At 37.3% G+C, this 72,089-nt stretch overlaps 1 long non-coding RNA gene and 3 other non-coding genes across 5 annotated transcripts; 2 read left to right on the forward strand and 2 right to left on the reverse strand.

Annotated features, from left to right (window-relative positions):
* Positions 1 to 5,046: 5,046 nt before the first annotated feature.
* Positions 5,047 to 5,150, reverse strand: LOC112786962 (small nucleolar RNA R71). Its single transcript, XR_003194403.1, has one exon. It is a non-coding gene; the product is annotated as a small nucleolar RNA R71 (small nucleolar RNA).
* A 10,417-nt stretch (positions 5,151 to 15,567) lies between these two features.
* LOC112788683 (small nucleolar RNA R71) lies at positions 15,568 to 15,675 on the forward strand. The gene has a single exon (XR_003196039.1). It is a non-coding gene; the product is annotated as a small nucleolar RNA R71 (small nucleolar RNA).
* A 17,812-nt stretch (positions 15,676 to 33,487) lies between these two features.
* On the forward strand, positions 33,488 to 35,303 carry LOC112785182 (uncharacterized). 2 transcript variants are annotated; one of them, XR_003194174.3, is made up of 4 exons: positions 33,488 to 33,781; positions 33,975 to 34,166; positions 34,623 to 34,719; positions 34,827 to 35,303. It is a non-coding gene; the product is annotated as an uncharacterized lncRNA (long non-coding RNA). The 2 variants fall into 2 exon arrangements; XR_011879018.1 differs by having other exon boundaries at positions 33,975 to 34,719.
* A 1,397-nt stretch (positions 35,304 to 36,700) lies between these two features.
* Positions 36,701 to 39,461, reverse strand: LOC112786718 (uncharacterized). Its single transcript, XR_011878462.1, has 3 exons — positions 39,304 to 39,461; positions 37,711 to 37,955; positions 36,701 to 37,240 (listed from the first exon to the last, which is right to left on the reverse strand). It is a non-coding gene; the product is annotated as an uncharacterized protein (transcript).
* Between the last annotated feature and the right edge of the window lie 32,628 nt (positions 39,462 to 72,089).

The raw sequence follows: 72,089 nt of genomic DNA on the forward strand, positions 1-72,089 counted from the left end.
AAAAGGCATTCTTTTTGAAAAGAAGGACTGGTGCACGAAATCGTGATCGTTCATTCTTTGGTAACGGCGCTAAAAATTTAATACGCACGTTCATAATTTTAGTTCTTTTTCACAATTTCGATACAACTAACCAGCAAGTGCACTGGGTCGTCCAAGTAATAAACCTTACGTGAGTAAGGATCGATCCCACGGAGATTGTCGGCTTGAAGCAAGCTATGGTCACCTTGTAAATCTCAGTCAGGCGGATTCAAAAGGTTATAGAGTTTTAATAATTAAAAGATAAATAAAACATAAACTAGGATAGAGATACTTATGTAATTCATTGGTGAGAATTTCAGATAAGCGTATAGAGATGCTTTCGTTCCTCTGAACCTCTACTTTTCTGCTGTCTTCATCCAATCATTCCTACTCCCTTCCATGGCAAGCTTTATGTAAGGCATCACCATTGTCAATGGCTACATCCCATCCTCTCTGTGAAAATGGTCCAATGCGCTGTCACTGCATGGCTAATCATCTGTCGGTTCTCGATCATAATGGAATAGGATTTACTATCCTTTTGCGTCTGTCACTACGCCCAGCACTCGCGAGTTTGAAGCTCGTCACAGCCATCCCTTCCCAGATCCTACTCGGAATACCACAGACAAGGTTTAGACTTTTCGGATCTCAAGAATGGCCATCCATGGGTTCTAACTTATACCACGAAGATTCTAATATCTTGGACACAGTCCTCTGTATTAGATATCTAAGAGATACTCATTCTAGCTTGTTTGCATGTAGAACGGAAGTGTTTGTCAGGCACGCGTTCATAGGTGAGAATGATGATGAGCGTTGATGAGCGGATAATTTATACGCTTTTTGGCATTGTTTTTAGTATGTTTTTAGTAGGATCTAGTTACTTTTAGGGATGTTTTCATAAGTTTTTATGTTAAATTCACATTTCTGGACTTTACTATGAGATTGTGTGTTTTTCTATGATTTCAGGTATTTTCTGGCTGAAATTGAGGGACTTGAGCAGAAATCAGATTCAGAGGTTGAAAAACGACTGCTGATGTTGTTGGATTCTGACCTCCCTGCACTCAAAGTGGATTTTCTGGAGCTACAGAACTCGAAATGATGCGCTTCCAATTGCGTTGGAAAGTAGACATTCAGGGCTTTCCAGCAATATATAATAGTCTATACTTTGGCCAAGAATTGATGACGTAAACTGGCGTTCAACGCCAGCTTTCTACCCAAATCTGGCGTCCAGCGCCAGAAAAGGATCCAAAACCAGAGTTGAACGCCCAAACTGGCACAGAACTTGGCGTTCAACTCCACAAATGGCCTCTGCACGTGCTACACTCAGGCTCAGCCCAAACACACACCAAGTGGGCCCCGGAAGTGGATTTATACATCAAATACTTACTCATGTAAACCCTAGTGACTAGTTTATTATAAATAGGACCTCTTACTATTGTATGAGGCATCCTGGATTGTATTCTGATCCTGTGATCACGTTTTAGGGGGCTGGCCATCTCGGCCATTACTGGACCTTCACTTATGTATTTTCAACGGTAGAGTTTCTACACTCCATAGATTAAGGTGTGGAGCTCTGATGTTCCTCAAAGATTAATGCAAGTACTACTGTTTTCTATTCAATTCATCTTATTTCGCTTCTAAGATATCCATTCACACCCAAGAACGTGATGAAGGTGATGATTATGTGTGACGCTCATCACCATCTCCCCTATGAACGCGTGCCTGACAAACACTTCTGTTCTACATGAATTAAGCTAGAATGAATATCTCTTAGATCTCCTAACAGGAATCTTCGTGGCGTAAGCTAGAATGATGGCGGCATTCAAGAGAATCCGGAAGGTCTAAACCTTGTCTGTGGTATTCTGAGTAGGATTCAATGATTGAATGACTGTGACGAGCTTCAAACTCGCGAGTGCTGGGCGTTAGTGACAGACGCAAAAGGAGGGTGAATCCTATTCCAGCATGATCGAGAACCGACAGATGAATAGCCGTGCCGTGACAGGGTGCGTGAGCATATTATTCACTGAGAGGAGGGGATGTAGCCACTGACAACGGTGATGCCCTTGCATACAGCCAGCCATGGAAAGGAGTAAGACTGATTGGATGAAGATAGCAGGAAAGCAGAGGTTCAGAGGAACGAAAAGCATCTCCATTCGCTTATCTGAAATTCTCACCAATGAATTACATAAGTATCTCTATCCCTATTCTATTATCTATTATTCGAAAACTCCATGATTATTTTATATCCGCCTGACTGAGATTTACAAGGTGACCATAGCTTGCTTCAAGCCAACAATCTCTGTGGGATCGACCCTTACTCACGTAAGGTTTATTACTTGGACGACCCAGTACACTTGCTGGTTAGTTGAACGGAGTTGTGTCCACACATAGAGCCACAATGAGGATTCAATACAATTATATATTGTTAATCTCACACAAGTACAAAGAACATGGAACACAATTTCGTGCACCAAGTTTTTGGCGCCGTTGCCGGGGATTGTTTAAGTCTTCGGCAAGCTTTTGGTTCGGTAACATCAGTGCCAGATTCACTTTTGATCCGGCAACAGCACCAAGTTTTTGGCGCCGTTGCCGGGGATTGTTTGAGTTTGGACAACTGACGGCTCATTTTGTTGCTCAGATTAGGTAATTTTCTTTTTGTTTTCTTTTCAAAAATTTTTCAAAAAAAATATTTCTAAAAATTTCTCTTGTTTTCGAAAAAAAAAATGTTTTCAAAAAAATTTTTATTCAAAATTTTTAAGAATGAATTCTAGTGTTTCATGAAGCATGTGAAGCCTGGCTGGCTGTAAAGCCATGTCTAAATTTATTTGGACTGAGGCAGCAATTTGTTATCAAGAGCAAGCTAGTTGGAGTTAATCCACCTGCTACTGTTTCTGATTTACATGCTAAAGCTTGGCTGGCCATTGGCCATGTCTAGTGTTTTGGACTGGAGCTTTCTTTGAAAGCTTGGTTGGCTAGTGAGCCATGTCTAATTCCTGGATTGAAGCTTTAGACTAACATGGCAAGATTCCTGGAATTCATATTAAAAATTTTGGAATCCTTATTTTTCCTTTTAATTTTCGAAAAATATAAAATAAAAATCCAAAAAAATTAGAAAATCATAAAAATCAAAAATATTTTCTGTTTCTTGTTTGAGTCTTGAGTCACATTATAAGTTTGGTGTCACTTGCATATGCATCTTGCATTTTTTCGAAAATATCATGCATTCATAGTGTTCTTCATGATCTTCAAGTTGTTCTTGGTAAGTCTTGTTTGATCTTGATGATTTTTTGTTTTGTGTCTTTTCATGTTTTTCATATGCATTCTTGAATTCTTAGTGTCTAAGCATTAAAGAATTCTAAGTTTGGTGTCTTGCATGTTTTCTTTGCATTAAAAATTTTTCAAAATTGTGTCTATGATGTTCATCTTGATATTCAAAGTGTTCTTGGTGTTCATCTTGACATTCATAGCATTCTTGCATGCATCACATGTTTTGATAAAAAAAATTTTCATGCATTGCATATTTTTCATGTTTTTCATAAAAATTTCAAAAATCAAAAAAATATCTTTCCCTTTTTCTCTCATCAAATTCGAAAATTTGGATTGACTTTTTCAAAAATTTTTAAAATCAAGTTATTGCCAATGAGTCAAATCAAATTTTCAATTTGAAAATCTTATCTTTTTCAAAATCTTTTTCAAAAATCAAATCTTTTTCAAAATTATTAGTTATTTTCGAAAAGTTCAAAAATATTTTTCAAAAATATTTTTCTTATTTTTATACCAAATTTTCGAAAATAACATAATCAACTAATGTTTTGATTCAAAAATTTGAAGTTTGTTACTTGCTTGTTAAGAAAGATTCAAACTTTAAGTTCTAGAATCATATCTTGTGATTTCTTATGAATCAAGTCATTAATTGTGATTTTAAAAATCAAATCTTTTTCAAAAACTAATTTCTATCATATCTTTTCAAAAATATCTTCTTATCTTATCTTTTTCAAAAATATCTTTTCAAAATATCTTTTCTAACTTCCTAACTTCTTATCTTTTCAAAATTTGTTTCAACTAACTAACTAACTTTTTGTTTGTTTCTTAACTTTTTCAAAACTACCTAACTAACTCTCTCTCTCTAATTTTCGAAAATATCTCCCCTCTTTTTCAAAAATTTCTTTTTAATTAACTAATTATTTTTATTTTTATTTTTATTTCAAAAAAATTTTCGAAAAATACTAACAAATTTTCAAAAACCAATTTTCAAAAATCACTAACTCCTTTTCAAAATAATTTTCGAAAATTATACCTCCCCCATCCTATTCTATTTATTCATTCATATCCTAACATCTCATCTCACATCTCTTCCATCAGTACAGTTGCATTTCTTCCTTTACATCACATTCTTTGTCTCCCCCTCTTTTCTTCCACTCACAAAGGGATCCCTGTACTGTGGTATAAAGGATCTCTATTATTATTATCATTTTTCTGTCCATTCTTCCTTGTCATATGAGCAGGAGCAAAGATAAGAGCATTCTTGTGGAAGCAGATCCGGAACCTGAAAGGACTCTGAAGAGAAAATTAAGAGAAGCTAAATTACAACAATCCAGAGAAAACCTTTCAGAAATTTTCGAACAGGCAGAGGAGATGGCAGCCGAAAATAATAATAATGCAAGGAGGATGCTTGGTGACTTTACTGCACCTAATTCCAATTTACATGGAAGAAGCATCTCCATTCCTGCCATTGGAGCAAACAACTTTGAGCTAAAACCTCAATTAGTTTCTCTGATGCAGCAGAACTGCAAGTTTCATGGACTTCCATCTGAAGATCCTTTTCAGTTCTTAACTGAATTCTTGCAGATATGTGATACTGTTAAGACTAATGGAGTAGATCCTGAAGTCTACAGGCTCATGCTTTTCCCTTTTGCTATAAGAGACAGAGCTAGATTATGGTTGGATTCTCAACCCAAAGACAGCCTGAACTCTTGGGATAAGCTGGTCACGGCTTTCTTAGCCAAGTACTTTCCTCCTCAAAAGCTGAGCAAGCTTAGAGCTGATGTTTAAACCTTCAGACAGAAAGAAGGTGAATCCCTCTATGAAGCTTGGGAAAGATACAAACAGTTGACCAAAAAGTGTCCTTCTGACATGCTCTCAGAATGGACCATCCTGGATATATTCTATGATGGTCTGTCTGAGTTATCTAAGATGTCATTGGACACTTCTGCAGGTGGATCCATTCACCTAAAGAAAACGCCTGCAGAAGCTCAAGAACTCATTGACATGGTTGCTAATAACCAGTTCATGTACACTTTTGAAAGGAATCCTGTGAATAATGGGACACCTATGAAGAAGGGAGTTCTTGAAGTTGATACTCTGAATGCCATATTGGCTCAGAATAAAATATTGACTCAGCAAGTCAATATGATCTCTCAGAGTCTGCATGGAATGCAAGCTGCATCCAACAGTACTCAAGAGGCATCTTCTGAAGAAGAAGCCTATGATCCTGAGAACCTTGTAATAGCAGAGGTAAATTACTTAGGTGAACCTTATGGAAACACCTATAACTCAACATGGAGAAATCATCCAAATTTCTCATGGAAGGATCAAAAGCCCCAACAAGGCTTTAATAATGGTGGAAGAAACAGGTTTAACAATAATAAACCTTTTCCATCATCCACTCAGCAACAGACAGAGAACTCTGAACAAAATGCTTCTAATTTAGCAAATCTAGTCTCTGATCTATCTAAAGCCACTGTAAGTTTCATGAATGAAACAAGGTCTTCCATTAGAAATCTGGAAGCACAAGTGGGCCAGCTGAGTAAAAGGATCACTGAAATCCCTCCTAGTACTCTCCCAAGCAATACAGAAGAGAACCCAAAAGGAGAGTGCAAGGCCATTGACATAAGCGCCATGGCCGAATCTGTGAGGAGAGGAGAGGACGTGAATCCCAAGGAGGAAGACCTCCTGGGACGTCCAGTGATCAATAAGGAGCTTCCCTCTGGGGAACCAAAGGACTCTGAGGCTCATCTAGAGACCATAGAGATTCCATTGAACCTCCTTATGCCCTTCATGAGCTCTGATGAGTATTCCTCTTCTGAAGAGAATGAGGATGTTACTGAAGAGCAAACTGCCAAGTTTCTTGGTGCAATCATGAAGCTGAATGCCAAATTATTTGGCATTGATACTTGGGAAGTTGAACCTCCCTTGTTCATCAATGAACTGAGTGATCTGGATCAACTGACATTACCTCAGAAGAGACAGGATCCTGGAAAGTTCATAATACCCTGTACCATAGGCACTATGATCTTTAAAGCTCTGTGTGACCTTGGTTTAGGAATAAACCTCATGCCCCTCTCTGTAATAGAGAAACTGGGAATCTATGGGGAGCAAGCTGCTAAAATCTCATTAGAGATGGCAGACAGCTCAAGAAGACAGGCTTATGGACAAGTAGAAGATGTATTAGTAAAGGTTGAGGGCCTTTACATACCTACTGATTTCATAGTCCTGGATACTGGAAAGGAAGAGGATGAATCCATCATCCTAGGAAGACCTTTCCTGGCCACAGCAAGAGCTGTGATTGATGTTGACAGAGGTGAAATAGTCCTTCAATGGAATGAGAACTCCCTTGTATTCAAAACTCAAGGATCTCCCTCTGCAACCATGAAGAGGAAGCTTGAAAATCTTCTCTCAAAGCAGAGTCAACCAGAGCCCCCACAGTCAAACTCTAAGTTTGGCGTTGGGAGGCCACAACCAAACTCTAAGTTTGGTGTTGAACTCCCATATCCAAACTCTAAGTTTGGTGTTGGAGAGTCTCAACAAAGCTCTGCACATCTGTGAGGCTCCATGAGAGCCTACTGTCAAGCTATTGACATTAAAGAAGCGCTTGTTGGGAGGCAACCCAATGTTTATCTAATTCTTATTTTTATTGTTTTTCATGTTTTCTTAGGTTCATGATCATGAGGAGTCACAAAATAAATATAAAAATTGAAAACGGAATCAAAAACAGCAGAAGAAGAATCACACCCTGGAGGAGCATCTGTCTGGCGTTCAAACGCCAGAACAAAGCATAGTTCTGGCGCTGAACGCCCAGAATGGGAGCATCCTGGCGCTGAACGCCCAGAACAAGCATGGTTCTGGCGTTCAACGCCAGAAATGGCAGCAAATGGGCGTTGAACGCCCAAAATGGGCACCAACCTGGCGCTGAACGCCCAGAGTTGTGTGCAAGGGCATTTTGCATGCCTAAATTGGTGCAGGGATGTAAATGCCTTGACACCTCAAGATCTGTGGACCTCACAGGATCACCTCAGGATCTGTGGACCCCACAGGATCCCCACCCACCTCCACTCACTCTCTTCTCTCTTCTCAATCATCCTCTATTCCCAATAAACACTCTTCCCTAATTAACCCTTTACCACTCACATCCAAACACCCACTTTCCTTCAAAATTCAACATCTCTTTCCCACCCAATCCCACCCATATGGCCGAATACACATCTCCCTCCATCTCCTCCATATCTTCTTCTTATTCTTCTATTCTTTCTTCTTTTGCTCGAGGGCGAGCAACATTCTAAGTTTGGTGTGGTAAAAGCATAGCTTTTTTGTATTTTTTCCATAACCATTGATGGCACCTAAGGCCAGAGAAACCTCTAGAAAGAGGAAAGGGAAGACAAAAGCTTCCATCAAGGGTCTATAGCTCAGTGGTAGAACATTTGACTGCAAATCAAGAGATCCCTGAGATACCTCAGGGGATACATTTTCTTCCACACAATTATTGGAAGCAACTAAGGGTGGAACATCAAGAGCACTCCATCATCCTTCATGAAATCAGAGAAGATCTAAAAGCAATGAAGGAGGAGCAGCCAAGGCAAGGAAGAGACATAGAAGAGCTCAAGGACATCACTAAGGTGGACTCACTCCTTGTTCTTACTTTCTCTGTTTTTCGTTTTCTATATTATGTGCTTATCTATGTTTGTGCCTTCATTACATGATCATTAGTAGTTAGTAACTTTGTCTTAAAGATATGAATGTCCTATGAATCCATCACCTCTCTTAAAAGAAAAATGTTTTAATTCAAAAGAACAAGAAGTACATGAGTTTCGAATTTATCCTTGAACTTAGCTTAATTATATTGATGTGGTGACAATGCTTCTTGTTTTCTGAATGAATGCTTGAACAGTGCATATGTCTTTTGAAGTTGTTGTTTAAGAATGTTAAATATGTTGGCTCTTGAAAGAATGATGACTAGGAGACATGTTATTCGATAATCTGAAAAATCATAAAAATGATTCTTGAAGCAAGAAAAAGCAGCAAAGAACAAAGCTTGCAGAAAAAAAAAAGGGGCGAAAAAAATAGAAAAAAAATAGAAAGAAAAAGAAAAAGTAAAGCAGAAAAAGCCAATAACCCTTAAAACCAAAAGGCAAGGGCAAATAAAAAGGATCCCAAGGCTTTGAGCATCAGTGGATAGGAGGGCCTAAAGGAATAAAATCCTGGTCTAAGCGGCTAAACCAAGCTGTCCCTAACCATGTGCTTGTGGCGTGTAGGTGTCAAGTGAAAACTTGAGACTGAGCGGTTAAAGTCAAGGTCCAAAGCAAAAAAAACAAAGAGTGTGCTTAAGAACCCTGGACACCTCTAATTGGGGACTTTAGCAAAGCTGAGTCACAATCTGAAAAGGTTCACCCAATTATGTGTCTGTGGCATTTATGTATCCGGTGGTATTACTGGAAAACAAAGTGCTTAGGGCCACGGCCAAGACTCATAAAGAAGCTGTGTTCAAGAATCATCATACTGAACTAGGAGAGTCAATAACACTATTCGAAATCTGAAGTTCCTATAGATGCCAATCATTCTGAACCTCAATGGATAGAGTGAGATGCCAAAACTATTCAAGAGGCAAAAAGCTATAAGTCCCGCTCATATGATTGAAGCTCTGTTTCATTGATAGTTTGGAATTTATAGTATATTCTCTTCTTTTTTATCCTATTTGATTTTCAGTTGCTTGGGGACAAGCAACAATTTAAGTTTGGTGTTGTGATGAGCAGATAATTTATACGCTTTTTGGCATTGTTTTTAGTATGTTTTTAGTAGGATCTAGTTACTTTTAGGGATGTTTTCATAAGTTTTTATGTTAAATTCACATTTCTGGACTTTACTATGAGTTTGTGTGTTTTTCTGTGATTTCAGGTATTTTCTGGCTGAAATTGAGGGACTTGAGCAGAAATCAGATTCAGAGGTTGAAAAAGGACTGCTGATGCTGTTGGATTCTGACCTCCCTGCACTCAAAGTGGATTTTCTGGAGCTACAAAACTCGAAATGGCGCGCTTCCAATTGCGTTGGAAAGTAGACATCCAGGGCTTTCCAGCAATATATAATAGTCCATACTTTGGCCAAGAATTGACGACGTAAATCTGGCGTCCAGCGCCAGAAAAGGATCCAAAACCAGAGTTGAACGCCCAAACTGGCACAGAACTTGGCGTTCAACTCCACAAATGGCCTCTGCACGTGCTACACTCAGGCTCAGCCCAAACACACACCAAGTGGGCCCCGGAAGTGGATTTATACATCAAATACTTACTCATGTAAACCCTAGTGACTAGTTTATTATAAATAGGACCTCTTACTATTGTATGAGGCATCCTGGATTGTATTCTGATCCTGTGATCACATTTTAGGGGGCTGGCCATCTCGGCCATGCCTGGACCTTCACTTATGTATTTTCAACGGTAGAGTTTCTACACTCCATAGATTAAGGTGTGGAGCTCTGATGTTCCTCAAAGATTAATGCAAATACTACTGTTTTCTATTCAATTCATCTTATTTTGCTTCTAAGATATCCATTCGCACCCAAGAACGTGATGAAGGTGATGATTATGTGTGATGCTTATCACCATCTCCCCTATGAACGCGTGCCTGACAAACACTTCTGTTCTACATGAATTAAGCTAGAATGAATATCTCTTAGATCTCCTAACAGGAATCTTCGTGGCGTAAGCTAGAATGATGGCGGCATTCAAGAGAATCCGGAAGGTCTAAACCTTGTCTGTGGTATTCTGAGTAGGATTCAATGATTGAATGACTGTGACGAGCTTCAAACTCGCGAGTGCTGGGCGTTAGTGACAGACGCAAAAGGAGGGTGAATCCTATTCCAGCATGATCGAGAACCGACAGATGAATAGCCGTGCCGTGACAGGGTGCGTGAGCATATTATTCACTGAGAGGAGGGGATGTAGCCACTGACAACGGTGATGCCCTTGCATACAGCCAGCCATGGAAAGGAGTAAGACTGATTGGATGAAGATAGCAGGAAAGCAGAAGTTCAGAGGAACGAAAAGCATCTCCATTCGCTTATCTGAAATTCTCACCAATGAATTACATAAGTATCTCTATCCCTATTCTATTATCTATTATTCGAAAACTCCATGATTATTTTATATCCGCCTGACTGAGATTTACAAGGTGACCATAGCTTGCTTCAAGCCAACAATCTCTGTGGGATCGACCCTTACTCACGTAAGGTTTATTACTTGGACAACCCAGTACACTTGCTGGTTAGTTGAACGGAGTTGTGTCCACACATAGAGCCACAATGAGGATTCAATACAATTATATATTGTTAATCTCACACAAGTACAAAGAACATGGAACACAATTTCGTGCACCAAGCGTCACATAATCATCACATTCATCATGTTCTTGGGTACGAATGGATATCTTAGAGAAGGAATAAGCTTGAATTGAATAGAAAAACAGTAGTACTTTGTATTAATTCATCAGGAACAGCAGAGCTCCACACCTTAATCTTTGGAGTGTAGAAACTCTATCGTTGAAAATACATAAGTGATAAGGTCCAGGCATGGCCGAATGGCCAGCCCCCAAAACGTGATCTAAAGATGAAACTAAAGATGTAAATACAATAGTAAAAAGTCTTATTTATGCTAAACTAGTTACTAGGGTTTACAAAAATGAGTAAATGTTGCAGAAATCCACTTTTGGGGCCTACTTGGTGTGTGCTTGAGCTGAGCATTGAGCTTTACACGTGTAGAGACTTCTCTTGGAGTTGAACGCCACTTTGTAACATGTTTCTGGCGTTTAACTCCACTTTGCAACCTGTTTCTGGCGTTTGACTCCAGAATGCAGCATGGAACTGGCGTTCAACGCCAGTTTGCGTCGTCTAAACTCGAGCAAAGTATGGACTATTATATATTACAGGAAAGCCATGGATGTCTACTTTCCAACGTAATTGAGAGCGCACCATTTGGAGTTCTGTAGCTCCAAAAAATCTACTTTGAGTGCAGGAGGTCAGAATCCAACAACATCTGCAGTCCTTCTTCAACCTCTTAATCTGATTTTTGCTCAGGTCCCTCAATTTCAGCCAGAAAATACCTGAAATCACAGAAAAACACACAAATTCATAGTAAAGTCCAGAAATGTGAATTTTAATTAAAAACTAATAAAAATATACTAAAAACTAACTAAATCATACTAAAAACTATGTAAAAACAATGCCAAAAAGCGTATAAATTATCTGCTCATCACAACACCAAACTTAAATTGTTGCTTGTCCCCAAGCAACTGAAAATCAAATAGGATAAAAAGAAGAGAATATACTATAAATTCCAAAATATCAATGAAACTTAGCTCCAATCAGATGAGCGGGACTTGTAGCTTTTTGCCTCTTGAATAGTTTTGGCATCTCACTTTATCCATTGAGGTTCAGAATGATTGGCATCTATAGGAACTTAGAATTCATATAGTGTTATTGATTCTCTTAGTTTAGTATGTTGATTCTTGAACACAGCTACTTTATGAGTCTTGGCCGTGGCCCTAAGCACTTTGTTTTCCAGTATTACCACCAGATACATAAATGCCACAGAAACATAACTGGGTGAACCTTTTCAGATTGTGACTCAGCTTTGCTAAAGTCCCCAATTAGAGGTGTCCATGGTTCTTAAGCACACTCTGTTTTTGCTTTAGACCTTGACTTTAACCGCTCAGTCTCAAGTTTTCACTTGACACCTTCACGCCACAAGCACATGGTTAGGGACAGCTTGGTTTAGCCACTTAGGCCAGGATTTTATTCCTTTAGGCCCTCCTATCCACTGATGCTCAAAGCCTTGGATCCTTTTTTATTTACCCTTGCCTTTTGGTTTTAAGGGCTATTGGCTTTTTGCTCTTGCCTTTTGGTTTAAAGAGCTTTTGGCTTTTTTTGCTTGCTTTTTCTTTTTCTTTCTTTTTTTTTTCGCTATTTTTTTTCTGTAAGCTTTTGTATTCACTGCTTTTTCTTGCTTCAAGAATCATTTTTAAGATTTTTCAGATTATCAAATAACATGTCTCCTTTTTCCTTATTCTTCAAGAGCCAACATATTTAATATTCATAAACATCAACTTCAAAAGACATATGCACTGTTCAAGCATTCATTCAGAAAATAAAAAGTATTGTCACCACATCAAAATAATTAAACTAGTTTCAAGGATGAATTCGAAATCATGTACTTCTTGTTCTTTTGTAGTTAAAACATTTTTCATTCAAGAGAGGTGATGGATTCATATTCATAACTTTAAGGCATAGACACTTAGACACTAATGATCATGTAGTAAAGGCACAAACATAAATAACACATAAGGCTCAAAAACCGTAAAACAGAAAATAAATAGACAAGGAGATTAAGGAATGAGTCCACCTTAGTGAGGGTGGCATCTAACTCTCCTTGAAGAACCAATGGTGCTATTGAGCTCCTCTATGTCTCTTCCTTGTCTTTCTTGCTCCTCCCTCATAGCTCTTTGATCTTCTCTAATTTCATGGAGGATGATGGAATGCTCTTGATGCTCCACCCTTAGTTATCCCATGTTGGAACTTAATTCTCCTAGGGAGGTGTTGATTTGCTTCCAATAATTCTGTGGAGGAAAGTGCATCCCTTGAGGCATCTCAGGGATTTCATGGTGAGGAATCTCCTCATGCTCATGTTGAGGTCCATGATCTCTTGTTTGCTCCATCCTTTTCTTAGTGATGGGCTTGTCCTCTTCAATGAGAATGTCTCTGGCCTTAGGTGCCCTAGATGGTTATGTTAAAATAAAAAGCAATGCTTTTACCACACCAAACTTAGAAGGTTTGCTCGTCCCCAAGCAAAAGAAGAAAGAAGTGAGTAGAAGAAGAAGAAAATGGAGGAGATGGAGGTGTGTGAAGGGTTCGGTCAAGGGGGTTTAGGTGGTTATGATGTGTGAAAAGGAAGGAGTGATGGTTTGAATTTAAGTGGGTGGGTGTAGGTGAGTTGTATGATGGTTTTGGAGGAGTAATGGAGGTTATTGGTGGAGGTTAATTGAGGAAGAGTGTTATGAAAAGGTGTGAAGATGAGAGAAGAAGTGGTAGGTGGGGGTCCTGTGGGGTCCACAGATCCTGAGGTGTCAAGGGTTTTTCATCCCTGAACCTTTTAGACGTGTAAAACGCCCTATACATGCAATATGGCGTTTAACACCAGACTACTGCTTGTTTCTGGCATTAAACGCCACTTCCATGCTCTATTCTGGTGTTTAACGCCAGGTAGATGCTGGTTTCTGGCATTAAACGCCAGCTTGGTGCCTATTTCTGGCGTTAAACGCCAGACAGATGCTTGTTTCTGGCGTTTAAATGCCAGACTGCTCTCCTCCAGGGTGTGCTATTTTTTTCTGCTATTTTTCATTTTGTTTTTTATTTTTTAGTAGTTTTTGTGACTCCACATGATCATCAACCTAATAAAACACGAAATAACAATAGAAGATAAATAAATATAATTAGATAACATTGGGTTGCCTCCCAACAAGCGCTTCTTTAATGTCAATAGCTTGATAGTGAGCTCTCATGGAGCCTCACAGATGTTCAGAGCATTGTTGGAACCTCCCAACACCAAACTTAGAGTTTGAATGTGGGGGTTCAACACCAAACTTAGAGTTTGAATGTGGGGGTTCAACACCAAACTTAGAGTTTGGTTGTGGCCTCCCAACACCAAACTTAGAGTTTGACAGTGGGGGCTCTGGTTGACTCTGCAGTGAGAGAAGCTTTTCATGCTTCCTCTCCATAGTTACAGAAGGAGATCCTTGAGTTTTAAACACAAGGTTGTCCTCATTCAGTTGAAGGACCAACTCTCCTCTGTCCACATCAATCACAGCTCTTGCTGTGCCTAGGAAGGGTCTTCCAAGGATGATGGATTCATCCTCATCCTTCCCAGTGTCTAGGATTATGAAATCAGCAGGGATGTAAAGGCCTTTAACCTTTACTAGCACGTCCTCTACTTGTCCATAAGCCTGTTTTCTTGAGTTGTCTGCCATCTTTAATGAGATTCTGGCAGCTTGCACCTCAAAGATTCCCAGTTTCTCCATTACAGATAGTGGCATGAGGTTTATCCCTGACCCAAGGTTACATAGAGCCTTCTCAAAGGTCATGGTGCCTATGGTACAAGGTATTAAGAACTTTCCAGGATCCTATTTCTTCTGAGGCAATGTCAGTTGATCCAGATCACTCAGTTCATTGATGAGCAAGGGAGGTTTATCTTCCCAAGTCTCATTACCAAATAATTTGGCATTCAGCTTCATGATTGCACCAAGGTACTTGGCAACTTGCTCTTCAGTGACATCTTCATTCTCTTCAGAAGAAGAATACTCATCAGAGCTCATGAATGGCATAAGGAGGTTCAATGGAATCTCTATGGTCTCTAGATGAGCCTCAAATTCATTTGGTTCCTCAGAGGAAAACTCCTTGTTGATCACTGGACGTCCCAGGAGGTCTTCCTCACTGGGATTCACGTCCTCTCCCTCCCTTGTAGGTTCGGCCATGATGGTTAAATCAATGGCCTTGCACTCTCTTTTTGGATTCTCTTCTGTATTGCTTGGGAGAGTACTAAGAGGAGTTTTAGTGACTCTTTTACTCAGCTGGCCCACTTGTGCCTCCAAATTTCTAATGGAGGACCTTGTTTTATTCATGAAACTTAAAGTGGCCTTAGATAGATCAGAGACTATATTTGCTAAGCTAGATGGATTCTGCTCAGAATTCTCTATCTGTTGCTGAGTGGATGATAGAAAAGGCTTGCTATTGCTAAACCTGTTTCTTCCACCATTATTAAAGCCTTGTTGAGGCTTTTGTTGATCCTTCCATGAGAAATTTGGATGATTCCTCCATGAGGGATTATAGGTGTTTCCATAGGGTTCACCCATGTAATTCACCTCTGCTATTGCAGGGTTCTCAGGATCATAAGCTTCTTCTTCAGAAGATGCCTCTTTAGTACTGTTGGATGATTCCTTCAATCTATTCAGACTCTGAGAGATCATATTGACTTGCTGAGTCAATATTTTATTCTGAGCCAATATGGCATTCAGAGTATCAATTTCAAGAACTCCCTTCCTCATAGGCGTCCCATTATTCACAGGATTCCTTTCAGAAGTATACATGAACTGGTTATTTGCAACCATGTCAATGAGTTCTTGAGCTTCTGCAGGTATTTTCTTTAGGTGAATGGATCCACCTATAGAATGGTCCAGTGACATCTTTGATAGCTCAGACAGACCATCATAGAATATATCCAGGATGGTCCATTCTGAAAGCATGTCAGAAGGACACTTTTTGGTCAGTTTCTTGTATCTCTCCCAAGCTTCATAGAGGGATTCACCTTCTTTCTGTTTGAAGGTTTGAACATCCACTCTAAGCTTACTAAGCTTTTGAGGAGGAAAGAACTTGGCTAAGAAAGCCGTGACCAGCTTATCCCAAGAGTTCACGCTATCGTTAGGTTGAGAGTCCAACCATATTCTAGCTCTGTCTCTTACAGCAAATGGGAAAAGCATAAGCCTGTAGACCTCGGGATCAACCCCATTGGTCTTAACAGTATCACAGATCTGCAAGAATTCAGTTAAGAACTGAAAAGGATCTTCAGATGGAAGTCCATAAAACTTGCAGTTCTGTTGCATCAGAGAAACTAATTGAGGTTTAAGCTCAAAGTTGTTTGCTCCGATGGCAGGAATTGAGATGCTTCTTCCATGTAAATTGGAATTTGGTGCAGTAAAGTCACCAAGCATCTTCCTTGCATTGTTATTATTTTCGGCCATGTCTCCTTCTTTTTCGAAAATTTTTGTCAAATTTTCTCCAGAGAGTTGTGCTTTAACTTCCCTTAGCTTCCTCTTCAGAGTCCTTTCAGGTTCAGGATCAGCCTCAACAAGAATGTTCTTATCCTTGTTCCTGCTCATATGAAAAAGAAGAAAACAGAAAAGAAAATATGGAATTCTCTATGTCACAGTATAGAGATTCCTTATGCAAGTATAAGAAGAGAAGAATGTAAGAGGGAGAAGAGGTAAAATTCGAACACGGAGAGGAAGATGGGGTTCGAATTTTGGGTGGAAGAGAAGTGTTAGTAGATGAATAAATAAATAGAAGGAGATGAGAGAGAGGGAATTTCGAAAATTAATTAAATTAAAAAAATAAAATTTAAAGTTAAATTTCGAAAATTAAAATTGAAATCAAATTAAATTAAAAATTAAAACAATTAGTTAAAAAAAGGGAATTTTGAAAAAGAGGGAAGGGATTTTCAAAAATTAGAGAGAGAGAATTAGTTAGGTAGTTTTGAAAAAGATAAGAATCAATCAAAAAGTAAAGTGGTTAATTGAAAAGGATTTGAAAATCAAATTTGAAAAGATAAGAAGTTAGAAAAGATTTTGAAATTGATTTTGAAAAAGATGTGATTGAAATTTATTTTGAAAAAGATTTGAAAAAGAAATTTAAAAAGATTTGAAAATTAAAGTTGATTACTTGACTAACAAGAAACTAAAAGATATGATTTTAAAATTTAAAGATTGAACCTTTCTTAATAGGCAAGTAACAACTTAATATTTTTGAATCAATCACATTAATTGTTAGTATTAAATTCGAAAATATGAAATAGAAATAAGAAAAAGATTTTTGAAAATCAATTTGAAATTTTTGAAAATTATGAAAGAAAAATGAAAAAGATTTGATTTTTTTGAAAAAGATAGAGTTTTTTAAAATGAAAATTTGATTTGACTCATAAGAAACAACTAATTTTGAAAATTTTTTGAAAAAGTCAACCCAAATTTTCGAAATTTTATGATAGAATAAGGGAACGATATTTTTTTATTTTTTTGAATTTTTAATGATGAAAGAGAAAAACATCAAAAAGACTCTATGCATGAAAATTTTGAATCAAAACATGTGATGCATGCAAGAACACTATGAATGTCAAGATGAATACCAAGAACACTTTGAATGTCAAGATGAACACCAAGAACTTATTTTTGAAAAGTTTTCAAGAAAAGAAAACATGCAAGACACCAAACTTAAAAATTTTTATTCTTTAGGCATTAATGTTTCAAGAATGCATATGAAAAACAAGAAAAGACACAAAACAAGAAAGTATGAAGATCAAACAAGAAGACTAGCCAAGAACAACTTGAAGATCATAAAGAATGCAATGCATGAAATTTTCGAAAATAATTTTTTTTTTTGAAAATTAAAAAGATGCAATTGACACCAAACTTAAAACTTGACTCTAGACTCAAACAAGAAACACAAAAAATATTTTTGATTTTATGATTTTATAAATTTTTTTTATTATTTTTTTGAAAAAGAAAATAAGGATTTCAAAAAAAAAATTTTTTAATAAGAATTCCAAGAATCAAGCAATGTTAGTCTAAAGACTCAGTCTAAAGAGATTAGACAGGGCAGAACAAGCTTCAGCAAGACATTACATACAACAGCCAAATTGATGGGAATCAATTAGCTCTTGTGATGATAAAAGCATCATCTGAAATACTAGAATTCATTCTTAAAAATTCTGAAGAAAAATATATTTTTGAAAAGATCTATTTTTATTTTTTTTCGAAAATAAAGGAAAAAAATTTTTGAAAGATTTTCTTTTTGAAGAATTTTTGAAATAAAACAAAAAGAAGATTACCTAATCTGAGCAACAAGATGAACCGTCAATTGTCCAAACTCGAACAATCCCCGGCAACGGCGCCAAAAACTTGGTGCACGAAATCGTGATCGTTCATTCCTTGGTAACGATGCTAAAAACTTAATATGCACGTTCATAATTTTAGTTCTTTTTCACAATTTCGATACAACTAACCAGCAAGTGCACTGGGTCGTCCAAGTAATAAACCTTACGTGAGTAAGGGTCGATCCCACGAAGATTGTCGGCTTGAAGCAAGCTATGGTCACCTTGTAAATCTCAGTCAGGCAGATTCAAAAGGTTATAGAGTTTTAATAATTAAAAGATAAATAAAACATAAACTAGGATAGAGATACTTATGTAATTCATTGGTGAGAATTTCAGATAAGCGTATAGAGATGCTTTCGTTCCTCTGAACCTCTGCTTTCCTACTGTCTTCATCCAATCATTCCTACTCCCTTCCATGGCAAGCTTTATGTAGGGCATCACCGTTGTCAATGGCTACATCCCATCTTCTCTGTGAAAATGGTCCAATGTGCTGTCACTGCATGGCTAATCATCTGTCGGTTCTCGATCATACTGGAATAGGATTTACTATCCTTTTGCGTCTGTCACTACGCCCAGCACTCGCGAGTTTGAAGCTCGTCACAGCCATCCCTTCCCAGATCCTACTCGGAATACCACAGACAAGGTTTAGACTTTTCGGATCTCAAGAATGGCCGTTCATGGGTTCTAACTTATACCACGAAGATTCTAATATCTCGAACTCGGTCCTCTGTATTAGATATCTAAGAGATACTCATTCTAGCTTGTTTGCATGTAGAACGGAAGTGTTTGTCAGGCACGCGTTCATAGGTGAGAATGATGATGAGCGTCACATAATCATCACATTCATCATGTTCTTGGGTATGAATGGATATCTTAGAGAAGGAATAAGCTTGAATTGAATAGAAAAACAGTAGTACTTTGTATTAATTCATGAAGAACATCAGAGCTCCACACCTTAATCTATGGAGTGTAGAAACTCTACCGTTGAAAATACATAAGTGATAAGGTCCAGGCATGGCTGAATGGCCAGCCCCCAAAACGTGATCTAAAGATGAAACTAAAGATGTAAATACAATAGTAAAAAGTCTTATTTATGCTAAACTAGTTACTAGGGTTTACAGAAATGAGTAAATGATGCAGAAATCCACTTCTGGGGCCCACTTGGTGTGTGCTTGGGCTGAGCATTGAGCTTTACACATGTAGAGGCTTCTCTTGGAGTTGAACGCCACTTTGTAACCTGTTTCTGGCGTTTAACTCCACTTTGCAACCTGTTTCTGGCGTTTGACTCCAGAATGCAGCATAGAACTGGCGTTCAATGCCAGTTTGCGTCGTCTAAACTCGGGCAAAGTATGAACTATTATATATTGCTAGAAAACCCTGAATGTCTAATTTACAACGCAATTGAGAGCACGCCATTTGGAGTTCTGTAGCTCTAGAAAATCCACTTTGAGTGCAGGGAGGTCAGAATCCAACAACATTTGCAGTCCTTCTTCAACCTCTGAATCTGATTTTTGCTCAGGTCCCTCAATTTCAGCCAGAAAATACCTGAAATCACAGAAAAACACACAAACTTATAGTAAAGTCTAGAAATGTGAATTTTAATTAAAAACTAATAAAAATATACTAAAAACTAACTAAATCATAATAAAAACTATGTAAAAACAATGCCAAAAAGCATATAAATTATCCGCTCATCAAGGACCTAAGGGGAGATGAGACTATGGTGCTGACTAAAGAGTGTAGTGCTTTAATCCAGAATAAACTACCAAGGAAGATGCCAGACATATGGGGCTTTTAGCTCCTATGTCCTATTGGAAAGATCATTTTTGACAAGGCCCTGTATGATTTTAGCTTGAGTTTAAATCTGATACCTTCATCTGTGATGAAGAAGCTGGGAATCTAAGAGGCACAAGAAAAAAGGATTACCCTGCAAAAGAATGACCAGTCCTTAAGGCAATCACATGGGCTAGCAAAAAACGTACTGGTAAAGGTTGGAGAGCTCTTCTTCCCTGCAAGCTCTGACATGGAAGAGTATGCAATTGACTCCATCATTCTAGGAAAACCATTCCTGGCCACTAAAAGAGCCCTGATAGATGTTGAGCAAGGAGAGAAGGCACTGATTTTGCATGAGGACTGGATGGTGTTCGAGGTTCTTAACCTTCTATTATCCCTTGACAAGGGAGGCAATTGCATAAAGGATTCAGCATTCAAGCCTCCTCCCTTGGATGGAACCAATTCAACCCCCTACCACCAAACGTAAGTTTGGTGTCGGGTGTGCACTATCAACCAAGGAAGGGGGTCCTAAGAGAATGATGCCTAGGGGATGGAGGACCAAAAAGATCCCTACTGAAGGCTTCTAACCATGGAAGATGGTAGTATTCACTTATCTCATCATAGTATTCACCATGGAAGAGGGAAATGGCACAAAGGGACACCAACATATTGCTGCAAGCCCAACCCTGTCTCATGCAGTGAACAAGATCCCGTCTCTTGAGCTAATCCATGAGAGCACAGGAAGGATGCTCCCAGTAAGGAGTAATAATTTAATCCTCTATGACTACCTTCCTCCTTGGAAGGAGTTGTCCATCAAGCTAATGACGGTAAAGAAGCGCTTATTGGGAGGCAACCCAACCATGAGTAATGTACTTTTTATTTTTCTTTATTTTCATTAGAGTTTATTTCAATTTAATTCCTTTAGTTTTTTTCTTGATTTTTAATGTTTGTGATCATGTGCAGTAGTTAGAATAGAGACAGAGACGTTCAGAGATGGAAATAGAACACCTTGGAGCAGGTACCTTTCTGGCGTTGAATGCCAGACAAGGAGGCAGGAGTAGGCATTCAACTGCCCAAGTGGACAAGGAAGATGGCGTTGAACGCCAGTCAGGAGGCAGAGACCTGGCGTTGAACGCCAGGAAGGAGGTCTCCTATGGGCGTTCAATGTCCTATGAGGAGCATGAAGCTGGCGTTGAACGCCAGCCAGGAGCAGGAACTAGTTGTTCAACGCCCACAAGGGGGTAGGGGATTCGAATTCCCTAGCCTCTCAGGACCAGTGGATCCTACAGAATCTCCACCTACCCCACCTATCATTCACTCCTCCCCTTCCTCCCTCTATCTCTACCTCTTCCTTCTTCTATTACACTCTCCTTCCCAATTGTTCATATTTGCTCGAGGACGAGCAAAACTCTTAAGTTTGATGTTGCAAAAGCTTTGATTTTTAACTTCTACCACTCCTAAGTATGGCACCAAAGACTGGTGAAACCTCAAGAAAGAGGAAGGAAAGGCACTTGCCTCCGCTTCCCTCACCTCATATGTCACCTATGCAATTCAGATGAAATTGTCATAGAAGGGGACATTCCCATTGAAGAGGAAAAATCCATCACTAAAAGAAAGATGGAGCAAATTAGAGAGCCTACACATGCACCTCAACAAGAGCATGTGTTGCCGCCTCAACAAGAAATCCCTGAGATGCCTCAAGGGATGTACTTTCCTCTCCAAAGCTATTGGGACCAATTGCATACTTCTCTAGGAGAATTGATCTCCAACATGGATCAGCTGAGGATGGGACACCAAGAGCACTCCACCATCCTCCATGAAAAAAGAGAATATCAAGAGCCATGAGAGAAGAATAATAGAGGCAAGGGCGAGATATAGAAGAAATCAAGCGCTCCATTAGATTCTCCAAGAGGGAGTAGTAGCCGCCATCACTAAGGTGGTCCCGTTCTCTTAATCCCCTATCCTATGTCATTTTTATGTTTTCCATGTATTTTATCTTATTATCTATTTCTAGAACATGATCATCTTTATTTATGTCTTAATGCTATGAATTATTCCATGCATCTCTCACCATACTTAAAAGAAAAATTTTATTTGAAAAAGAAAACTAAGATGCATGAATTTCGAGTTATATATTAAAAATAGTTCAATTATTTGATGTGGTGGCATTGCTTTTATTTTCTGAATGCATGAATGAACAGTGCATATTTGATGTTGGAGTTAAGAATGTTGGCTCTTAAAAGAATGATGATAAAAGTGAAGTATTATTGGTAATCTGAAAAAAAAATTGATTCTTGAAGCAAGAAAAAGCAGCAAAAAGCAATAAAAGAAAAAAAGAGAAGCAAAAAGAAAAATCCAATAGCTCTTTAAACCAAAAGGCAAGAGCAAGGATCCAAGGCTTTGAGCATCAATGGTTAGGAGGGCCTAAAAGAAATAAAATCTTGGCCTAAACAGTTCAAATGAGCTGCTACCCTAACTATATGCTTGTGGTGTGAAGGTGTCAAGTGAAAAGCTTGAGACTGGGCAGTTAAAAGTCGTGATCCAAAGCAAAAAGAGTGTTCTCAAGAACTCTGAACACCACTGGCTGGGGATTCTAGTAAAGTTGAATCACAATCCGAAAGGGTTCACCCAGTTAAGTGTCTGTGGCGTTTATGTATCCAGTGGTAATACTGGAAAACAAAGCGCTTAGGGTCACGGCCAAGACTCAAAAGAAGCTCTGTTCAAGAATAAAAAAACTAAACTAGGAGAATCAATAGTATCATCTGGATTCTGAGTTCCTAAAGATGCCAATTATTCTGAGCTTCAAAGGAAAGTGAGATGTCAAAACTTTTCAGAAGTGGATAGCCACTAGTCCCGCTCATCTAATTGAAACTGAGCTTTATTGAAAACTATGAGATTTATTGTATCCTTCTCATCTTTTTAATCCTACTTTGTTTTTGGTTGCTTGGGGACAAGCAATAGTTTAAGTTTGGTGTTCTGATGAGCAGATATTTTATACGCTTTTTGGCATCATTTTCATATAGTTTTTGCTATGCTTTGTTTAAGTTTTATGATATTTTCATAGGTTTTAGTGAAAATTTCATATTTTCATATTCTATTTTGAGTTTTTTGTGTTTTCATGTGATTTCAAGTAAATTCTGACTGAAATTGAGGAGCTTTGGAAAAGTCTGAGTCAGAGAGAGAGAAAGGACTACAGATGCTGTCAGATTCTGACCTCCGTGCACTCGAAGGAGCATTTTTTTAGAGCTACATAAGTCCAAATGGCGTGCTTTCAATGGCATTGGAAAGCTAAGATCCATAGCTTTCCATCAATATATAATAGTTCATACTTTGCTTTGGAAATGAAGGCCCAAAACTAGCGTTCAACGCCAGCCACCGACCCCATTCCTGGCGTCCAACGCCCACAAGGGAGTAGCTGGCATCCAACGCCCATTCAGGAGTCCAAAGCTGGCGTTGGACGCCCAAAAGGGAGCACTAGCTCATGGATTTCACTCAAACTCAGCCCAAACACTCACCAAGTGGGCCCGGAAAGTGGATTTTCGCACTACAAGACTAGTGTTATCATATTTTTGTACTTCTTAGTTATTAGATTAGTATATATTGAACAAGGATCACCCTTGTTCAGGACCTTAGGCCATATTTTTGAATTCACTTTTCTGTACAGTATGAGTCACTAACCTCCTAGGTTAAGGTTAGGAGCTCTGCTGATTCTTATGGATTAATAATATCAATATTCTATTTCAATCTATGCTTGATTCTATTTTAAGATGTATCTTCGTTCTTCATCCCAATGAATTAGGAGTGTAACTTGACCGTCAATCCTATTCACATGGGTTCTTACGAGTCCTTGATGGGATAGTATTGAACCACAAGCTTGATTATACATCTCTTAGACGGCTAATCCATGGCTTCATTGGGTACTTGGAGACATCAGTACAGCCGAGGTACGAGGCGATTAGAGCCTTTGTGGTATAGGCTAGAACCAAGAAGCAGCGTTCTCTGATCCAGAAGATCTGACCTTGTCTGTGGCGTTTTGAGTAGGATCACCAAGGGAATGGACTGCTAGAGCTTCACCCCCATTCAGATTTGATGATCGCTGACCCGGCATTTGATCTGAAGCAGAGGAGATTAATGACCGCTGATCTGGCGTTAATCATTTACAGCCTGCCATGGAATGAATCAATCAGAAGTTGCAGTAGATGGTGAGAAAGGTTGATCCAGAAGGAAGAAGTATCTCCGAAGCCTCAATCATTCTATCATCACTAATTTCACACCTATCTAGTAACATTTTATTTATTTATTCTATTTTATGCATTTTTCGTGACAAACTATATTTTCTATCCGCCTGACTCAGATCTACAAGATAGCCATTGCTTGTTCAAACCAACAATCTCCGTGGGATCGACCTTCACTCACTTGAGGTATTACTTAGACGACCCGGTGCACTTGCCAGTCTATCTGTGCGAATATTGCGGAGCCAATTTCGCGCACCAATAAGTAGTGAACGAAAAGTCTCATTACTAATGCAAATTTTGTCTAAGGACAAATTTTAACTATGCCATTTTATGTTTAGTTGTTTCTTGTGATTGATATATGTAGTACTTTTAATTTGGATAATATTTTGAAATTTATATTAGACTATAATTATATTTAGTCCAGCTACACATCCAAGTATTTTTGGCAACCAAGTCCAACCAAGTTAGTCTAAATTCAACAAAAACAACTTTCATTACACTAGTGTGTACACACGCGCTTTTCAATAACGCAACACATATCCTTCTTCATCTTCGTCTTCACATTTTTCTTTCTTCTTCTTCGCTTTCCTCCTTATTCGTCTTTGTATTCCTTCTTCTTCTTTGCCTTCCTCCTTTTTCTTCTTCACGTTCCTTCTTCTTCTTCGCGTGATTTCTCTCAATCGTCATTCTTTTACTGCTACTATTGTTGCTGCATTTTTTATTGATGTGTTTTTGTTGATGATTGAGTCTTTTTTACTACTTGTTCAAAATTGAACTAATTTCGGTTTATTTGTGAATTAATTGAGGTTCACTTGATGCTGCTGATAAGTATTGACCAAATTTTTTATTCTTTAAGTAATTTCGGTTCATTTCTTAGTTTCATTGAGGTTCATTTGGATCCAAAAATAAATTGTATGTATTTTTATTGATGTTTGAGTCTTTTTTACTGCTTGTTCAAAAATAAACTAATTTTGGTCCATTTGTGTGTTAATTTAGGTTCACCTGATGCTGCTAATAAGTATTGACCAATTTGTTTATTCCTTAAGTAATTTTGGTTCATTTCTTAGTTTATTTGAGGTTCATTTGGATCCAGAAATGAATTCAATGTGTTTTTATTGATGATTGAATCTTTTTTACTACTTGTTCAAAATTGTACTAATTGAATGGAATGAAGTGGAATCTAATACAATTGAATAAAGTGATAATGAATAATTTCATTCTTTTTTGCTAAAAAATTTGGTCAATACTTATCAGGGGAATCATGCCAAAAAAGCATAAAGGTGAGAAAGTCATGTTTTCACACTTAAAGGGCCTAAAGTGTATGAATTAAAACTAACCAATTAAAGGCCTAAAAAGCATGTTTTCACACTTAAGCACAAATTAGGAGAAAGTCATGAAACCATGCCATTTCATTGAATAAATGTGAGAAAAGGTGAAAAAATCCTATAAATTAAGCACAAGATAAACCCCTAAAAATGGGGTTTATCAACCTCCACACACTTAAACCAAGCATGTTTTCATGCTAGAATCAAGAAAGAGACAAAGGTTATCAATATTTATTCAATGCAAAAACTATATGCAATCTATCTAAATGCAACTACTTGGTCAAAATAAATTAATTTCCAAGGAAATATATATAAGCACAAGGGCTAAGGTGATAGCAAAAAATCAAATCCACAATTGAATTGAGTTATTAAATATTTTTACAAACTTGCAAGAAGAGTGATGATTCTAGGTGGAAACATGTAATTGAGCAATCGAACCCTCATCGGATGTGTATTCGCTCTAATCACTCAAGTGTTTGGGGTTGATTCACTCACTTCTCCCCTAATCATGCTTTCTAATATTTGTTTTTCATCTAACAATCAACAATTATTTCATGCATGCATACAATTATCATGAGGTCTTTCCACAAGGTTGTAATGGGGCTAGGGTCAAGGTAGGATGCATATGGTCAAGTGGGTTTGAAATTTGAATCTTTGATTAACCTAAGCTTCCCACCTAACCTATGACAACCTATACAAATCCAAAGCTAACCTAACTACCCATTCTTCACTTTTTCACACACACATGCATTTTCTTTTCATTACCACACATATGCATTGATTTTTATTGAACTTCACTTTGGGGTATTTTGTCCCCTTTTTATTTCTTTCTTTTTCTTTTTCTTTTCATTCTATTTTTTTCTTTTTATTATTCATATATATATATTTTTTTTTTCTTTTTCTTTATCATTTTTTTCTTTATTATTCTTTTTTCTTTTCAAACTAAAATATATACAAGAGCATCAATGCATATGGTTTAAACATAATTAATGCATGAATATGTACGCAATACCCAATATTTTCAACAAAATACAAAAATACCCTTTTACCTCAACCAATGTCCCAAGTTTCTCCACACTTGAATGATACACACACTCACTAGCCTAAGCTAATCAAAGATCCAAATTAAGGACATTTATTGTTTTTTGCTTTAAGACTTGTAATGTGCTAAATTAAAGAACAAAGTGGGTTAATCGTAGGCTCAAAGTCGGCTAACAAAGGTTGATAAAAGGTAGGCTATTTGGGTAATTGAGTTAAATGAAATAATGGCCTCAATCATATAAATGCATGAATACACAAAATAATAGACATATAGAATCAAACAAATCAAAGATCACAATCATAGAAAGAGAATAATAACACAAGAAGGAAAATAAGTGGTTATAAGATGTAACCATACCATTAGGCTCAAAATCTCACAAGCTTGTGTTCTTAGCTCAAAAATCATGATCCACAATATATATCTTTCAAGCAAGTTCTATGAAAAGTTTTCACTCAAATCAATTGGGATGTCAATGCCCTATTAAGAATGTTTTTCTTGGAGAATTTCATTATTTTAACTAAGCTTATTATGTATATATATGCAATTAAAAATCCTAAAAGACCTAAAAATAAAATGCAAAAGTGTTGGGATTAGAAATTTGTCACCGAAAAATGCCGACTGGTCGGACGACCTCCCCACACTTAAAAGTTTACACCGTCCTCGGTGAATTCTAAGATGAGAAAGGGATACGGCGACTCTCCGAGTTGCTACCTTCAGCTGGTAGATCAACCGGTTGCTGTGTGTTCTTTTTCTTCCGCTTCCGCTTTAGCTTATGGCAACTCATCCTGAAATTAGAAGGCAGGATAGTGAGAAAAATAAATGCAAAAGCAAGGAAGCCCAAATTGTTGGAATGAGGTAAGTCACTAGAATAGAGTGAGTGAATTAGTGTGACAGTGAAGAAAAGAGTGTGGAAGTTCTAAATTGTGCGCAGTTCAGAACATACGCACACCACATAAAAAGCGTTGCCATAATTTCACAAAGAAGCATGAACTTCACTCATTCTAGTGTGCTTGAAATACTCTAAACTCGTAGGTTAAGACAACCAAACAAGCAATAAGAAGCATGAGAGAATTCAAGCAAATATCAAGTAATTGTGAATTGGATAAGGAATGGACATTGATTGATGTGTAAGTAACTTTAATGATCGAAATAGAATATGAACTTATACATCAATCAATGACACGTTTGAAGTTGTTGCAACACCTAAGTGACATAGAAGTGAAACACATGAATGCTATGGAAATTAGGGAAAAGAAGGTAGAAGTTAAACTCAATCACATAGCAAGTATGGTCCACAAAGCTTAGAAAGCTCAAAAACATTTCACTAGGTAAGCTTTCGATCCAATTTTCACAATTCCAAAATCTCAATGCATGAAATAGGTGATGTGAATAAAGATCAATTAACAACAAGAACTACCTAAAAAAATGCATTGATAACACACTTGCCTAACAATAGATGATGAATGCATGGTGGCCAAAACATGCAATTCAAAAGAGTTAAGATGCTTGGAGGCAATGTAACATAGACTTGGTATGCAAAAGGTTAAATATGAAAAGTTCAAAACCAAGTGACAATGTATAACCTCAACAAAGAATCCAACAAGGAAAATTAACAACAATGATGTTAAGATAACATCCTATTAGTACTCAGCAGCAATAAACAGTAAACAATATTAATAATCCAACACTCATAATGAAAAACAGAAAATTAAATGAAAAATTTAACTAATTAAACAACTAACTAACTAACTGAAATAAATGGTTATAGATGGTGTATGGTAGTGTTGGATGATGGGTGAGAGAAGGGAAGAAGAGAATAGAAGAGAGAAGAATGAAAGAAATGGAAAGAGAGGAAGAAAAGAAGAGTGGTGAAACAAGGCAGTCTACGCGCACGCGTGATACGACGCGTAAGCGTGGATAGGCGAAATGGTGTCGACGCATACGCGCATGTCACGCGTACGCGTGGTGGGTTATTTAGAGAGGCAACGCATACGCGTGAGGTGACGCGTACGCGTGGGTAGGCTTGTGCGAAACGCACAATTCTAGCCCAAAACTCGCACAACTCTCGGGTTTATGGATGGAGGAATGAAAATTTTGTATCCACGCGTATGCGTGGATCATGCGTACGCGTGGATGGTCGAAAATACTTGGGTCACGCATACGCGTGGATGGTGCTCTGTTTTTCAAAATTTTTCTAAGTTTTTGCACCAAACCAAGCATTCCAAACCTCCAAACAGCTACCAAAACTCCATAAAACCTTATTTAACACACTACACTACCAAGTAAACTTAACAAGCTAAACAAAACATGAGATTAAACTAATTTCTACCAATATTTACAAAAGAGAAAAATGAAAAGATGTTACCATGGTGGGGTGTCTCCCACCTAGCACTTTTATTTATTGTCCTTAAGTTGGACTTATGGGGAGCTCCTCATCAGGGTGGCTTGTGCTTGAATCCATCCTTGGACATCCACCAATGCTTAGACATCTAATAAGCTCTATTGTTCAAAATCAATATCTCCAAGCTTTGATGGAGTTCTTCACAAACCAAGGGCTCCCAAAATTGATCCTCATGTATGCCGGAATCCCAAATCTCATTTCTACACCCGTCTTCAAGTTGATCACCATTGATCCAACTGGGTGGCAAGCAAGAGGAACTCTCAATAAAGTGCCAAACTCTCCTTCTAGACCCATCTACTTGAGCACTAGTCCAACCTTTGTATCTCATCTTTGATGTGTCAACCATAATGAGTCTTGATTTGCAACGCCAACCACGAAACATCCTCCACTTACGCTTCATCTCGCAAAGCATCCTAAGTTGACCATCTGTTTCAAGCAAGCCATACTAAAGTGAGATAATAGATTTACCCACTTGAATGGAAGAATGGATGGTGATGGCTTGGGGAGAGGTATCTCCGATGTCCTTACAAGCTCTACTCCCTTGTATTGTTCCTTGACCACTTCCACCTCTTCACAAACTTCTTCAATTTCAGTCCTTTGTTCGTCAATTTCATCTAACTCTTCTCCATCAGTCAAATCATAGATGGGAGGATGAGAGAAGTATACCTCCACATCGCTTTCCATCACATCGGGAGAAGGTTCTTCAAGTTCAAAGGATTTACCACCAAGAAGGTTTGATGCATGATCTTCATCACCAAGGGAACTCAATTCTTGCCTCATTTCCTCCAAGTCTTCATTCAAAAATTGTTTTGGAGGTTGTGCACTCCCTTCCTCAACATCAAATTCAATCTTCTTGGAGGCATGTTCTATAATTCTAGTTTCCTATGGAGGTTCTGCATCTCCTAAGTCTTCAACCACTTCTTCCTCTTCTTCAATAACCATAGGTTCCTCCAATTGTTCTAACACAAAGCAACATTCCTCCTTTGCCACCGGTGTTTCCAATCTCTCCTTCATGCTATGCTCTTCAATTGATTCTCTGCATGTAGCCATGGGAGTTCTTTGAGCGTTCAAGTATTAAGAGGCTAGCCAGTTTAGTACCTCGGTTAAGGCGGTCACATATTCTAGTGCACTCCTTTGCATAGCCTCTTGCCCTTGAAGTAGCGAAGTGAGAGAATCATCCATTGGGGCTGGGAGTGGATAGGAGGGTTCATTATTTTGGAGAAAGGGTTCATAATAGGGAAGTGGTTCTTCTTGGTAAGGGTATGGAGGTGGTGTGTATGGAATTTATGGTCCTTGAGAGTATTGACATTGTGGTGGTTCCATATATGGTTCATATGGCTCATATGATTGTGGGTATGGCGGATGAGGGTTAGGGTCATATGGAGGTGTTTGGTAAAAAGGGGCTTGTGAGTATGATTGAGGGCTATGTTGAGGGTATGGCTCATAGGCATATGGTAGTGGGTCTTGATAGTCACAAGGAAGTTTACCATAGCCATTGAATTGATATGCATCATAGAATGGCTCTTGTTCATAGTGGATTAGTGGAGGTTGTTGCCAAGAGGATTGATCATATGCATATGGCTCCTCCCACTCTTGAGTGTCCCATCCTTGATACACATCCTCATTGAAGCTTCCGTTTCCCCGGCAACGGCACCATTTTGATGAGAGAAATTGTATGTGTGGTTTAGAATTTCACAAATGAAATCTCGTTGCAAGTATAGTTCTAAACCAACAGACAATTCCTTCAATAAAAAATTTGGTTGTCACAAAAACAAACCCCAATAAAAATAAACCGAAGTATTCAAACTTCGAGTCGTCTCTCAAGGAATTGCATGGTAGTGTTCTTGTTATTGGTTATGGGTTGTATATTTTGGGATTTTTGAATAAAGGAAAAGAAAAGTAAATTGCAAAAGAAATAAACTAACAACTAACAAAGCTCTTGGCAAGGTATGAGAACTAGAAGTCCTATCCTTGTTATCATCATCAATTGTGATGAGAATTGTTCATTGCTCCATTTAGTTAACCTCTAACTATGAAGGAAAGTCAAGTGGATATCAACTAGAGATCACAAGTCCTAGCCAAATCATAATGAATGACTAGCTTTAGTGACATTCAAATTGACTAGCAACTTTCAATTATATATCAACAAAAGAGTTTGATAACTCAAGTGTCACTAATTACTCAACACAAGCCAAGAGAAGGAAAGATCTACTCTAACATCCTTCCAAGCATTTTATCAAACACTTGGAAGGAATAATAGGAAAGTAAGATAAAATTGCAAGAAAAGTAAATCTACAACTACTAATTGCAAGGAAATTAAGAACAACAACTCAAATCAACAATAAAAGAAATCAAACATAAATTGCATTAAAGAAAAATAAAAGAAACAAGAGTGCATCAACAACAAAGTAAACAAATACAAAGAGTAAAATACTAAACTAGGAAGGCAAAGGTAGAGGAACAAGAAATTAGAAAGGAAAAGTAAATCAAAGCATGAATTAAACCTAGATCTAAGAAATTCTAATCTACATCTAACCTAATTCTAGAGAGAAGAGAGAGCTTCTCTCTCTAGAAAACTAACTAAAGCATGATGAAAACTCAACTCTGTGATCTCCCCTCATCCCCTCTTGAATTCTGCATGTAAGGGCCTCAAAAATGAGTTGGATCTGGGCCTGGGAAGCTCAAAAATCGCCCTCAGCGTTTTCACTTTAATGATGTCACGTGCGAGCAACGACACGTACGCATCGCTTTTCAATTTGCTTTCCACACGTACGCGTCATGTCAAGCGTATGCGTCATGTCAAGTGTACGCGTCGCCTTGCGACTTCATATTCCACGCGTGCGCGTATGCTACGCATGCGCGTCGATGCATGCACTCCAAATCCTTGATTTTCCATGATTTCTCCACTTTGCATGCTTTCCTCTTCACTCCTTTGATCCATTCCTAGCCTTTTCAACCTGAATTCACTAACAAACACATCAAGGTATCTAGTGAAATCAAAGGTGAATTAAAACTAACCAATTAAAGGCCAAAAAAGTATGTTTTCACACTTAAGCACAAATTAGGAGAAAGTCATGAAACCATGCCATTTCATTGAATAAATGTGAGAAAATGTGATAAAATCCCATAAATTAAGCACAAGATAAACCCTAAAAAGGGAGTTTATCATAGCATCAAGTGAACCTCAATTAGTACACAAATAAACCGAAATTAGTTCAGGTTTGAACAAACAGTAAAAAAGACTCAATCATTAACAAAAACACATTGAATTCATTTTTGGATCCAAATGAACCTCAATTTAAACTAAGAAATAAACCGAAATTACTTAAAGAATAAAAAATTTGGTCAATACTTATCAGCAGCATCAAGTGAACCTTAATTAACACACAAATGAATCAAAATAAACTAAGAAATGAACCAGAATTATTTAATGATGGCATTAGAGAAAATCAAAACCAATAAAGATGTTTGCAAAATGTTGGTGTTATTGGTGATGACGATAATGAAAGAGAAAGATAACGAAAAAGAAAAAGAAGAAGAAGACGCAACATCGGGAGGAGGAGGAGGAGGAGGAGAACCTGCATGTGCAAATTTGGAAGAAGAAGAAGATTTGCCATTTACGTTAAAAGTGGGAAGTTGTTTACATTTAAAAGCCAGTTACGTAACGCGTGGATGTAGAGGAGGTTATAACAAGTTGGTTGGACTTGGTTAGTGAAATCACTTAGATGCAGAACATTATTGAATTATATTTTGGTGTGTTTATTTATATTTTATTTATTATTTTATTATAAAATAATTCTTTCGATTAAACTACGGTTGAATCAATTAAACCAATAAATTAATAAATCAGTAACTAAAATAATTTGATGACCGATTCGATTTTCAGAATCTTACTTAAAACAAATTGAAGAATATGATAAACACATTTAAAAAAATCTAAATACTAAAAAGACAAATCTAAATATTAGATCTATATATTAAAAAAAATTAGAATAAAAAATAATAAATCAAGTTAAATTTGTACATTTAAAAAATTTAAAATAAAAAATAACAAATCCGACAGATTTATAGTCTTCACATAATAGTAAAACACAAAATTTCAACAATACTAAAGTATCACTATCAAAGTCCAACATCAAAATTAAAAAACGACACCTGTATACTAGTTAATTATTGCCGTTTATTGGAATAACGGTCAACAGAATTGGCACTCTCCTGCCCGCTGTTTATACTCGATGTCAACACGTACGGACATATGACGTGTACGGGGACGCAAAAAATTATTATCTAATTTATGGTGTTTGCTAAGGTACGATCATAAATTCATACGTACGGATATGTTTAACATATGGACAAATAACAATAAGTCTTGTGGAATTTATTTTTCATATCAAAATTTAATTTTTTTAAAAGAAAATATATATTATATCACAAATTTTACTAAAATACCCTTATAATTTAATAAAAATAAAAAAATATTTTTTATTTAATTTTTTAAAAGACTTAAATACCTTTTTTTTTATGTTAGACAACAAATTACACTTTTAAATTAATCAAATAATTTAATTTTATTGTGTCAAAATTTAAATAATTTAAAAAACAAAAACAAAAACACATTTAATTATTTATTTATACTAAAAGAAATTATTTCAATTTTATTGACATTTTCTATGAACCCTAGTTAATCAATCATTCATACAAAAAAAAAAAAAAAAACAAATTTAAACCCTACTAAAAATATATCAAAATGTTCCTGGGTCACACAGCCTTCAAATCTCAGACTCACTGTCATAGTCTCTTCTTTGTCTCTTCTCCTTCACACTCGGCTCCCGATTTTCTTCGACAGCTCCCTTCTCCATCCTCTTCCTTCTTTTCCTCCACGGCGCCCTGCCAAGGTCACCGCAGTATTCGTCGCGCGCCTCACCCAGCCGAGGAGAACGTCGTCGCGTCAGAGAGCGTCGCCGTCTTCCTCGTTCCAGAGAGCATCGCCGTCTTTCTCGTTCTTCATCACCGTCGTCAGCCTCTCCCTTCCGGTAACTCTCCCTCTGTGATTTCTTTTAATTATTATAGCACTGTAGTGATTTCTGTAATTAATGGGATTTACTTTAATTTCTGTGATTTTATAGTCGTTGTTGTTAATTTTGTCAATTCTTGCTTTAATCCAAAGTCTGCCTCAATGTCTGCAATCAAGAAGACTAACATTCAATTTCTTTATGATTCATCAAGAATGGAGCAAAATGTAATAATCCTGGTTGGTTAATTACCTTGTGTTTGGTCTTGAACCAATCACCAATGAGCAAAGTGAAATCACCAGCAGGGTTTGGATAAGGGATTGGGATGACAGATCTGTGATAGATATTGAGTCCTCCAAATCCTCCAGCGGCTTTGTGAAATGCAGTTGATGGAAAGTAGGAAAAGGTGCCAATCTGATCCTTGGTTTAAAACTTGTATGTGTAGTTTGAGTTTGGAGGAATGGCACAGTTTGTTCCCAACACTCCATCTTGCCATGAGTTCTTCTTTTGCTTAATGCCATTCCTATATATGTTTTTTGCTTCTTTTTTTTTTTATTTGTGTTCAGAACAATATTCCTGGCATTGTTGCTGCCATGAATTATCTTCCCACCTATTTATGCCTTGTATAAATTTTATTAATCATGACCTAATAATGTGGTTTGACTATCATCATCTTATGCTTAATAAATTTACCTCTCTTGCACCAGCTATGCTTTAGGTCATCTCAAATTAATGTTGGAACTTGCAGTTTAAAGCATTATTTTGGGTTATCATCTTGTGGTTTGACTATTATCATCTTGTTTGTTATCTGCCATAAGCATGATCTGTTATTTTCTATACACACTTGTCTATTTAATTGCAGGCATTGGTGAAGATGATGACTGTTTGATGTACCTATCATCGAATTACTGCAAGTGCCTATAATCTTTTAGATGTGGTTCTTTACCAAGCAACTTATGGTAATCATGTGAAGATTCTGTTATATTTGCTTCTCATGTAGTGTAGAAAGTAGAGTCTATCCATCATTATTGTTGCCAATGAACTTGTTCGAGTTTTGCTTATTTAGGCCACAATATATCAGCAAAAGGCGGTCGATATAAATGAGAGGGAGCTTGAGCTTGATCATCCTGACACAATAAAAAGCTATGGGGACCTTTCTGTCTTTTACTATCGTATGCAACAATACGAGCTTGCTTTGAAGTAGGTTACAATGACTCTCCTCTTCAAAATGGTTTAGATGCCTATGCCATGAAGAATTTCTGTTGATTGTTGTATTCAGGGCACCAAAAAACTGTGACTCTTTTAATGCAGTGTGTCAGATCTTCTGGATTTTATAAGTCCCGAGCTTAATTCTAATGGAAATGAACAAGCTCAGAGAAAACAGCAGCGTGGGAAAGTTCTCTGCCAAATTTTTACATGGTGTTACCTTATATATTTGACATTAATTGCTTTATTGTTATAAACTGCTGCTACCTTTGTTTTGTAAAATTTTCTATTGTGTTGCCTCATTATGCAAGTTGTCGATTATATCTCTAATCTTTTAGATACTTCTACCAATAAGTGAACAAAACCTTCAACGTGAAGATGCACCAAGCAATGTGGGTGTTGTCTATAATGGCTTGGAATATGCTATTGGTACGGCAGAAAACAAAACAAAAGAAAGATCTGGCATGGTGGATTATAAAGTTATGAACGAAAATGGCAATAATGTCCCTATGTATAGTCCACCACTGTCAAGTGAATCTATTCACCAGGAGGAGACATCATCAGATGAGGGCTGGCAAGAAGCCAATTCAAAAGGGCGATCTAGGAACACAGCGAATCACAAGCTTGGTCGCAAAGGATCTCATCTTTCAAAGCTGAGGACTACTGTTATCAGAGAAAGTCCACAGAAATCAAGTTCAAGAGTCCTCTCAAAAGTATTTTCTCCATCTAGGCAATCAGAGCCTGAAAACTTGGCTTTCATAGAAGATTCTGCCGGTCAACTAAGTCCAACAAAACCTACTAGAGTGTCTAAAAGTTTTGCTAGCCTAACACCATATGACACGTTCATGTCTTCTGGAACAAATTTTTCTTTTCTATTTAATAAAATAACAAAGGAATTGAACTATAACCACATAATTAACAAGGTTCTTTTTTTATTTTACACTCTGCATAAAGAAAAACAGAGAAAATATAATGAAAAGCCAGCATCTTAATTATATAATGATATATATTTTTTATAATTAAGATCAATGGTTAAAAATCATTGAAACATCAGGATATCGATACATTTTAAAATTCTTATTTGATTTATCCGTGATTTTTTTAACATAATTGACTGTGCTTTCATCATTGCTTTCTCATCTGAATTAATTAATTATGTAAAATACATTCATATTAACATCTTAATATTTGTTCATAAACGTTTATCACCATTCAATAATTCATATCTTCTAGGTATCGTGAATAAAATAAACAAATGATAGCTTTACATGTCAAAGACCCTCTGCTCAAGTATAGTATACACCTATCCCCCGGTCAATTTTAAACATTTATTTTTCCTTTTCTAATTAAATAAAATAAATTTAGAGATGAGATAATTTTGTAAAAGAGAAGAGAGAGAGAGTTGCAAGAAAACAAAAAGAAGTCTTCATATACAAATCCATACATTTGATTTAGAAAGCAATCAACGATAGAAAAGGACTGTTGCTTTTATCACTGTCTATTACTTTAATTAGAAGTACACTCATGAAGATAAGCAAGGCCAAGGTTTTGTAAATCTAGCTCTAAGAGCATCACTAATTGGCAAGTTTGTCAATATATGCTTCAATTTCTTGTCACCCTTTTCCTCTTTTCTAATAGCATATTTTCTTTCTAATGATAAACTTATCATCTTTGGCAGCAACTGTATTAGACCTTGGAAACTCATTTAGCCATAGACCATAGTTTCCTTTGCAGAAATGATATATGTACCATTGTCATCTTTTTTCTCCTTATGATATGGCTCATCTAAATTAATTAAAAATTTGAGAGCTGATCAAACATTAATCAAAGTCCTATCAGCATACAGTTCTATAGAAATTATTGAGCCTAAAAGAAAAGTGGTAAATTGCATCACTCAACTTCTCCATACTCGAGTCCTTCCTTATAGAAAAATTTCATTGCTTCTAAAATTAAGAAGGATCTTGTGGTCAAACTTGGACTTTTCCACCAATAAACACACTGTCCAAAGGTCAAAAGTAGATATTGCCTTCTGCTATGCCCCAATTGTTATGTGCTAGTGTCATATCCCGTTGCCCAAACAGGTACATAGTAGATCAAGATTACAAGGACAAATGAGGCACACATTGTGATAATGGCATACACATAGGCTCTCCAAGGATGATTGCTTTCTTTCATTGCATTGAACTCAGCTGCAAAAGTTGAGACAGTACTCAAACACCCCAAGAGACCTAACTGTGTTCCGATTACAATAGTGTCACAATCTTTGGTATTGACCTACAAAATTTGTAATGAGAAAAATGAGTTTTTCTTTTATTTTTGCAATGTGAAATTGGTTTCTCTTTATCTAAAGCTAAACTTTATATCACAAACCCTTTATAGACTTCGTACCAGCCATCGGATATCACATCAATCACACTACAACTTTTTTGTGAATGACTCATATGAATCCACCTTTAGAGGTTGTTGAAGATTTGGATTTGTAACAATAAAATCTTTACATCAGGAATATATTGATGTACAAATGATTCTAATTTGCTATTTCTTGTATGTTTAACACAGTACTTTTGATGGTTGTACTAACCTTTTTTTGTACATTCATAAATTAATGTATCTAGACACAATTGTAACAATTTCTCAATGGTATCTAATTTAATTGTAATCCTATTACTATTATTAGGTTAGAGATTAGCAAATGCAGCAAATATTGGAGCACTGGGAGACAGAGCAGCACAAAAGAAACTTACTGCTTCCTTTACGGTGGAAAGTGCAGCCATTACACAAGCAGCTGATACATTGGCAATAAGAGTTCCAAATGGCATCCATTTAAACAACCCTGCCCTTCCTAATCCACGACGGTTGAGCCGAGCTAAGAACCATCGAATCCACATGCCTACAGGTCAAACCATGCAAGCGAACCATAACTCGGCACCACTTCCACCATTCTTGAACTTAGCCTTCACAAGTGCACCACTCACACCCCATAATATTCCTAAAATCACCAATATCGGCTGTTATATTCTTTCAACCTTCTAATAACTTGTACTGCAATATTTGTTTTTTTAGAATTTATATAATTGATAAAACTTGTATTGCAATTTCAAGCAGTAAGTGAGATAGATTATTAGATTTCTGGCACTAATATACAAATGTTCTATTCATGTCAGGAGAAGGATGCAAAGAATATTGAGATTCTAAATATTAGATGGAAAATTTTTGAGCTGATGATGAGTCTAATAAATTCTGCAGCCATATCTTTTATATAAACTTTCTAGTAGTTTTTGAGCAACTAATATTCTTTTTATTTGATCGATGTCCAGATTTATATACACTGGATCGACTGAAATCACTTTAGATATAGCTCAAGACCTTCTCCAAACAGCTGATCAATATCTATTAGAAGGACTTAAGAGGCTCTGTGAATACACAATTGTGAAGGTGAGCTAGCAAGTCTTGCATATGGCTGCAGTAATATTAGATTATAGATACAGAAAGTGGCAAAACCACTATCCAAATAACCAAACCCACCACAACTTATGTAGAATCCCTCACAAGACCTAAACTTCGTGTTGGATTTAGACAACAAAGCCATTTAATTTTGCTAAAGCTGTTTGTTGCGGCCTATAATAATTGAAAGTCAAAAATAGTAACTGAGCTCTTCTTATCTGCCATCCTTGAGTAGTTAAATTTGGCATTGACAGGGTTTAAAGTTTTTCCTTTTTCAACCTCTACACACTCAACAAATAAATAAAAAGAATGAATCAGAGATCTAACCAAAGCCAAGACCATCATAGGAAGTTTGTCTATAGGTATCCAAATCCATAATGTAATGGTTTCAATTTCTAGTTACACCACCCCCTTCTTCAAAGGCAACAAGAACACAGCAAATTTGGGAATGCTTTTTCTTTTCTTTTCTGCTTAATCCAACAACGAGAGAAATTAAAGTGTTTAAAAGACTATATAAACATGGAAAATCACATGAACTAGAACCTGAAACTTGTTACACATACATCATAAAATCGTCAACAATATTTGATTATTTGAAATTGATTGATGTTAACAAATTTAAAGAATAAACAAAACATCTTCCATGTTTTTAACCACCAATTAGGCATAAGTGTCTTAAGATTCAATCTTTATATCCAAATACATCCTTGTCAATTAGATTGTTCAGAAACAAGAATAATAATAATGCAATCACACACTTTAGTTCATACTATGCATTGTATTTGTCTTTTTTAGCTCAAATGATGCAAAATTATTTGTAAAGAGACAAGAGGGCCAACACAAGCATGCCACAAATTCTGAAGTCAAAGTCTTTCTTACGGACAGGATGTTACCGGAAGGGAGAGGCTCACGACGGTGATGATGAACGAGGAAGACGGCGACGCCCTCTGACACGACAAGGTTCTCCTCGGCTGGGTGAGGCGCGCAACGAATGCTGTGGTGACAGGGCGCCGTGGAGGAAGCTTCTTCGTCTTCTTTACTGGAGAGAAGAGAGAGTGCGAAAAGAAGAGAGGGAGACAGAGAAGAGATACGAAGGTTCTGGGAGAAACCCGGGAAAAGAGAACAAAGTGATTTTTTTTGTATTTTTTAAATTTATTTATTTTTTTTGGTATGAATGAATGATTAAGGTTTATGGAAGTTGTTAATAAGATTGAAATAATTTTTTTTAGTATAGATAAATAATTAAATGTGTTTTTATTTTTGTTTTTTAAATTTTAAAACTATAAAATTAAATAATTTAATTCAATTTAATTAATTTAAAAAGATAATTATTTAAAAAAGGGTATTTAAGTCTTTTAAACAATTAAATAAAAATTATTTTTTATTTTTATTAAATTATAAGGATATTTTAGTAAAATTAATGATATAATATATATATATTTTTAAAAAAATTAGATGTTGATGTGGAAAATAAATTCCACATGGCTTATTGTTATTTGTCTATATTTTAAACGTATCAGTACATATAAATTTATGATCGTACCGTAACAAACACCTTAATTTATATATATTAAAGGATAATTTAACTAAATAAATATATTGATAATGCAGTTTCTTTTTCTGTATACGGTATTCAATTGTATACTATCACATTAGTTACTAATATTATTGTACGTAGTTGGTTCTTTAATTTACTATTTAAATGATTATTTAACTATTAAATTTAAATAATGAATATATTGATAATATTAAAAGAATTTATATTTGGTGTATTAACTAAATCAGTAGTTAATTAATAAATAATTATTTTAGTTGCTTGAATATATATTGTAATAAAATAACTGAGATGTTTTATATTACAAATTAACGACTGTCTCTAAAACATGTATCACGCCAACACTCATTATTTTAATTATTTTAGGAATAATTGGTCACCACTATGCACCATCTCTTAAATGTCAAAGCATTGACCCAAATGAAACAGCATATAGTGGTCAAGTGAAATTGGATAAGGTTGAAGCTAAATTTGACCTTTTCTTGACAAACTACGGCATTGTACCCGATCGAAAAGAAAAGAAATATATATTAGTCCGTCATTATTACATCACTCCTATTTATGCAGTGGTCCTTTTTAATAATTGTTGGTCATGCTGTGGTCGTGTTCTATGTTTATTAGAATATAGAACGTAGATTGGAGTATTTTTCCCCCCTTGGAAAAATAGAATTTCATATATTAGAAATTGAACGGAAAATAATTTAAGAAGGGAAGAAAAAATGGTGTTATTTATATCATGGGGTGTTATGTAAAATTATAGACCTCTAAATTTATAATCTTGCAAAATGCCTGTATTTTATTAAAAACAAAAAAATAAAAATAAAAAAACTAAAATACAATTTGCGTTTTAACATAAAAGAAAAAAATCGCTTGCAAAGAGTTGACTAAAATATACTAGTATTATTAATATTATTATATTACTGTTATTATTATTGTTATTAGCACAACAACAGACTATTATTATTATTATTATTACACGGAACTGTATATTTATTAGAAGAGTACTAAGAGGTTAATAAGTTTTGTGATTTGTAATTATTAAATAGTTATCATTAATATTTTTAATAGTGTAAAATTTTATTAAAATGATGTAAAATTATTCATTTTTTTTACTAACTAATCAAATTTTAATAAAAATATTAATTCCTTAAATTTTCTCTATTTATTATTGTTATGATTATTCCCCGTTTTAGTTATATTATTGTTACTGTTAGTTAATATTAAGAATACTAGTACTATTAATATTCAGGGACGGATGCACGTGTATAAGTGTGGGGCAAATGCTTCCACTACAATTTGAAATTTTTTTTAGTAGTATATGATAATAAAATTTATTTGCTCCTACTAAATTATTAAATTTGACTCCACAATAATTTTTACTCAATTTTTGGTACTTCATAGTCAATTTAAAAATTTTATATTAGATATTATTAGAATGATCAATTCTCAATTTAAATAAAATTTGTGTTTTTTCTTATAAATCGACTCGAAACAGTATTATTTATCTTTTTTTATATTAGTTTTAATTTTTTTCTGTAACAACTGCATTAATTGAAAGAACTTTTTCAACTATGAATTTCAATAAAAATTGGCTTCTAATTGTATGAGAAGTAAATATATATATATATATATATATATATATATATATATATATATATATATATATATATATATATATATATATATATATATATATATATATATATATATATATACAACATTCAAATTTTTTTATGAACTAAATTTAATCAACTTAAACAATAAGACTTTGAATAATGTTAGTCATAACTGATTTTTGTTATCTTAGACTAATTTGGTTGGACTTAGTTAACAAAAAACTTGAATATGTAGTATTATTCTACATAAAAAAAGAGATATTTCGATTATTATTAAAAAAAGATTATTCAATTTTTTTAAAATATAAAACCTAAATAATAAAATTTTAAAGAGTAAAGTATATTTTTTGTCCCCAAAGTTTGACAAAAGTTTTAAAAATACCCTTAAGTTTTATTTTGTTTCAATTTTGTTCAAAAAGTTTTCGATTTGCATCAAATATATATCCCTGACGGCTAATTTTTCAAAAAATTTAAGACTAATTCAACAATAATTTCATAAGAACAACTCTCAACACAAGCAAATCAAGCATAATTTTCATGCATTATTGTTAGATTAGTTTTAAAGTTTTTAAAAATTTAGCCGTCAAGGATATATTTGATGTAAATAAAAAATTTTTAGGACAAAACTGAAACAAAATAAAACTTAAGGGTATTTTTGAAACTTTTGCTAAATTTCAGGGATAAAAAGTATACTTTACCCAATTTTAAATTATATGTTATCATTTAAATTACTATTTTAATGTTTTAATTTGTAAATTATATATTTTAAAGATTAATTATATTATATTATATGTACATAAAAAATAATCACATGTATACATATTAAAATAAAAATACAAATTAAAAATACATATATTTATATATAAATATTTAACGATTAATGAATAATTTAATAACTTACGTATAATATTTTTATTATAAAATTTTTTATTATATTATATATTTTATCTCCACTATCAAAATTTTCTAGATTCGTCACTGTTAATATTATTATATTATTATTAGATTATTAGTATTAGCACTTCCTTATTGTTATTCTTATTACTACAAGGTAACCTGCATTTTGATTATTATTAAAAAATAGCAAAATGCAAAACACAGCGTTTTGCAGGTTTTATTTTTTTTTAAAAAAATAAAAACAAAATGCAACCTGCATTTTATGTTATTAAAAAAATATAAAAAATAAAACGTAACTTCCGATTTATTATAACATCATAAAAATATAAATACTATATAATCGTTTATTTTATTGTGTAATATATATATATATATATATATGAAAATAGTCTTGAAACTCAAGCGTTGTGTGATATATCATTTTAAATCAAATTTTAAGTTAAACTTTTTTTTTATTATTGTTAGAAATTTCGACCCAAAAAAAATTGTTTAGACAAATTACAAACAAATTCATAATCTCAAAAAAATTATCTTTAAAATACCTATTATATTAATCACCTAAAGCAGGGGCGAAGCTACGTACATTAAAAGGGGGGCAATCGCCTCCTCTAATTTTAATTTTTTACATGTAAATTATATGTAAATTTCAGTTTAGCCTCCCTTAAAATTTTATTTTAATCTTATTTTATTGTGTAAATATTTTTGGCCCCCTCTAATATTTCATCTAGCTCCGCCCCTGACCTAAAGAGACAATTTTCCTTAATCAAACCACATAACTATTTCATTAATCTTCATGGTGTCTCTTTACTATTGTCATCAAGATCCTAAAAGACTAATTATATATCTAAAATTATAGCTACTAAATCATATACAACACACATTACTAATTATACCAGATTACACCGAATTCATCATTATCTTTTGCTATTTGTCTCCAATTCTCAATCAAAGAAAATTTTTTGGACTTTGTCAATATAAACTCGATGTTTCTGACTTCTTGCAGCAAATTTCTTAGCCTATTCCTTTCAAAGTTTTGTGTCCATTAACTCCTGGTATCCTCCCTTTGCCATTTGATGATACTTTTTTCTACAGTTTTTATTACAAGTTTCTCAAGTTGTCCTAGTGATTCTTCAATAACAAATTGTACAACGACTTCAATACCATGGACAACCGCTATTAACCTGTTTCCTGCACATATTAGTTCACTTACAATGCCAGCAACTTATTATTAGTACAAAAAACATATCCGCCTACTACATATTTCTGTTTTTTCTGAAATAAATTTAACACATAACCACCAATGTAGTTTATGAGCCGATTGTAGTATACAAAGAAAAAGAGTTGGACTCACTTGATTTTTATACACACAAACCTCTTACTTTGAACCTTTTCTCACTCTTTCCAGTGACTCAATATCTCTTTCCAAATCTTTTTTTTTCGGTAGGCGTTAAACCTCCAATTCTAAATAATAAAATATCTATCTATAAAAATTAAAAATTACATATTATATAGCGATTGCGCATTACACTAGAGATACCTTACTGGAATGGGTGAGTTTGTAAAAATATCTGACCTTTAAGTCTTTGCCTACATTTTGTTCTATACCCTTACAATTCCACTCTTTTATAGAGAACTGTAATATTGAACTGAAAATTTTACCTCTATACAAAACACTAAAAAGCTTCAACATCTCTAAAAAAATGTAGAACATCCCAAAACCTATATTTGAGATCCCTGTCTTCATGACACAAATCAAACTTCCATTAGTATGCAAATCAGCTTCAACATTGAACTAAGGCCATTTGTGCCCCGACAGTGGTGATACGGTTGGAGTTGTTGCTCTTATGAAAATATAATCATTCATATATATCTATTTATTAGAATATTAGTTTAATTTTTTGGAATAATTATTTTAATAATAAATATGATAGAAGAAATTTTAAAATCAAAAGATTCAAAATTTAATCTTTGTTGATCCTAAAAAAAAAGGGGTTAGGTAAGATTTTAGTCTTTAAGGTATAAATCGAAGATTTTTTTGTCTCTAACCTATTTTTGCATACAAAATCATCCATAAAACTTAATTTAGTTTTAAAACCGTCATTTTTACCTAAATTTTAAATTTTATTACTAAATTACTCCTAATGAAAAATTATAAAATAAAAAAAAATAAAAAAGAAAAATAAACAAATGAGAGGGAGAAGGAAAGGGAATCACGCGAAGGAGGGGAGAGGGGGTTGGGGGAGGGAGAGAATCAACGCCATTCTTCTTCTCCTTTTCCCCACCACAGCCCGCTGCACGTCTCCTTACCCTCCTTCCTCTTCTCTTCTTCGTGCTAGCTCCGCCGCGGCGAGCTCTCTGTCTCCCTCTCCGCGAACCCAAAACCCCTCGATCTCTAGCGTCGCCATCGACACTCAGGCCGCTGCGACGTCTCCCTCCTTCGTCCTTCCCCAACTTACCCATTCACCCCTGCTTGCCCTCAGTTCTCTCACTGAACAGAGACCATCGAAGCCGGCCTCTTTTCTCCAACAAGCTGCAGGCGATGTCATCATCTTCATTAGTTTCTCTCTCGTTGAACCAAACACAGAAGATAACCCCTATTCCACCTCCACCAGTAGCAGCCAACACTGGCACTACAACTCCACCTATTCTGCTTCTGTTTCTTTTATTAATTACATTGTTAGATTTGTTGATTTGTTAATTTTGTTAATCTTATTATTGTTGTTGACTCTGATTCCATTCTGATTGATTCCATTATTCTTTTACTTCTGTTTCTTCCTAATTCCATTCTTCTGCTTCTGGTTGAAATTCTTGATTCCATTCTTCTGCTTCTATTTCTTCCTAATTCCATTATTTTGCTGGTTAAAATTCTATTTTTGATTTTTTGATATTTGTTACTTGAAATTTTATTAGTGTTGTTAAAATTCTATTGTTGTTGTTAAAAATTTAGTTGAAATTTTGTTGAAATTTTAGTTGAAGAAGAAAAAGAAGAACAGACATTGCTATGATGGAGAATAAGAAATAGAAATTTCGGTGAAGAAAGAGAAGGGTATTTTGGTGCGAAGAACAATTTTAAAATTAAGTTAAACCTTACGGAAGATTTTGTATGCAAAAAAAGATTGGAGACAAAAACATTTTTTGACCTATACCTTAGGGACCAAAATCGTACTTAACCCTAAACGAAACAATATGGAGGTCTACATTGACGATATGCTGATAAAGACCAAAAGAGATTCTGACTTGATTGCCGACACTACAGGAAAAAAGGCCTATCGGGACACTTTTTTCTTGCCACGCATTTAAAGCGTGGCCAAAAGTAGTCAATGGCCACGCTTTTGCGAGGGTGGTCACTTATTTGTGATTTGGCCACGCTTTTTTTTGCTACGCTTGAAAAGCGTGGCTATAGAGGAAAATCATCACGCTTTTATGAGGGTGACCAATGATTTGTGATTTGGTCATGCTTTCCTTTTGCCACGCTTAAAAAGCGTGGCTGATGCACCACTATTTCATGGTACATCTTATACTTAATTGAGTGATTTTTATCAAGTCTCTGCACACTTATTCATACTAATTGTATGGTTTTACATTTTCCTTCCTAAACTCTGTGCTATGATTGAAAATATGTTTCTTTGGCCTTATATTTGCTAATATTAATCCTCTCTTATTACCATTCGATGCCGTGATATGTGCGTTAAGTGATTTTAGGGATTACAGAGCATGAATGGATTAGAGGATGGAAAGGAAGCATGCAAAAGTGGAAGGAATACAAGAAACTGAAGGAACTGCTAAAGCTGTCCAGCCTAACCTCTTAGTACTAAAACGACCATAACTTGAGCTACAAAGGTCCAAATGAGGTAGTTTCAGTTGCGTTGGAAAGCTAACATCCGGGGCTTTGCAACGATATATAATTTGTCATAGCTGCCCCGAAGATAGGTGATGCACATGCGTGGATCACGCGCACACGTGACTTGGCAAAAATCCAATCCACGCTCACGCGTGGACGACACTCACGCGTGGACGACACTCACGCGTGACTTTGCCGCATGATGGACGTATCAGAAATCGCTGGGGGCGATTCTTGGGTTGTTTTTGACCCAGTTTTCGGCCCAGAAAACACATATTAGAGGCTATAAAGTGGGGGAATCAATCAATTCATTCATACAACATTCATTATTGAGAATTTTAGGTTTTAGATATAGTTTTAGAGAGAGAGAGAGAGAGAGAGAGAGAGAGAGAGAGAGAGAGGCTCTCTCCTCTCTCTTAGGTTTTAGAATTAGGATTCCTCTTAGTTTATGGTTATTTCTTCAATACAGGTTCAATGTTCCTTTAAATTTATGTTTCTCTTTTACTATTCTAATGCTTTTACTTGTTTATTACTTATGTTGCCAAATTGGCTTATGAACTCTTCATGTTAGATTTGAATATTCTATTTAATGCAATTTGAGGTATTTCAGATTTATGATTGCTTTCTTCTATTTATGATATAAATGATTTAGATTTCCCCCTTTGCTTTGGTTGAGTAATTGGTGACACCTGAGTTATCAAACTCAGCGGTTGATTAAAAATTGGAATTTGCTGATTGATTTGGATCCCTCTAAAGCTAATCTTTCCATAGGAGTTGACTAGGACTTGAGGAATCAAGTTGATTAGTCCACTTAACTTTCCTTTATTTAGTAGGGTTAACTAAGTAGGAGCAATAAATAATTCTCATCACACCTGATAAGGATAACTAGGATGGAATTTTCAGTTCTCATACCTTGCCAAGAATTTTTCTAATTATTAATTTATTTTTCTTGCCATTTAGATTACTTGTTCCTTATTTCAAAAACCAAAAAATACACAATTTCATAACCAATAATAAATCATACTTCCCTGTAGTTCCTTGAGAGATGACCCGAGGTTTAAATACTTCGGTTATAAATTTTATTGGGTTTTGTTACTTGTGACAACCAAACTTTTGTACGAAAGGAATTCTTGTCAGTCTAGAAACTATACTTACAACGAGAATTTATTTGTAAAAATTCTAGATCGTGCGAGAGTTTCGCTGATCAAAATGGCGCCGTTTCCGGTGAATTACAAACGTGTGCCTTATTATTGGTTATTGTAAATATTTTATTTTGCTTGTTTATTTATTTCTGTTTTATTTTTGTTTTTTAATTTTTATTAGTTACTATGAGTTCTCACCCCCGTTGCTTTGAGTTTGGTTCTAATGTTGTTGAAAGGAATGGAAGCTATAATGGGAACATGCATCAAGGTCGAACCAATCACAGATAGAAGGAGCCACGAGGAGCTGATCAACCCTTTTGGCAACAACACTTTCCAAGATACCATGGACAACGACCATTCTACGATGCATGCCAAGACAATAGTTATGTGATGATTTGCATCATCTACCCTTCTTTCTTGTATAAAGAAGACCATAAAAGAGCATAAATCTCATTTGATCAGTACAATTCATGCATTATTTGACGAATATTATGGTACAATACTTTGAGATGAGTTGTGCTGAATTTCAGGTGAAAAAGGCATCAAAAATGGATAGAAGACAAACAAGAAGCTGGGCGTGTGAAACTGGCGTGCCACTTGGGAGCAAACGCCACAAAAATGCACTGGCGTGGCACGCCAGGAGCTAGGCGTGGCACGCCAGTACTAAAGTCCAGAGGGGAGATCCAAGCATGCATGTGGGCGTGGCACGCCAGGGACTGGGCGTGGCACGCTAGTACAAAATTCCAGAGAGCAACAATGGAGGACACAAAAGGGGCGTGGCACGCCTAACCCATCAACTACTATGGGCGTGCCACTTGAGCAAAGGGGCATGGCACGCCAACTCGCCATTCCAAGAAGAACCTCCACTATGGCGTGCCACTTGGTATCGAAGGCATGGCACGCCAGCTCCAAGAAGTCACTTGGGCATGCCACTTGAGAACCCAGGCGTGGCACGCCAAGCTTGAAGAGTTCACAAATCCATGGGCGTGCCACTTGAACAGCATGGCGTGGCACGCTGGTACAATAATCCAGAGAAGGGGTTGAAGGCAATTGAAGACTGGGCGTGCCACATGAAGTCGAAGGCGTGGCACGCCAACCTCTCAACCTCACTTAGGCGTGCCACTTGAGCAACCAGGCGTGGCACGCCAATGCACAAAGATAACAAAAGCAAGGACTGGGCATGCCACTTGAAGGCTGAGGCATGGCACGCCAACTACTGGAACCAAGACAAGATCACGGGCGTGGCACGCCAACCTTTAGGCGTGGCACGCTGGTATAAGTTTCCAGAGAGGATGAAGGAGGCCAATTACATGGGGCGTGCCACTTGGTATCGAAGGTGTGGCACGCCACTCACTATTCTTCACTTAGGCGTGTCACTTGAATCCCAGGCGTGGCACGCCAGTACCATTCGGAGAGCAAAGAAGCATTAGGACGTGCCACTTGAGTTCATGGCGTGGGACGCCAAACAAAGGAACCACTCACTCATAAAGGAGCGTGGAACACCAGACCCTGGGCGTGCCACGCTAGTTCAACTTTCCAGAGAAGCTTAGCCAAGCATAGAGCAAGGGCGTGGCACGCCAGACCCTGGGCGTGCCACGCTAGTTCAAGTTTCCAGAGGACAAGGGAAAAGGAAAAAGGCTAGGGCGTGCCAGTTGAGCTCGAAGGCGTGGCACGCCAAGGTTGTTAAAGAGACGAGTGTGCCACTTGAAGTGCTGGGCATGGCACGCCAAGCTTAAAGCAAAGAGCACGTGACACGCCACTAGAGCGCCAATCACACGCTAGCTGGGAGATCACACTTATTGAGCTTCTTTTCCCTCCAAAATGTAATTTTCTTTTTTTACTTTTGTAATTCTTTTATTTTACTAGGAGTAGTATAAATATCCCCAAGGAGTACTGAAGAATGGGGGTTAAGCAGTCAGTTTTAGATCCACTTTTACACTTCACTTTTGAGTACTTTTTGAGCTATGAGTAGCTAACTTCCCTCTCATTGAGAGAGGGAGCTCTGTTGTACTTGATGGATTGATAATAGTGAAATTCTTCTTCTCTTCATCTTCTCTTTGATTTGCTAGAAGGAATTTCGTTCTTAATGCTTAGTGTTCAATTATCTTGGAAAAGAGATTGAATGCAATTGGGTTTCATGGGAACCTTGGGAAAGGAAACATGAAACCATGCTTGAAATCCCTTCTCACACTTGAGTAGAATCTGGGTTTTAGTGTTTGGATATGTGACATATAATCCTCCCTCTACTTGGACCTACGATGGTGTGTGGTATAATCAGGGACCAAGCATATCTCTCTTCATGAGCAATTAGACCAAGAAATTGGCTATTGATCAAGATCTGAGAGATTGAGTCACCAAGGGATTGGGGCTCAATCAATCATGATTGCCAAGAGGTCAATGAGTTGCATGATTGAAGAGGATATAAGCTAGATTTGATCCAAAGAGACAACATCTCCCAATCTCAATGAATTTCCCCATTCTTATCTATCCATTTCTTTACAGCTTAATTTTACATTCAGCAATTTTTCATTCCCATTTACATTCAAGTCATTTATGATTTTGCACTTTATATTCTACCATTTTTATTTTTGCACTTTATTGCTTTTCTTTATATTCTATTCATTTACATTTATGTCATTTACAATTATGCACTTCACAATCTTATTGATCCGCTTGACTAATTCATCAATTAATTAAAACTGCTCGAATTTGCCAATCTCTGTGGATACAATCCCACTCCACTGTGGGTTATTACTTGACGATAATTTTGGTGCGCTTGCCAAAAGAACTAATTCACCAATTTTTGAATGGGGTGTGAATTTTAGTCATCAAGTTTTATGGCGCTGTTGCGGGGGATTGGCTTAAATTTGAGAGTGATTAAATTGATTGGAGAGCTAGATTAAGCATTTTAGATTCCTTGTTGCTTTATTTTATTTAGTGCCTTTTAATTTTTTATTTTGAGTCATATTTCTTTTTTCTTTGATTATTTTTATTCATCATCCATATTTCTACTCTTCTAACTGTTTGATTAATTGCACCACTCACACTAACAACCACTCTAACAAGACTAATTTCTTCATTTATTTTTTTTCTTGCTTTTTTCCTTGTTGGTTGTATGACAGGTAGAAGAAGCGGGGCTTCAGCTTCCTTTGATTCTAAACCTGAGAGGACCTTCCTTAGATTAAGGAGGGAAGCAAGAGGGAAGGGAGTCGTTGGTGCTGAGGAAGAAGAAGAGTATTTTGAAACAGACATAGAGGAGAATGTGGAGAACCACCATGAAGAAGAAGCTCACAACCATGCTAGAGAAGGCCCAGTAAATCATGTTGGGCAAGAAAGGAGAATCTTAGGCTCCTACATCAACCCAAACCCAGGAAACTGTGGCAGCAGCATCCTAAAGCCAACAATTCATGCCAATAATTTTGAGCTAAAGCCTCAACTCATCACACTTGTTCAGAACAATTTCTCATATGGAGGAAGTGCCCAAGAAGACCCTAATCAACATCTCAACACATTCTTGAGGATATGTGATACTGTAAAGTCCAACGGGGTATACCCTGACATCTACAAACTACTCTTGTTCCCTTTCTCACTCAAAGATAAGGCAGCAAAGTGGTTGGAATCATTCCCCAAGGATAGCCTAACTACATGGGAGGAGGTCGTGAACAGATTCCTTGCAAGATTTTACCCTCCACAAAGAATCAACAGGCTGAGAGCTGAGGTGCAAACCTTCAGACAACAAGATGGAGAAACACTCTACGAGGCATGGGAGAGATTCAAAGATCTGACAAGAAGATGCCCACCAGAAATGTTCAATGAGTGGGTACAACTACATATCTTTTATGAGGGGCTATCCTATGAAGCAAAGAAGGCAGTGGATCATTCTTCAGGAGGCTCACTCAACAAAAATAAAACCATTGAAGAGGCCATAGATGTCATAGAAACTGTAGCTAAAAATGAGTATATCTATACTTCAGAAAGGACTCAGAAGAAGGGAGTGCTAAAACTCAACTCTGTAGATGCTTTGTTAGCTCAGAACAAGGCAATTGCAGCTCAAATAGCAGCTCTAACCAAGAGGATGGAGGCCAATCAAGCCTCAGTCATTCAAGACCAAACTCCTCAACAAGAAGGGAATGCACCAGAATCTGAAGGTGACTGGGAATAAGCTAATTATGTGAACAATTCATCCAGACCACCATATGACCCACATTCTAAGACATACAACCCAGGTTGAAAGAACCACCCAAATTTTGGGTGGAAAAATCAACAAAACCACAACCAGGACCACAACAAACCTTATTTATCAAATAAGAATTTCAACCACAACCCCAACCATCAAGCAGGGAACCATAGACCCTACCATAACTCACAAAACACATCATACCATAGCAACCAACCCATACACAACAACCTCAATCAAGATGCACCATCCTCAACTATGCAACCATGTGAAATCAAGAGTAACTTTGAGAGGATGGAGGCTGCAATAGCACAACTATCATTACAGATTACAGGGACAGTCTCCACCCTCATGGACAGACAAGCACAAACTGAAAGAAGGATAGACGCTAATCAAGAAGAATACAAGTCAAATCTGAAAAATCAAGGCGCAGCGATCTCAAAGTTGGAAGCACAAGTGGGGATTTTATCCAAGCAAATCCCGCTTCCTACACACACATTTTCCAGTGATACCATGGCTAACCCAAGAGGGGAATGCAAGGCTATTACCCTAAGAAGTGGGAAGGTTGTGGAGGAAGGAACCCCAAGCAAAGATAATCATGAAGAAGTTGCAGCAAAGCATGGAAACAAGGATGAAGGAGAGATCCCTACTCCACCTCAACCAAAACCAGTCTTGAAGCCTTATGTGCCAAAAGCACCATACCCGCAAAGACTGGGAAAAGGTGGGAAGGATGGCCAGTTCTCTAAGTTCCTAGAGATCTTCAAGAAGCTCCAAATCAACATACCATTTGCTGAGGCATTAGAACAAATGCCACTCTATGCCAAATTTTTGAAGGAGCTTATAACCAAAAAGAGGAATTGGGAGGCAAAAGAAACCATAGTATTGATTGAGGAATGCAGCGCCATCATACAGAAGAAGCTGCCTCAAAAGCTGAAAGACCCAGGGAGTTTTCAAATCCCCTGCATCATAGGGGATATCACTATTGAGAAAGCTTTGTGTGATTTGGGAGCTAGCATAAATCTTATGTCCCTAACCATGATGAGAAAGATGAGGATTGAGAAAGCCAAGCCAACAAGAATGGCACTCCAATTGGCTGACAGAACATTTAAGTTTCCACATGGGGTGGTGGAAGACTTGCTAGTGAAAATAGGAAAATTCATTTTTCCTGCTAATTTCATTGTGCTGGACATGGAAGAAGAGGCCAACACGTCAATTATCTTAGGAAGACCATTTCTAGCTACTGCTGGAGCCATCATTGATGTGCAAAAAGGGGAACTAGTCTTGAGGTTGCATGAAGAGAAAATGGTCTTCAACGTCTTTAAAGCAATGAGTTACCCCAAGGAATCCATAGGAGAATGCATGCTGGTAGACACCATGGAACAGATAGTTCAAGAAGTCTTGGAAGAAGAACAATGTGGAGGAACCATTGAGCTGGAACAAGCACCAGATGGAGAACCACCAAACGCAACCAAGAGAAACTCAATCATGCCAACCACTACAGACAACAAAGATGCAGAGTCACCAAAACTAGAGCTGAAAGCCTTACCATCCAGCTTGAAATATACATATCTGGGTGCTAACAACACTCACCCAGTGATCATAAATTCAAGTCTGAGTAAGGAACAAGAAGAGGAGCTTATCCAAGTGCTGAGACAACACAAGGATGCCATAGGCTGGACACTTGCAGATTTAAAAGGGATCAGTCCTTCAATGTGTATGCATAAAATCTTACTTGAAGAAGATGCCAAACCTTCAAGACAACAACAAAGGAGGCTGAACCCAACTATGAATGAAGTGGTTCAGAAAGAAGTGTTAAAATTATGGCAAGCAGGGGTGATCTATCCCATCTCAGACAGCCCTTGGGTAAGCTTAGTGCAAGTAGTCCCTAAGAAGGGAGGGATCACTGTTATGACAAATGAGAAGAATGAATTGATACCCACAAGGACAGTGACCGGATGGCATATGTACATTGACTACTGGAAACTTAATGAAGCCACCCGGAAGGACCACTTTCCCCTACCTTTAATGGACCAGATGCTTGAAAGATTGGTAGGACATGAGTATTATTGCTTCCTAGATGGGTATTCAAGCTACAATCAAATTGTTGTAGACACCAAGGATCAGGAAAAAACTTCATTTACTTGTCCATATGGTGTCTTTGCTTATAGGAGAATGCCCTTTGGATTGTGCAATGCACCTGCAACATTCTAAAGGTGCATACTCTCCATTTTTTCAGACATAATTGAGAAGTTCATAGAAGTATTCATGGACGACTTCTCTGTATTTGGGAACTCATATTCTGATTGCCTATACCATCTTGCTCTTGTGCTAAAAAGGTGTCAAGAAACCAACCTGGATTTAAACTGGGAGAAGTGCCATTTTATGGTAACTGAAGGGTTGGTTCTTGGTCACAAGATTTCAAAAGATGGCATAGAAGTGGAAAAGACAAAAGTGGAAGTAATTAAAAAATTATCTCTACCTTGCAATGTCAAAGTAATCAGAAGTTTTTTGGGACACACTGGGTTCTATAGGAGGTTTATCAAAGATTTTTCAAAGATTGCAAAACCCCTTAGCAACCTACTTGTCTCAAATACTCCCTTTATTTTTGATAAAAAGTGCATGGTAGCCTTTGATGAACTTAAAAAGAAACTCTCCTCTGCACCTATTATAGCATCACCAAGCTGGGATCTTCCCTTTGAACTAATGTGTGATGCATCTGATTTTGCTGTTGGTGCTGTTCTAGGACAGAGGAAAGACAAGCTAGTACATGTTATTTACTATGCTAGCAAGGTTCTTAATGAGAATCAAAGGAAATATACCACCACGGAGAAAGAACTTTTAGCCATAGTTTTTGTTTTTGATAAGTTTAGATCATATCTTATTGGCTCAAAAGTAATTGTGTTCACTGATCATGCAGCACTCAAATACTTGCTTACCAAACAAGAATCTAAGCCCAGACTAATAAAGTGGATTCTGTTGATCCAAGAATTTGATATTAAGATTAAAGATAGGAGCGGAGCAGAGAATAAGGTAGCTGACCACCTCTCAAGGATCCCACAAGAAGAAGAAATGCAGCAAGTAGCAGTAAATGAAAGCTTTCCTGATGAACAATTGATGATGATTCGAGTAGCCCCTTGGTTTGCAGACATAGCTAACTTCAAGGCTATTGGGGAACTACCAACTAACATCAATAAGCACATAAGGAGGAAGCTAATCAAGGATGCCAAACACTACATCTGGGATGACCCCTATTTGTTCAGAAAGTGTGCTAATGGAATCCTAAGAAGGTGTATATCCCATGAAGAAGGGCAGGAAGTGTTATGGCAGTGCCATGGATCCGCATATGGAGGTCACTTCAGTGGAGAAAGAACAGCAGTAAAAGTGCTTCAATCCGGATTTTACTGGCCAACAATGTTTAAGGATGCCAAGGAAATGGTGTCAAGGTGTGATGAATGCCAAAGAGCTGGTAATCTAACCAAGAGAAATGAGATGCCACAGCAATTCATACTAGAGCTGGAGCTATTTGATGTATGGGGAATTGATTTCATGGGACCCTTCCCAACCTCCTACTCAAATAGCTACATATTGGTGGCTGTTGATTATGTTTCAAGGTGGGTAGAAGTCATAGCCACTGCAACAAATGACAACAAAGTTATGATAAGCTTCTTGAAAAGGAATATCTTCAGCATATTTGGATATCCCAGAACTCTCATTAGTGATGGAGGGACACACTTCTGCAAAAAATAACTCGAGACACTCCTTCTCTGATATGGAGTGAAGCACAAAGTGGCAACTCCATACCACCCACAGACCAACGGACAAGCTGAAATCTCCAACAGAGAGCTTAAACGAATCCTTGAAAAAACTGTTGGAAGCTCAAGAAAGGATTGGTCTAAGAAGCTGGATGATGCACTATGGGCCTACAGAACAGCCTATAAGACTCCTATTGGGATGTCTCCATACCAACTGGTATATGGCAAGGCATGTCACTTACCAATTGAACTTGAGCATAGAGCATTCTGGGCTCTAAAAATGTTAAACTATGATGAGCAAGTTGCTGGAGAAAAGAGATTAATGCAACTCAATGAGTTGGAGGAGTTTAGAAATCAAGCATATGAGAATGCAAAATCTACAAAGAGAACACAAAAAGGTGGCATGACCAAAAGATAGCAAGAAGGGAGTTCACTGAAGGATAGAAGGTGTTACTCTACAACTCAAGACTCAAGTTCTTCCCTGGAAAACTTAAGTCTCGATGGTCAGGACCTTTCACCATACTCAAGGAGTTTCCCTATGGTCATGTGAAGCTCATGGAAGACAAGACTCAGAGAACTTTTACTGTCAATGGCCATAGACTCAAACACTACTTGGGAGGCTCCTTAGAGGAGCAGAGAGTGAGCTACAAGCTCACCTAAAGATGAAGGAATGTCAAGCTATTGACAATAAAGAAGTGCTAGTTGGGAGGCACCCCAACACTTTATCCTTTTTGATTTAATTGCTTTTCTTAGAAGTAGTTTAAAATCTATTGCTTTAGATAGTTTAATTTTCAGTCTCACATTTGTGTTACATTACCAAATTAGGATTAGTTTACAATTGTAGATTAGAAAGTTTGATATTAGCTTTGGCAGTTAGATTTTCGTTACACTCTTTTATTTCTTTCTATTCTGGAATTGCAACTTGATGAAGGCATAACTAATGAGGAGTGAATGGGCTGAAAACTAGCTAAATTGCTAAGTTTGGTATGGCCTCCCACTCACTTAATCTAGGCTTACAAACACTTAATAACTTGATTTTGAAGAGTAAGCCCAGAGATTAAGTTTGGTGTGGCCACCACCAAGGATCACCTAGCAGCCCAAGTCACCCAATTTGAAAGCACTTAATGTTTTAGGTAAGAACATGAATGTGGCTTAATGAGTTCGGAGGAATTGGAATAAAAAGAAAATGAAAAGATTTATGTTACTCCATTCTTATGAACACATTAAATATACAATGATGGAACCAATTTATTAAGATGCCAAAGGATTAAGTTTGGTGTCCCAAGGGACACCTATCAGTTGCAATTCAAATCACTCTTAATGAGAAGGAATGTGAAGGGGTTCTTTTGTCATTACTAATGGGTTCAATTTTAATTTCAGGAGAGAAGATGGGGCCCACATGGTAAACAACTCACAAAGCAAGGAAGTCAAAGTGTACTTGCACTTTGGAACTCAACACATGCAGAAGACACTGTGAGAAAAGAGTTGGCGCCTCTTCCTACGCTAGGCGCCACTCCCCAAGTGGAAAAACATTTAACCCTTTTTATTTCCCACCCTTTGAACCACACCATTCACCCATTATAAAAGCCTCACCTCCCCAACTCCTCTCCCACTTCAAAACCCCAATCACACACGAAAAGCATACATACACCCCTCATATTCCTTTCTCTTTCTACTATCTCTCTTCCCCAACTTTCTTTCTTCTTTTTCTTGATTGGGACAATCAAGTCCTAAGTTTGGTGTTGGAGCAAAACCTTGTTTTCCTTGCTCTTTCTTGTAACCCCCATTTTTTTCATAACCTCAAACACACTCTCTCAACCTAATGGCACCACCAAAAAGCTCAGCCTCAAAGAAAAGAAAAACCAAGGAACCAACCTCTGGATCCTCAAGCTCTTTCAATGGCTACAAGTTCCTCTCTGCATTCAACCAAAATCAATTCTATGGTTGGGTGAGTGAGAGGGAGATCATTCCAGAAGTTGGGTTTCAACTAGGGAGGAATGAGCATCTTGAAATAAACATTGAGATCAACAATAGGGGTTGGTCACTTCTATGCAACCCACCAAGGAAAGTGGTAGAGAGCTTGGTGAGGGAATTCTATGCTAACGCAGTGCCTCAACTTGGACAAAACTATGGCTACATTAGCTATGTAAGGGGGAAGTCCATTGACTACAGCCCCTCTAGCATAGAAAGAATGCTAATGGTGAAGAGGACAAGCTCCACTCGGAGCTACGAAAAAATAATGAAGCAGCAAGACCCTGGGTTTGAGGAGATCCTGAATGAAATTTGTGCGATGAATGTGCGTTGGATAAATGATAAGGATGGGATACCCAACCAATTGAGGAGAAGAGATTTGAGCCCCCAAGCTAGAGGGTGGCTAGAATTTGTGAGGAGGTCCCTAATCCCCACATCCAACACTTCAGAGGTGACCAAGGAGAGAGCTGTGCTCATCTACAGCATCATGAAAGGAGAGAACATCAACGTGGGGGAGATGATCACCAACAACATCAACAAAGTGCTGAAAAGCACCAGTGACAACACAAGGTTGGCATTCCCCAGCATTATACAGAGGCTATGTGATGAGGCTGGAGTTGAAAAGATCATTGATGAGGTACTTGTGAAGCAAGATAAATTCATAACTGCCAAAAAGATGGCCAAAGTGGTGGCTGTTCACCCACTCAATAGGGCCAGAGAACGAAGAGCTCATGCTCATGGACCACAACAACAACAAGAAGAGGAAGAGGCAGAAGAGCAACCTCACTTCCTGGTACTTCAACCACCACCACAATACCAATATCAGTAATTTCCAGAGGGATTCAACTGGGAACAATTGCAAGGAGATGTACACCAAATGAAGGGAGACCTACACCACTTGAGGAAAGATGTCAATCAACTCAAGGAGACTTAGCAACAACAATGGAGCCAAGTCAACCAGAACATTCAACAACTCCAAGGGGGTTTTGAGAACCTCAAGGAGCAGCAAGAACAATTTGACTGGGGAGAGGTGCGAAGTGCACTGGACAAAATAGTAGAGCAAGGCAAGTGGCAATAGAGGAACTTGGCTGAATTCAGAAATCTCTATGATGCCAGAACCATATCCAGGAGGTAGTATGACATCAATACACAAGCGAAGCTGAATCACTTGTGTAACGCTGTAGCCACTCTAAACCCAGGATACCCAACCTTCATGCAAGAAATGGAAGGGCTAAGTGCAAGACAAGAGGAAATCCTAGCCAAACATAAGGAAGATGAAAGGAATTATATGAGGAGGGCAGGATTTTGGAAGCCCAAGGATGCCAAAGCACAAGAAGGTTCCTCCAAGCCAGATGAAGGTGGCTCCTCCCCTTCCAAGAAGAAGGACAAAGGGAAAGGGCCAATGAACTAAAGATGAAGCTGCTCAAGGTTGTTGAGTCCCATGGTTGACACTTTCTAATTTCTGAAATCCTGTTTTAAGCTTTTGTTGATTTACTCTTTTGAATAAATAATCATGCTAGGAAAGTTTATGTTTTATGCTTAGCTTTAATTCCTGTTTGAAGTCTTTATGAGTCTTTTTTATTACAAGAAAGAAAATGCCATGTATTTCAAGTCTTCATTTTAACATAAATAAAAGTAGAGCTTGTCTCCATAAGAGTTACTGTGAGTTGTGCAAAAACAATAAGAGAGACCAAGGCCAAGAGAGATCATCAAACAAACTAAGAAATAAGAAACTAAGTGTAGAACCTTGGATGAACTAAAAAGAAAATGAGTCATGGAGAGCAACTAGTCCTAGAAGGTATAACAAGGGAAGGTTAAGGGGTGTTCCTTGAATATCCATAGAACCAAGAGGTAGTAAGCAATAAAGGCCCAAGACTTTGAGCATCAACTACTGGGATGGAGAAAGAAACATTAAAAAGCTCAAAAAGAATTAAAGATCTTAGTAGATGCTTGTGGTGAAGATGTGTCAAGAAGAGACCTGGGCAAGTAAATTCTTAGGGGTGTCTCAACACCTAGTACCCTAAAACCAACTGGTTTGGGAGTGCTAATTGAAAGCCTAATTAAAGGGTTGTCTTGAGACAAAACACTTAGAGTCATGGTCAAGAAAGCAAAACAACCCTTGCTACTTCAAGGTGACAATCAATAGAAAGGACCCCTAAAGCCTATACCTGAAAGAACCCTCAAGGATCCAAGAGCTTTTCATGACAATAAAACATTCATACATGTGTTGAACACTTAGTTTTACTCTTAGTTGTATTACAATCATTCAAATCCAAGGCCTCAAGTTATAAAGGCTTACTCGCATTGATTTGTTTGGGATAAGCAAAGCTTAAGTTCGGTGTTGTGATGACTTGCATCATCTACCCTTATTTCTTGTATAAAGAAGACCATAAAAGAGCATAAATCTCATTTGATCAATACAATTCATGCATTATTTGATGAATATTATGGTACACTACTTTGAGATGAGTTGTGCTGAATTTTAGGTGAAAAAGGCATCAAAAATGGGTAGAAGACAAACAAGAAGCTGGGTGTGTGAAACTGGCGTGCTACTTGGGAGCAAACGCCACAAAAATGCACTGGCATGGCACGCCAGGAGCTAGGCGTGGCATGCCAGTACTAAAGTCCAGAGGGGAGATCCAAGCATGCATGTGGGCGTGGCACGCCAGGGACTGGGCGTGGCACGCTAGTACAAAATTCCAGAGAGCAACAATGGATGACACAAAAGGGGCGTGGCACGCCTAACCCATCAACTACTATGGGCGTTCCACTTGAGCAAAGGGGCGTGGCACGCCAACTCGCCATTCCAAGAAGAACCTCCACTATGGTGTGCCACTTGGTATCGAAGGCGTGGCACGCCAGCTCCAAGAAGACACTTGGGCGTGCCACTTGAGAACCCAGGCGTGGCACGCTAAGCTTGAAGAGTTCACAAATCCATGGGTGTGCCACTTGAACATCATGGCGTGGCATGCTGGTACAATAATCCAGAGAAGGGGCTGAAGGCAATTGAAGACTGGGCGTGCCACTTGAAATCAAAGGCGTGGCACGCCAACCTCTCAACCTCACTTAGGCGTGCCACTTGAGCAACCAGGCATGGCACGCCAATGCACAAAGATAACAAAAGCAAGGACTAGGCGTGCCACTCGGTGTCGAAGGCGTGGCATGCCAACCCAAGCATGTCACTATGGCGTGCCACTTGAAGGCTGAGGCATGGCCCGCCAACTACTGGAACCAAGACAAGATCACGGGCGTGGCACGCCAACCTTTAGGCGTGGCACGCTGGTATAAGTTTCCAGAGAGGATGAAGGAGGCCAATTACATGGGCATGCCACTTGGTATCGAAGGCGTGGCACGCCACTCACTTTTCTTCACTTAGGCGTGCCACTTGAATCCAGGCGTGGCACGCCAGTGCCATTCAGAGAGCAAAGAAGCATTAGGGCATGCCACTTGAGTTTGTGGCGTGGCACGCCAAACAGAGGAGCCACTTACTCATAAAGGGGCGTGGCACGCCAGACCCTGGGCCTGCCACGCTAGTTCAACTTTCCAGAGAAGCTTAGCCAAGCATAGAGCAAGGGCGTGGCACGCCAGACCCTGGGCGTGCCACGCTAGTTCAAGTTTTCAGAGGACAAGGGTAAAGGAAAAAGGCTAGGGCGTGCCACTTGAGCTCGAAGGCGTGGCACGCCAAGGTTGTTAAAGAGACGAGCGTGCCACTTGAAGGGCTGGGCGTGGCACGCCAAGCTTAAAGCAAAGAGCACGTGACACGCCACTAGAGCACCAATCACACGCCAGCTGGGAGATCACACTTATTGAGCTTCTTTTCCCTCCAAAATGTAATTTTCTCTTTTTCACTTTTGTAATTCTTTTATTTTACTAGGAGTAGTATAAATACCCCCAAGGAGTACTGAAGAAGGGGGGGTTAAGCAGTCAGTTTTAGATCCACTTTTACACTTCACTTTTGAGTACTTTTTGAGCAATGAGTAGCTAACTTCCCTCTCATTGAGAGAGGGAGCTCTGTTGTACTTGATGGATTTATAATAGTAAAATTCTTCTTCTCTTCATCTTCTCTTTGATTTGCTAGAAGGAATTTCGTTCTTAATGCTTAGTGTTCAATTATCTTAGAAAAGAGATTGAATGCAATTGGGTTTCATGGGAACCTTGGGAAAAAAAACATGAACCATGCTTGAAATCCCTTCTCACACTTGAGTAGAATCTGGATTTTGGTATTTGGATATGTGACATATAATCCTCCCTCTACTTGGACCTACGATGGTGTGTGGTATAATCAAGGACCAAGCATATCTCTCTTCATGAGCAATTAGACCAAGAAATTGGCTATTGATCAAGATCTGAGAGATTGAGTCACCAAGGGATTGGGGCTCAATCAATCATGATTGCCAAGAGTCAATGAGTTGCATGATTGAAGAGGATATAAGCTAGATTTGATCTAAAGAGACAACATCTCCCAATCTCAATGAATTTTCCCATTCTTATCTATCCATTTCTTTACAGCTTAATTTTACATTCAGCAATCCCCCATTCCCATTTACATTCAAGTCATTTATGATTCTGCACTTTACATTCTGCCATTTCTATTTCTGCACTTTATTGCTTTTCTTTATATTCTAGTCATTTACATTTATGTCATTTACAATTTTGCACTTCACAATCTTATTGATCCGCTTGACTAATTCATCAATTAATTAGAACTGCTCGAATTTGCCAATCTCTGTGGATACGATCCCACTCAACTGTGGGTTATTACTTGACGATAATTTTGGTGCGCTTGCCAAAAAAACTAATTCACCAATTTTTGAATGGGGTGTGAATTTTAGTCATCATTATAGTGGACCCCCTCGTGACAAACCACCTCCACCAAATTACTATGGTCAAGAGCCATTCTGAGGTGCGTGCCAAGATGATAGATATGGTGGACCCCATTATGGTTACCAATAAGCCCCATCATGTGCCTATAAACCACCTCCTCAACATATCTTCGAACCACCATACTCACAAGCCAAACTCAACCATTCACCATCATATAACCCTAACCTTTATCCATCCCAATTCCAATCTAATTGCTCCCAAGAACCACCACTTCCATATACACTATGTCCACATCCATTGACCCAAGAATCACAGGCTCGCCTCAAGGACACAGTGAACCAATTTCATGCAACCCTTCATCAATTGGAGCAAGCGATAAATCGATTAGCCCCCAGTACGAAGGAGACACTAGAAGCTCCGATGGACAGTAGAGAGCATGACCCTGTACTGGAACAAGTAGAGGAAGCTGTAATTATAGAAGAAGAAGAAGAATTAGTTGAAGACTTAGGAGACGCTGAACCTCCATGGGAATCAAGAGTTGTGGAGAATTTCCCCAAAAATTTACAATTGATGCTAAGGAGGATAGTGCACAACCCCCAAGGCATGTATCTTCTGAAGAACTGGATGGAACAGATCAAGAAGAAATTTTCCTTGGTAATGATGATCATGAATCAAGTTCTCCTAATGATGACCTCGCAATCACAATTGAACTCTTTGAGCTAGAAGAATCTTCCCCAAGTGAATATGAGGATGATGTGGAGGTAGACCTTTCTCGATCTCCGACTTATGACTTAAGTGATGAGGAAGAAATTGAAGACTTTGATCAAGACGAGGTTGCAATTGAAGAGGTTTGTCAGGAAATGGAAGAATTCACAAAGGAGTACAAGGAAGTGGAGCTTGCAGAACCACTGGAAATCACCTTGCCAAAGTTGTTGGAGACCTCTCCTCCAAAGCCATCACCGTCTATTCCTTCATTCAAGTGGGTAAATATTTCATCTCTAAGCTTAATTAGCCCACTTGAATATGCTTTGCTTGAGACGGATGGGCAACTTAGAGCTCCTTGTGGCTATAAGAGTAAGAAGGAAATGGTTAGTGGTAGGAATTGTCATGCAAGGTTCAATATGGTTGCATGCTCCAAATTGAAGTACAAAGGTTGGTACAATTATCAATTGAATGGGTCTAAGAAGATATTTGGATGCCTCAGTGAGAATTCGGATTGCCTGCCATTCGGATGGAATCATGATGATCAACAAGAAGACGGGTGCAAAAGCAAGGTTTGGAACCCCGGAATTCATTCTGGCAATCAACACTCTTGGGGCCTTGTCACTTGCTTTAACTTGCTTGAAGGATTTATGCAACTAGTGTGGGATCCCGGAGGATATTGGAATTTCAAACATTGATGGGAATTCCTGGATGAGTTCAAGCACAAGCCACCATAACAGGGAGCTCATCAAATGTCCAACTTAGGGACTTTAACTAAAAGTGCTAGGTGAGAGACAACCCACCATGGTATGATCATTCTTTTTCAGTCTTAGTTTTATTTTATTTTGTTTTGTTCTTAGTTTTATTTTATTTTATTTTTTTCATTCGTGTTCATTCATATTTCTGCATAGTCATCTACATTCTGCATTTTGCATTTTGCATTCTGCATACTGCATAAAAAAATAAAGAAGAAGCACACGACGCGCACGTATCATGTGTGCAGACGAAGCAAAGAAGAAAGAAACAGAGAGTTGCGCGGGAGCGTGGCTGGAGGCGTGCCTTAGGCACAGACACGCCCACGCGTATGCATCCCTGACGCGTACGCGTTGCTTGTAAAATCAGCCTTCCACGCGTGCGCGTCACCCACGTGTACGCGTGACCCTACAAATTGGTGTAAAAATGTGTTTAGACAGAAAGTTGTGATGTAGTGGGGCTGAAATGGTGCTGGAAACCCAAGCCCTATCATGTGAATGCGTCACCCACGCATCCGCGTCATTTTTCAAAAAGAAGCCATTTACGCGTGCGCGTCACTCACACACACGCGTCACTTGAAAATAGCCCAACCCACGTGAACGCGTGCCCTACACGAACGCGTGCCCCACGCGTCCGTGTTGCATGCGACGCACAGTTTATCCAGATCAGCGCCAGAATTCCTATCTTTTCTTTTCCAATCCTACTTATCTTTCTATTATCATTCTTTCTTTTTTCTTCTATCTTTTCTTATTCTTTCTTCTTCCTTCCTTACTTTATTCATCTTCATTTCTTTAAACTTCTCATCCTTATTCTCTTTCTTTCTATTTTCCTTATTATATTTGCATACTTTGATTCATTGCATATTAACTTTGTTCATGATTTTATTTTATTTTCTAAGTCTATTATTTTTCCATTGGTGTTAATTGTTCTTATTCAACTGTTGCATCTTTCCTTGCATTATTCTGGTGCTTCGTGACTTGTTCTTAACTGTTGGGTGTTATTAATTAAAAGTCAATGCTAATTTTTATGATCCTGGTATTCCTTTTGCATTGATATGAACTTACACTATCTTGCATTACCCACACTCTCCTCCCCTTTGTTGCAAATTTTGCACCACTTGTATGCCATGTGCTTCTATTGTTTTCTCACTTGCATATTGTAGCTACCATGTAATTGAGACCCCCATTATTTGGCATTAACCTAGCCATATTTTATTTTTTTTCTATCTTTCTTTCTAGGTTACTTTTCTTCCTTTTTCTCTTCTTTCAGGATGGCCACCAGGAAAGGAGAGGAAAAGCTTCTTAAAGGGGCAACAAACAAGTCCATCTGTACAATCTTTGGAGAAAAGCATCAGTTGTAGCAGCCCGTCCACTTGCACTTCTTTGCATGCACCGAGGACGGTGCAATCTTTAAGTGTGGGGAGGTCGATACCGACTTCTGTGGGTTAGTTACCTTCTTCTCAACACCAATGTTTTATTTTCTTTGTTTGTTCAGTGTTGCATTTGCATGTTTGATTGCATATTTGTTTGATTTTGTACATATTCTACCACTACTTGGTTGGAGTGATAAGTTCTTTTTCAAGACCCTATTTTATAATATTTTCACTAATTTAAATTAAAATTTTTTTGTTAAACTTGTTTGAAGAAATTTTATTTTGGAACATGGTTTAGAGTTCGAACACACAAAACCAGTGAGATTTTGAGCCTATTTTATTGGTTGCATTTTACCAACCAATATTTTATTTTTTGTGTGTGTTTTTTTCTCTAAAATTGTGATCTCTGTCTTTGCTTAATTCTATATTTCCATGGTTTGATGTATGCATGCACTTATATGATTGAGGCCTTGTTTCACTAAGCTTACATACCCATATGGCCTTACCCTTTCATTATCCTTTGCAAACTAATGTTGAGCCTATTATACCCCTTTGTTCTTTACTTTAGCACATCATTAACTCTAAGCAAAAAATAATAATGTCCTTAATTTGAATCCTTGGTTAGCTTAGACTAGTGAGAGTGCTCATAAATTAAGTGTGAGAAAAGTGGGTTTGGAAACGTTTGGTTTTGAAAATTAAGTATGTTAAACTTCTTTATGAAAATGTGAAAGAAATGTTTAGGACATGTTCATGCATTCAATAATTTAATCATATGCATTGAGAAAAACAAAAGAAAAAAAATATATATATATATAAAATAAAATAAAATAAAAAAAATAAAAAAAGAAGAAAAAGAGAAAAAGAAAAGGAAAAGAGCAAATAAGTAAAAAGGGACAAAATGCCCCAAAGTAAATGGTGAAAGCAATGCATATGTACTGTACTCGAAATTAGGACGCATGAATATGTGGAAAACATGGTTAATAGATAGTTAGATATGGTATTATGATTACATGGATTGTCTAAAGTTAGGTGAAAAGTTTAAGTTAATTAAGGATTCAGATTTTAGTCCACTTGACCAAATACATTCCTACCTTGACCCCAACCCCATTACAACCCTTAAAAGACCTCTTGATATGTGTATTTGTACATTAAATTTGTGTTGATTGGTAGAAGAAAAGCAAGCCTTAGAAAGCAAGGTTAGTAGAGAATTGAGAGATCGAACCTTAAACACTTGAGTGATTAGAGTGTATACACTTCCGGTGAGGGTTCGATGCTCGATTCTTTGTTCCCGGCTTTCATAAGCTATTTTCTTCTGCAAGTTTACTTGTACTTTATTTTTTAATTTGAATTAGTGAAATCTAATTCATATTTGTTCTTAAAAAACTTGTTTACTTTTAACCAAGTAGGTAGAAACATTTTGCATTTAGTTGCATTCATATAGCTAGGTTGCATTTCATACTCTCTACCATTCCTCTTCACTCTTTTAGTTCTCTTGAGCTTAGCATGAGGACATGCTAATGTTTAAGTGTGGGGAGATTTGATGCACCACTATTTCATGGTACATCTTGTACTTAATTGAGTGGTTTTTATCAAGTCTCTACACACTTATTCATACTAATTACATGGTTTTACATTTTCCTTCCTAAACTCTATGCTATGATTGAAAACATGTTTCTTTGACCTTATATTTGCTAATATTAATCCTCTCTTATTACCATTCGATGCCGTGATATGTGCGTTAAGTGATTTCAGGGATTATAGGGCAGGAATGGCTTAGAGGATGGAAAGGAAGCATGCAAAAGTGGAAGGAATACAAGAAACTGAAGGAACTGCTAAAGCTGTCCAGCCTGACCTCTTGGTACTAAAACAGCCATAACTTGAGCTACAGAGGTCCACATGAGGCGGTTTCAGTTGCGTTAGAAAGCTAACATCCGGGGCTTCGCAACAATATATAGTTTGCCATAGCTGCTCCGAAGATAGGTGATGCACACGCGTGGATCACGCGCACGCGTGACCAGGCAAAAATCCAATCCACGCTCACGCGTGGACGACGCTCACGCGTGACTTTGCCGCGTGCTGGACGTATTAGAAATTACTGGGGGCGATTTCTGGGCTGTTTTTGACCCAGTTTTTGGCCCAGAAAACATAGATTAGAGGCTATAAAGTGGGAGAATCAATCAATTCATTCATACAACATTCATTATTGAGAATTTTAGGTTTTAGATGTAGTTTTAGAGAGAGAGTCTCTCTCCTCTCTCTTAGATTTTAGAATTAGGATTCCTCTTAGTTGATGGTTATTTCTTCAATCCAGGTTCAATGTTCCTTTAAATTTATGTTTCTCTTTTACTTTTATTTATTCTAATACTTTTACTTGTTAATTACTTATGTTGCCAAATTGGCTTATGAACTCTTCATGTTAGATTTGAATATTCTATTTAATACAATTTGAGGTATTTCAGATTTATGATTGCTTTCTTCTATTTATGATATAAATAATTTAGATTTTCCCCCTTTGCTTTGGTTGAGTAATTGGTGACACCTGAGTTATCAAACTCAGTGGTTGATTGAAAATTGGAATTTGCTTATTGATTTGGATCCCTCTAAAGCTAGTCTTTTCATAGGAGTTGACTAGGACTTGAGGAATCAAGTTGATTAGTCCACTTGACTTTTCTATATTTAGTAAGGGTTAACTAAGTGGGAGCAATAAACAATTCTCATCACACCTGATAAGGATAACTAGGATGGGATTTCCAGTTCTCATACCTTGCCAAGAGTTTTTCTAATTATTAATTTATTTTTCTTGCCATTTAGATTACTTGTTCCTTATTTCAAAACCCAAAAATACATAATTCCATAACCAATAATAAATCATACTTCCCTGAAATTCCTTGAGAGACGACCTGAGGTTTAAATACTTTGGTTATAAATTTTATTGGGTTTTGTTACTTGTGACAACCAAACTTTTGTACGAAAGGAATTCTTGTCGGTATAGAAACTATACTTACAACGGGAATTTATTTGTGAAAATTCTAGATCGCGCGAGAGTTTCGCTCGTCAGTGGCCAAAAAGGAAAACCGGCACGCTTGAAAAGCGTGGGTTGTTAGTCTTCCAATGGTCACCTTTTTAAAATGTGCCTGTATCCTGTATTTATTTAAGCACCCTAATCTTTTAATGGTCACTTTTTTAAAACGTGCCTATATCCTGTATTTATTTAAGCACCCTACAAAAGCGTATCGATAGAATTATCTACTTCCAAAATTTAGTTTCCACCCATTTTTTTCACACTTCCACTTTTTTTCTAAGTTTTAACTTATAAACCTAGACTAGAAGTGATAACATTAATAACATACACTACTTCACTTTGTTTCTAAAATCATTTAACCCTAGCTCGCCGTCACTCACCCTTCTCATCTTTGCAACCCGTTCACAGCCATAACTCCCTCTCCCAACAACGCTGCTGTCTCCCTCTCTCAACCCGTCACAACCCCTCCCTCCAACCCGTCACAGCACCTACGTCCATCCCTCCCTCGTCGCTCATGACCTACGCCACCGTCTCCCTCTCTCACACGCATTGCGCCAACCGTGAGCACCACTTGTCAGCGCCACTCGTCAGCGACAACCTGTCGGCACCAACCTTCATTCTGCTAGTGCCAACGTCTCTGGTGTTTATCCATGAATCGGCGGCAGGATTTAGAAGCAAAAATTAAGTGGTGTCTCCGCCGAGCTCGACGCCAGATGCATCGCTGGCATCGGTGGTAAAGATTCGATTCCTGGTTTAGGGTTTTAACTTGATTTTCTATTTTCTTTATTTGTCTAAACTTCTAATTATTTGATTTTTTTTCTCATTTGCTAAGCTTTAAATTATTTAATTTTTTGTTATGATTTTTTATTTATTTATTCTGATTTTTTTCTGAGGATTTGTTTCTGTTTTGATTATTTTTAGGATTTTTGGTTATGATTATTTCTTGTTGATTCTAGGGGTGTGCATGGCCCGGCCCGGCCCGAAGACCCGGTCCGGTCCCGAACACTTTAGGGGCTAATTTGATGTGATTTCATCGGGTCTAGGGCCGGGTATGGGTCCAAAAGTAGACCCGGTCATTATTTCGGGTCGGGTCCGGGCCATAGCTCGGGTCACCCGAAATCGGTCCGGTGGCCCGGTCATCATACACAATTAATATTTTATGTTATTAGTGATGGATGATGGTTATTATTATGTGAAATTTAAGTATTGTAAACCTTAATATTTGTGTTATTAGTCATTATATATAAGATTATAAGTTAATGTTTTATGCTTAAAATGCATAAGACTTTAGACTAATGCATAATTTTGTGTTATTTGTATTGATTTAAATATTTGGTGTTATTAGGCAATATTAGTATTGATTATGGTTATACTTTAAATTTAGAGAAGAGTTACTTCTTATTATATTTTTCTAAGTGAATTTTACCACGTCAAATAATGGTTGGAGTCTTGGAAATTTGGATATTTTTACATGCTAAATTACAAGAAGGTATCAAGGTAATATAATGTTAATGGCCCGGTTTTCACCCGGTTTTTACCCGGTATAATCGTGGCCCGAAAGTGTATAGGTTTCATCGGGTCTAGGGTCGGGTTCGGGTCTAACAAATAGGCCCGGTATATATTTCGGGCCGGGTCTGGGTCACATCAAACCCGGTTTCACCCGGCCCATGCACACCCCTAGTTGATTCTGATTATTTATTCTGATTTTTTATTTTTTTTATTTGGTTGACAATATCTTTCAAATAATTTGATGTTACTGGCTTGCTTTAACTATTTATTATAACTGAAATGAATGATGTTATTATGATGTTTCATGACGTTCTTCTGTGATTTCCTTTTAGGTTCGTATGAAGTCAGTTGAAGCTTTAAATAAAATACTGGAAGAGGCTAATAAGCGCATTCAGGCAACTGGAACTGGTACTTTAGTAACATTTGTATTATAATTTTGAACTTGTTTGCTATGTGTGTCTCTTCCTCACCCTCTTACTCTCTAATCCTTTTCTTGTTTATTTTTGGTAAACTTCATTATATTTGTTCATTATCGTATTATCAGGTGAGTTGTTTGGTGCTCTTAGGGGGCGACTTATTGATAGCAACAAAAATATAGTCATTGCAACCTTGACAACAATTGGTAATTTTGTATCTGCGATGGGACCAGCTGTAGAGAAGGCAAGTAAGGTGAAGATCGTTTTCTGCTTTTGTATTTTCTATCTTGTTAATAATCTTGTGTTTGTCATCTCAAGTTATGCTTTATTATTCGTTTCAGGGTATTCTGGTTGACATATTGAAATCCGTTGGTGACAACAAGAAGTACATGAGAGAATGTGCACTCAATACTTTGGATTTGTGGCTTGCTGCTGTTCATCTTGATAAAATGGTCTGTTTCAATCTTTTGTTAAGTGATTCTTCTGTCTTGTGTCTATCCTCTGTTCATCTTGCTACTATTGTAGGTTCATTATATTACAATTGCTTTAACAGATTCTAAACTTGGTGCGGAAGGGGCATAAAGACCTTTTTGATTGGTTATCTAGGCAACTCTGTGCAAAGCAGTTTTGCTGAAGCTGCACAACTTCTGAAGCCAGCCTCTGCTGCAATGACAGTAAGTTTTGGACATTCATGGACCAGCTCTAGCTTTAGTTCTTGAGAAGTTGAAACCATATGGAGGCCTTCAAGGTAGGGTTTTATATCATAGCTCATTCTTAATCTACTTTGTTGCTCAGGGTTAATGATTAACATGAGTATTCTTATGTTTATTTTCTTTCCCATGCAATATTTGTGCTTAGAATCATTTGAGTCTGCAAAGGCAGTTTCAGTAGGTGCATCAAAAGGTGTTCAAAAGGCTGGAAAATCAACTGCTAATGGTGTTCCAAAACACAAAAATAAAGCTGCATATTCGGTATGTTTGAGTTTGTGTTGGTTGATTGCTTTTAATATTTTTTTGGCTTCCTAACTACTTGATTCATCATCTTGATTGCGAGCTATTGCAACAAAGGGTGCTAGGTCTGAGCCTATCTCTATCCAAGATATAGCGTTTCACTCTCAAGCTTTATTAAATGTTAAGGATTCAAATAAGGTACTGCTAAGCTCTGTATACCATAATCTTCTTTAAATCTTCAAAAAGAGTTGATGGATGAACTGTCAACTGTGTTGCCTTACATGCAGGAAGATAGAGAAAGAATGGTGATTCGAAAGTTTAATTTTGAGGACCCACGCATTGAGTAGATTCAAGATCTAGAGGTGAGTCCATTTTAAACCAATGACCATGCATATATTTTCTGTGATTTTTGAATAGTAATAAATTTCTGTCCAACATGCTTGTGATGCAGAGTGATATGATTATGTACTTCAGAGAGGATTTATATAGGAGACTCTTAAGTGCAGATTTTAAGAAGCAAGTTGATGGACTAAAAATGCTATGTTTGGGACTGGTACTTTAGTAGCATTTGTATTATAATTTTGAAATTGTTACTATGTGTGGGACTGAATTCTGGGTAACAAGTATGAACCCATCCAGGATGATCTTGAACTTGGAAGCTCCAATTTTCCTGTGGTTCTCATCTAGATTCCAATGTTCAATGAGAAAGAGATCTTCTTAATTTTCTTGGATTTGCATATCTCTAGTCTCTATTTTCCTCTGCCTCCTCTTTTTTATTTCTGTGAAATTTGGTTGGTTTTCTTGAGTTCTTTTCAGTGTTTTAAAATATCGGTTATGGCGGCGCCATGGCGGTATGGCGTGGCAGAATTTGGACTCGCCGCCATACAAAGGCCACCGCAACGTGGTTTTCACGGCGGGTGAAAAGGCGTCCGCAATTGCGGTGGCACCATGGCGGAACGCCATTGAAATGGCGGAAATGGCAGGGTTTTTCGGTTTTTTTTGAAAAAAATTGGGGGTAATTGGGTAATTTAGGAAACCCTAAGTGATACCTGTAACCCTAATTAGCCTCTGTTATTCAAAAACTTCTCTTATTCTCTTATTCACATCAAAAATGGCTCTTCGTCTTTCTTCTCTCTTCTCTGGGCCTGCCGTCGGAGCCGTTCTTCGCCGCTGCCCGTTG

This window comes from Arachis hypogaea, chromosome 20, assembly GCF_003086295.3.
Source record: "Arachis hypogaea cultivar Tifrunner chromosome 20, arahy.Tifrunner.gnm2.J5K5, whole genome shotgun sequence".
Lineage (NCBI taxonomy): Eukaryota > Viridiplantae > Streptophyta > Magnoliopsida > Fabales > Fabaceae > Arachis > Arachis hypogaea.